Source organism: Zea mays, chromosome 1 (genome assembly GCF_902167145.1).
Source record: "Zea mays cultivar B73 chromosome 1, Zm-B73-REFERENCE-NAM-5.0, whole genome shotgun sequence".
NCBI classification, from domain to species: Eukaryota; Viridiplantae; Streptophyta; class Magnoliopsida; order Poales; family Poaceae; genus Zea; species Zea mays.
Window position 1 is genome coordinate 224,774,143 of NC_050096.1, and position 71,886 is coordinate 224,846,028.

At 49.1% G+C, this 71,886-nt stretch overlaps 2 protein-coding genes across 3 annotated transcripts; one reads left to right on the forward strand and one right to left on the reverse strand.

The window, feature by feature from the left end:
* The first annotated feature begins 18,580 nt into the window (after nt 1-18,580).
* On the forward strand, nt 18,581-26,541 carry LOC100382188 (Polynucleotidyl transferase ribonuclease H-like superfamily protein). Of its 2 annotated transcripts, XM_008645601.4 has the most exons (7): nt 18,581-18,962; nt 19,056-19,140; nt 25,604-25,712; nt 25,819-25,907; nt 25,979-26,043; nt 26,129-26,207; nt 26,273-26,541. In XM_008645601.4, exons 1-7 carry the CDS (start codon nt 18,691-18,693, stop codon nt 26,438-26,440), a joined length of 867 nt encoding a protein of 288 aa, XP_008643823.1. In that variant the 5' UTR covers nt 18,581-18,690; the 3' UTR covers nt 26,441-26,541. The 2 variants fall into 2 exon arrangements, with proteins under 2 accessions (XP_008643823.1, NP_001168418.1); NM_001174947.1 differs by having other exon boundaries at nt 18,662-18,962; nt 26,129-26,539.
* Nucleotides 26,326-27,456, reverse strand: LOC100278096 (uncharacterized). Its single transcript, NM_001151487.2, has one exon. It carries the CDS (start codon nt 27,324-27,326, stop codon nt 26,550-26,552), a length of 777 nt encoding a protein of 258 aa, NP_001144959.2. The 5' UTR covers nt 27,327-27,456; the 3' UTR covers nt 26,326-26,549.
* Between the last annotated feature and the right edge of the window lie 44,430 nt (nt 27,457-71,886).

The following is a 71,886-nucleotide window of genomic DNA, read 5'->3' on the forward strand; positions in this document are numbered from 1 at the left end:
TCGCTGGATATCCGAGCTGGAGCCCGACCCGTGAAGCAGCCTCTGCGCCGATTCGACGAAGAAAAGCGCAGAGCCATAGGCGAGGAGATCCACAAGCTAATGGCGGCGGGGTTCATCAAAGAGGTATTCCATCCCGAATGGCTTGCCAACCCTGTGCTTGTGATAAAGAAAGGAGGCAAATGGCGGATGTGTGTAGACTACACTGGTCTAAACAAAGCATGTCCAAAAGTTCCCTACCCTCTGCCTCGCATCGATCAAATCGTGGATTCCACTGCTGGGTGCGAAACCCTGTCTTTCCTCGATGCCTACTCAGGGTATCACCAAATCAGGATGAAAGAGTCCGACCAGCTCGCGACTTCTTTCATCACACCTTTCGGCATGTACTGCTATGTTACCATGTCGTTTGGTTTGAGGAATGCGGGTGCGACATACCAAAGGTGCATGAACCACGTGTTCGGCGAACACATTGGTCGAACGGTCGAGGCTTACGTCGATGACATCGTAGTCAAGACGAGGAAAGCCTCTGACCTCCTTTCCTACCTTGAAGCGACATTCCGGTGTCTCAAGGCGAAAGGCGTAAAACTCAATCTTGAGAAGTGCGTCTTCGGAGTCCCCCGAGGCATGCTCTTGGGGTTCATCGTCTCCGAGCGGGGCATCGAGGCCAACCCGGAGAAAATCGCGGCCATCACCAACATGGGGCCCATCAAGGACTTGAAAGGCGTACAGAGGGTCACGGGATGCCTTGCGGCTCTGAGCCGTTTCATCTCGCGCCTCGGTGAAAGAGGCCTGCCTCTGTACCGCCTCTTAAGAAAGGCTGAGTGCTTAACTTGGACCCCTGAGGTCGAGGAAGCCCTCGGGAACCTGAAGGCGCTCCTCACGAACGCGCCTATCTTGGTGCCCCCCGCTGCTGGAGAAGCCCTCTTGATCTACGTCGCCGCTACCACTCAGGTGGTCAGCGCCGCGATCGTGGTTGAGAGACGAGAAGAGGGGCATGCATTGCCCGTCCAGAGGCCAGTCTACTTCATCAGTGAGGTACTGTCCGAGACCAAGATCCGCTACCCACAAATTCAGAAGCTGCTGTACGCGGTGATCCTGACGCGGCGGAAGTTGCGACACTACTTCGAGTCTCATCCGGTGACTGTGGTGTCATCCTTCCCCCTAAGGGAGATCATCTAGTGCCGAGAGGCCTCGGGTAGGATTGCAAAGTGGGCGGTGGAAATCATGGGCGAGACAATCTCGTTCGCCCCTCGGAAGGCCATCAAGTCCCAAGTCTTGGCGAACTTTGTGGCTGAATGGGTCGATACCCAGCTCCCAACAGCTCCGATCCAACCGGAACTCTAGACCATGTTTTTCGACGGGTCGCTGATGAAGACAGGGGCAGGCGTGGGCCTGCTCTTCATCTCGCCCCTCGGGAAGCACCTACGCTACGTGCTACGCCTCCACTTCCCGGCGTCCAATAATGTGGCCGAGTACGAGGCTCTGGTCAACGGGTTGCGCATCGCCATCGAGCTAGGGGTCCGACGCCTCGACGCTCGCGGTGACTCGCAGCTCGTCATTGACCAAGTCATGAAGAACTCCCACTGTCGTGACCCGAAGATGGAAGCCTACTGCGATGAGGTTCGGTGCCTGGAGGACAAGTTCTATGGGCTTGAGCTCAACCACGTCGCCCGACGATACAATGAGACTGCGGACGAGCTGGCTAAGATAGCCTCGGGACGGACAACGGTTCCCCCGGATGTCTTCTCCCGAGACCTGCATCGACCCTCCGTCAAGATCGACGACACGCCCGAGCCCGAGAAGGCCTCGGCTCAGCCCGAGGCACCCTCGGCCCAGCCCGAGGCATCCTCGGCTCAGCCTGGGGCATCCTCGGCCCTCGAGGGTGAGGCACTGCGCGTCGAGGAGGAGCGGAGTGGGGTCACGCCTAATCGAAACTGGCAGACCCCGTACCTGCAATATCTCCACCGAGGAGAGCTACCCCTCGACCGAGCCAAAGCTCGGCGGTTGGCACGGCGCGCCAAGTCGTTCGTCTTGCTGGGGGACGGGAAGGAGCTCTACCACCGCAGCCCCTCAGGCATCCTCCAGCGATGCATATCCATCGCCGAAGGCCAGGAGCTCTTACAAGAAATACACTCGGGGGCTTGCGGTCATCACGCGGCGCCCCGAGCCCTTGTTGGAAACGCCTTCCGACAAGGTTTCTATTGGCCGACCGCGGTGGCCGACGCCACTAGAATTGTGTGCACCTGCCAGGGGTGTCAATTCTACGCAAGGCAGACCCACCTGCCCGCTCAGGCTCTGCAGACGATACCCATCACCTGGTCGTTTGCTGTGTGGGGTCTGGACCTCGTCGGCCCCTTGCAGAAGGCACCCGGGGGCTACACGCACCTGCTGGTCGCTATCGACAAATTCTCCAAGTGGATCGAGGTCCGACCCCTAAACAGCATCAGATCCGAGCAGGCGGTGGCGTTCTTCACCAACATCATCCATCGCTTTGGGGTCCCGAACTCCATCATCACCGACAACGACACCCAGTTCACCGGCAGAAAGTTCCTGGATTTCTGCGAGGATCACCACATCCAGGTGGACTGGGCCGCCGTGGCTCACCCCATGACGAATGGGCAAGTAGAGCATGCCAACGGCATGATTCTGCAAGGACTCAAGCCGCGGATCTACAACGACCTCAACAAGTTCGGCAAGCGATGGATGAAGGAGCTCCCCTCGGTGGTCTGGAGTTTGAGGACAACGCCGAGCCGAGCCACGGGCTTCACACCGTTCTTTCTAGTCTATGGGGCCGAGGCCATCTTTCCCACAGACTTAGAATACGGTTCCCCGAGGACGAGGGCCTACGACGACCAAAGCAATCGAGCTAACTGAGAAGACTCACTGGACCAGCTGGAAGAGGCTCGGGACATGGCCTTACTACACTCGGCGCGTTATCAGCAGTCCCTGCGACGCTACCACGCCCGAGGGGTTCGGTCCCGAGACCTCCAGGTGGGCGACTTGGTGCTTCGGCTGCGACAAGACGCCCGAGGGCGGCACAAGCTCACGCCTCCCTGGGAAGGGCCGTTCGTGATCGCCAAGGTTCTGAAGCCCGGGACATACAAGCTGGCCAACAGTCAAGGCGAGGTCTACAACAACGCTTGGAACATCCGACAGCTACGTCGCTTCTACCCTTAAGATGCTTTCAAGTCGTTCATACATCTCGTTCACACACAAAGTCTAACCATCAAGGAAGGGTCAGCCTTGCCTCGGCAAAGCCCTACCCTCCCTCGAGGGCTAGAAGGGGGGAACCCCCTCCGCATCAAAATTTTCCTCGAAAGAAGTCTTCCATCAAAAAGGCTTTCGCGTCTCCCGGCTATATCAGTAACAGGACCCCAAGAAACGAATAAGGGCGCATGTAAGTGGCAAGGCCGACCGAGCCAAGGGACTCCTACGCCTCTGGGATACGAATACCTCACTCGTCACCTACCACGAAAAATGACTCTTACTTGGGCAAGCTACCCTGCTACTGACGAACGGGCCCGGATACGCAAAACGGAAGGAAAAGGAGCACAACCTTATACTACGATAATAAAGTGTTCGGGCCTCGGCGGCCGCAAAAGACACATATGCATTCAAAGAAAACTGCTCCGGCAGAGTCAGGCGTCGCCCGGAGAAGGAGTCGCGCCCTCGGCTTCGTCCCCACCTTCGGCAAGGTCCGCCCCGGCCTCGGACGATGGCACAAGCGGGAGGATCTCTGCCTCGAAGGTGGTTGCCAGCACCGCGCTTGGGCCCGCGGCAGCTGCATCGAGCCTCTGGACTTCCGCCAGGGCGGCTTCATCTTCGTCGGGGAGGCAATACCCCTCGCTGACCCGCTCCAGATCCACGACATAGTGGGAAGCAAGCACGACGAAGGCCCGCCTGACGCCGTGATGCAGCGCCTCGTGGAGTCTGCCACGCGCATGGTCGCCCAAGGCCTACAAGCGACTTTGAGGGGAGCTTCCCAAGGGGACGTCGTCGAAGCCAAAGACCCGGCAGAAGGCCGAGATGGCCTCGGACATGGCAGCGTGGTCGGCCTCCCTCTGCTCGGCCGCCTGAGCAAGCGCCTTGGTGGACTTATCAAGGGCAGACCCGAGCTCTGCGAACAGCCAAAGCGGAAGACCTCAAACACAAGTTGAGGAACCGAGCTGAAACAAAAACCTAAAACAGCCAAGACATACCTCCGGATCGGGCACGCTGCTCCGAGGATTCGGCTTGGGCCACGGCTAGGTCTGCTGCAAGGGCTCTGGCCCGAGCAGACGCCTCGGCTAGCTGGACTCCAAGAGCCTCAGCCCGGCTTTCGGCCTCGGCAACCCGGCCCCGGGATTGGTCCCGCTCGCTGGTGACCTGGTCAAGCTCCGACCGCCGCCGCTGCGCCTCTGCGCGTGCCGCTGCTGCCTCTGCTCCCAGATCGACACAGAGCAACCGAAGGTCCGCCACCTCGGCGCTCTGTTGGGAGAGGCGCGCGGTAGCCCTGGCAAGCGTGGTCCTCAGGGACCGCAGCGAACCCCAGACATCGACCTCGCGGCGGATGGACGACAACTTGGCGGCGCTCAGATCCGTCAGATCCTGAGGGAAGGAAGTGGGGCGTCACAAAGAACGCCTTGATTACGAGAAAGGTATGCCTGAAATCATTACCTAGACAATCTTGGGAACGTCCCTGGAAAGGACCTCCAAGGTCGACCGGAGCGACCCCACCGTTGCCTCGGCACACTCACGAAGCCCGTCCCAAGACTGCTCCTCCCGCTCATCGTCAAGAACGAAGAGGGGATCCGAGGCCCCACGGGTCCGGAACCGAAGCAACTGGCGCCACCCCTCGGAGCTGCGCCGCGCGGGGACAAGGCTGCTGCTCGACGGGACGGGTCGCGGTCCCGCGCCCCCCTCCTCCGAGGCACCAAGTAGCGACGCCTCGGCCATCTCAGCGTTGGCGGCGACGGGTGGCTCCACGGCCAGAACGGCAACGGCCTCGGCAGCAGCCGGCACCAGCGCCGGTAGCAGTCTGGTGGGCCCGAGGCCACGGCCGCGCCAGCAGCCTCCCCCAGCGCGACGGCCGCCTCGACAGAAGAGCCAGCCTCGGGAGCTCGCTCCACGGCAACTGGTGCCGCCTGAGCCCCCCGCTGTGGGGCGTCTTGCGAGGAGGTCAGCTGGCCGGCGAGGCCCGGCGCGGCACTAGCTGCGGAAGGCGACGCCGTCTTGAGGACCTTCCGGGGAGCCAGATCGGTCAAACCGTGACTCCGCTTGCTAAGGAGAAAAGGAAAATCAGGGTCGGGACATACGAAGGAGGAGCCAGGACGAAGATATCCTAAGATACTTACCCACTCTGGGCCATAATCAATCGTGCCTGTGGGGAGGTCTCTCGAACCTCGACCCCCGAAGGTACCACCGAGGTCTGCCTCGCTGCCAGCTTCGGTACCATCCTCGCCTTGCGCGCCCTAGGCGCCCGAGAGACGGACTGCCCAGGCGCAGCCACGACAACCTGAGGATCACCCTCCCGCGCAGTCGGCACGGGCAACGGTCCTCGGGGAACAGGCAGGTCGGCCTGACTCCCCGGGGTCACCTCAACTTCCCCGACCGAGGGGTCAAGTACTTCCTCGGTCTGCCCCCGCTCTTCGGACCGGGACCCCGACGTCCCGGCCCAGGATACCGACAACACCAGCCCGCTCGGGGGCTGGCTTGACGACCCCTGGCCCAGCCTCAGATCCGGGCTGAGGCCAAGGCGGGCAGCCATATCGTCGTCTTCATTGTCGTCTTCATCGTCGTCGTCGTCGTCAGGCGTCTCCAGCGATGGCTCCCTCGGGAGCCCATCCCTCTCCTGCCGACGACGGAGCCTTTCCAAGGCGTCCCGAGCCCGCGTCCGCTCGCGGGCCCGAGCCTTCTTCGCATCCTTTTTCTCCTTCCTCTTCTCCGCAGCAACCCTCCGCGCAGCTCGGTCCACCGCGTCCTCCGGGACCAGTGGCAGGGAAGGCTTTGTTAGAAATATGCCCTAGAGATAATCATAGAGATGAGCATATTTCTTTGTATCCATGATATATATATTGCTTAATTGAATATCCATGGAAGGCACCTTGTATTGATTAGCAATTATGTGAATTGTTTGTGAGATTCTTTACTTACATGGTTATTCTAAATGATGTCCCTAGTCAGAGTCGATGACTAGCACATGTATTAGTTGATGACTACATTTCACAAGTCATGAACATGGAGATGTTAAACTAATAATGTGGGCGCATGTATGACATGAGGCTGGACCGACCCAACGTGAGATATTGTAATATAGTTCTCTTCTTGCAACATGAATACTGTATCCTTAGACCTGAGATTGTCGCATGTTCTTAAGATGTGAATTGACTTACTTAGGGACTATCAAACGCTATCCCGTAACTGGGTAGTTATAAAGGTAGTTTTGGGTTTGTCAAGAAGCATGCTGTGAGGCATGGTCAGTCAAGATGGAATTTGTCCCTCTCTTTGTGAGAGAGATATCTCTGGGCCCCTCGAGTGATTGGATCAAGAAATGCATGGCCGTGCTAGGGTTAAGAGTTAACCATTGAAAGGATTCCAATTCACAGTATCGAGAAAGAGAGGTCAGCTTAGAGCCAGACCAAATATCGTGAGACAAAGGGAACAGCATGTACGTAATGTCGCAATGGTTCGTCTGATATGATCTTTACGTACACATAGGAGTTGACATGTCTTGCTAGAGACCGCTGTCAATTATTGGGCCAAGTAAGAGTACTCGGGCTATGTCTATTTGTAAGTGAACCTATAGGGTCACACACTTAAGGGGAAGGAAGCCTAATTCGGATCAGATCCGAAATTAGACTGGGCTTTAGGGTTAATGATGGGCCTCGGCGTCAGAAGCCCACCATAACGCCTATATAATGAGGGGCGGGGGCGCGGTTAAGGATAACCTAATTCGCAACCAGCGAACTAACAGCCGCCGCCCACCTCTCGCCCTCGCCAAGCCGCCGTCGCGAACCTAGCAGTTCGGTACGCGGCGCTTCCTCCCTGTACGTGTGGATACCTCGGAGGTGCTGCATCTGGAGCACTTGGACGAACCGTGCGAGGACGTGAAGGACGCCGGCGACTGCACGGCACTGCTCGACGCGTTCGTCTACATCGAGACGTCTTTCGCTGCTCTGCGCGTCTAGTGGTAATTCCATGACCTATAACCGCAGTAGTTCTTGGTATTATGGGGATGAAAATTTTTGTTTTGCGCTAGCGTAGCCTCCCCGTAATCCTACAGGCTTGTGATGCCCTACCTCCTGGAGATAGACGAAAAGTCTCGGCTGTGAGAACCAAGGGCAATCCAACGCAAGGAGAAAGAAGGAGCGGACACTCACCAGGGACACACACCCGCAATCAGGACGCATCAAGGGCTGGTAAAGGGCGCCGGCGTCCGGCTTCCCCAACGTGACGGCTACCCGCCTGTGGAGGTCGTCGACGGGAAGGGGATCCGAGGACATCCGCAAACCCTCCAAGTCGGCCCCCGGCGTCATCTCCCAAAGCGGTAGCCGCCGCTCCGTCAAGGGAAGCACCCTCCGGCGATGAATGGCGGCGACCACTCCCGCAGCGGTGAGCCCTCCCTTCCGCAACTCCTCCAGGGCCTTCAGAAGGGGCTGGAGATTCTTTTGTCTGTCGCGCAGGGTCCCGTAGCGCCAGATATCGGCGGCGGCGATCACCACTCGCTGAGAAAACGACGGGAGCCTCCCGTCGTCATTTCGGAGATAGAACCACCGGCGCTGCCACCCTTTGTTCGAGGACGCAAGGATGGCGGGGATATACTGCGGCGCCCTCGCCTGCCTCAGCTGGAGGATGCAGCCACCAGCCCGCACTGCCGTGCGGACCCTTCTCTCCCCCGTCGGCGAGGCAAAAAGCTCCGCGGAGAAGAAATGAGTCCACAGGTCCCAGTGAGGGTCAATCCCCAAGTATCCTTCACAAACCGCCGCGAAGATGGCGGCTTGCAAGATGGAGTTAGGACTGAGGTTGTGCAGCTCCACCCCGTAGACATGCAGAATCGCCCGCATAAAACGGCTTGCCGGCACTCCGAACCCCCGCTCGTGAAAGGAGACGAAGCTCACGACATACCCCGGCGGCGGGGACGGGGCGGCTCCGCTCGGAGGGGCCATCCACTCCGGCTGCGGGTCACCGGAGAGAGGGCGAAGCAAACCCTCAGCAACAAGGGCCTCCAGGTCATCCGCTGTGATGGTGGAGAAAGGCCACGGGTCGCGCGGCGGAACAATGGTCACCCGGTCGGCCATCACCAAGCAGAAGAGGTGGCGGCGGGAAAGGCTGGGTGAGCAGTTTCCTTTCTCTGGCTATTCCCTCGGGTTGCGAAAACCTAAGAAGGAGGCAAGTAGCAGAGTAAAAAACCATCACCGGTCCCTCTCCCGAATATATAAAGGCCCAGGCGAGACCCATTCAACACTTCGCCCGAACCCGCCGCGGGATTCAAAACTCAAAGCGAAACGCCCGTTCCTCGAACGGCTCGCGCACGCGCAACGGCCGCCCCGTGAACACTCGTCCCATCGCATTAACTCTGCGGTAGGACGGGCGGCACCTTTGGCGGGCGAAGCAGGCGACGCTTCACCTCCGCCATAATGACCGCGTCAAAAAAGGTGCGCCACGTCATTCGATTTCGTATCCTTTCCCTCTTCCTCTTTCTCTCTCTTACAACAGGGACCGGGAAAGGGGATACCCCGAAAGGGATCCTTCTCCGTGAAGGAAACGGGCCCCGAGCCCCCCTACTGATCAGAGGTTCGAAGGCTGGCCCCTCGGAGGGGTTCAACAGCCGCCTCAGAGCGCTCGGGCTCCGCGCCCACTACTGGTCAGAGGTTCGAAGGCCGGCCCCTCAGAAGGGTTCAACGGCCGCCTCAGGCTACTCGGGCTCCGCGCCCACTACTGATCAGGGGTTCGTAGGCTGGCCCTCGAAGGGTTCACAGCCGCCTCAGACGTAGAGCGAGGGATGACCCTGGGTACGTTCGATACATAACCAAGGCTCGGGCTACGCTCCTGAGGTACCCTAGGACATTTCCGAGACCAACGGGAACGATTTTGTAACGGAATCCCATCAAAGGGAGGCATCGAGCCCTCGGACCCCGTCAAAAGGGGACCGGGTCCGGCAAATCACCCGCAGGTACTTTTGGAGCGCGCCTCCGGGCCACTAGCCGACTCCTAACAAATGGGGCACGGGCGTCCACTCGGATTACCCGTTAGCAGCTCACTGGAGACACCATGTTCGACGCCCTCCGAGGGCAACATGGCGCTTTCCCCCCCTCCTCCTTGCGGAAAGGTGACGCAGGGGCGTATGTAAAAAAGTCGAGTTTGTCCTTGACCGTCCTCTCGCTCTGTGCGGAGGCTCGGGGGCTGCTCTCGCGAACCCGGCTCCGGCCAAACCGTTGACAGCGTCAACATACCAGCCCGAGAACTTGGGACCCGGCCGTGCACCCGGGCTACGACCAGCTCGCATGAGGGAACAACTAGACCGGCCAAAGCATCACGAAACGCATTAAGACCTCGAAGGAGTCAAACCACTCCTCCGAGGCCTCGGGGGCTACACCCGGCGGGTGCGCTCGCGCGCACCCACCGGAACAAAACGCAACCGAGAAAGGCCGGTCCCCTTGCAAAAAAAGTGCGACAAAAGCCTCCAAGCGAGTATTAACACTCCCTTCGAGGCTCGGTAGCTACTGTCGGGGACCATAATTAGGGGTACCCCCAAGACTCCTAATCTCAGCTGGTAACCCCAATCAGCACAAAGCTGCAAAGGCCTGATGGGTGCGATTAAGTCAAGGCTCGGTCCACTCAAGGGACACGATCTCGCCTCGCCCAAGCCCAGCCTCGGGCAAGGGCAGCCGACCCCGGAGGATTTACGTCTCGCCCGAGGGCCCCCTCAAGCAATGGACACACCTTCGGCTCGCCCGAGGCCCAGCCTTCGCCAAGAAGCAACCTTGGCCAAATCGCCACGCCGACTGACCGTATCGCAGGAGCATTTAATGCAAGGATGGCCTGACACCTTATCCTGACGCTCGCTTGTCAGTCGACAGAGCCGAAGTGACCGCAGTCACTTCGCCGCTCCACTGACCGGCCTGACAAGAAGACAGCGCCGCTTGCGCCACTTCGACTGTTGTGCCACTCGACAGAGTGAGGCTGACAGCAGCCAAGTCCGGCCTCGGGCGCCATAGGAAGCTCCGCCTCGCCCGACCACAGGGCTCGGACTCGGCCTCGGCCCCAGAAGACGACGAACTCCGCCTCGCCCGACCCAGGGCTCGGACTCGGCCTCGGCCCTGGAAGACGACGAACTCCGCCTCGCCCGACCCAGGGCTCGGACTCGGCCCCGGAAGACGACGAACCCCGCCTCGCCCGACCCCAGGGCTCGGACTCGGCCTCGGCCCCGGAAGACGACGAACTCTGCCTCGCCTGACCCCAGGGCTTGGACTCGGCCTCGGCCCTGGAAGACGACGAACTCTGCCTTGCCCGACCCTAGGGCTCAGCCCTGGCCTCAGCCGACGGTCTCCGCCTCGCCCGACCCAGGGGCTCGGACTCGACCTCGACCTCGGAAGACAGACTCGACCTCGACCTCGGAGGAGCCTCCGCCTCGCCCGACCCAGGGCTCGGACCGACCACGTCGCAGGAGGGGCCATCATTGCCCTACCCCTAGCTAGCTCTGGCTACGGGGAACAAGACCGGTGTCCCATCTGGCTCGCCCCGGCAAAGCAAATAATGATGGCGCCCCGCGTGCTCCATGACGACGGCGGCTCTCAGCCCCCTTACGGAAGCAAGGAGACGTCAGTAAGGACTCGACAGCCCCGACAGTTGTCCTTCCACTAGGCTCCAGCGCTCCTCCGACGGCCACAACATCTCATGAACAGGGTGCCAAAACCTCTCCGGCTGCCACGACGGCATGTACTTAGGGCACTAGCTCCTCTCTGCTAGACACGTTAGCACACCGCTACATCTCCCATTGTACACCTGGACCCTCTCCTTACGCCTATAAAAGGAAGGTCCAGGGCCCTCTTACAGAGGGTTGGCCGCGCGGGGAGGACGGGACGGCGCGTGCAGGCCTCTCGCTCCCTCCCACGCGGATGCTTGTAACCCCCTACTGCAAGCGCACCCGACCTGGGCGCGGGACAAACACGAAGGCTGCGGGTTTCCCCTTTTACGTCTGTCTCCCTCCGGTTTTCCCCCCTTCGCGCTCCGTCTCGCGCCGACCCATCTGGGCTGGGGCACGCGGCGACAATTTACTCGTCGGTCCAGGGACCCCCCGGGGTCGAAACGCCGACAATAATGATCAAGAAAAGGAAGATGATCAAGAAGAACAGGGTCAAAGACCGCCTCACCCAAGAGTCCACCAAGCGATACAAAGAGATCACCCCGTGAACTCCATCCTCGACGATATTCATAAGGGGGTAACCACTCGATCACGCGTCGCTCATTTTTGTGAACATTACTCTTTTGTTTCCTCTATTGAGCCATACAGGGTGGAGGATGCATTAAGAGATTCAGATTATGTGTTGGCAATACAAGAGGAGCTCAACAACTTCACGAGGAATGAGGTATGACATCTTGTTCCATGTCCTAACCAAAATGTTGTAGGAACCAAGTGGGTATTCCGCAACAAGCAAGATGAGCATGGTGTGGTGACAAGGAACAAAGCCCGACTTGTGGCCAAGGGATATTCACAAGTTAAAGGTTTGGATTTCGGTGAAACCTATGCACCCGTAGCTAGGCTTGAGTCAATTCGCATATTACTTGCCTATGCTACTTACCATGGCTTTAAGCTTTATCAAATGGACGTGAAGAGTGCCTTTCTCAATGGACCAATCAAGGAAGAGGTCTATGTTGAGCAATCTCCCGGCTTTGAAGATAGTGAGTACCCTAATCATGTTTACAAACTCTCTAAGGCGCTTTATGGGCTCAAGCAAGCCCCAAGAGCATGGTATGAATGCCTAAGAGATTTCCTTATCACTAATGGCTTCAAAGTTGGCAAAGCCGATCCTACAATCTTTACTAAAACTATTGCAAATGATTTGTTTGTATGCCAAATTTACGTTGATGATATCATATTTGGATCTACTAACAAATCTACTTGTGAAGAGTTTAGTAGGATAATGATTCAAAAATTTGAGATGTCTATGATGGGGGAGTTGAAGTATTTCCTAGGATTTCAAGTGAAGTAACTCCAAGAGGGCACCTTCATCAGCCAAACCAAGTACATTCAAGATATACTTACCAAGTTTGGAATGAAGGATGCCAAGCCCATCAAGACACCCATGGGAACCAATGGGCATCTCGACCTTGACATGAGAGGTAAATCCATAGATCAAAAGGTATACCAGTCGATGATAGGATCTCTACTTTATTTATGTGCATCTCGACCGGATATTATGCTTTCCATATGCATGTGTGCAAGATTCCAAGTCGATCCTAAGGAACTTCACCTTAGGGTCGTGAAAAGAATCATGAGATATTTAGTTGGTCTTTGGTACCCCAAGGGATCCACTTTTGATTTAATTGGTTATTCAGATGCTGATTGGGTAGGGTGTAAAATTGATAGGAAGCTCACATCAGGGACTTGTCAGTTTCTAGGGAGATCACTGGTGTCTTAGGCTTCAAAAAAACAAAATTCAGTAGCTCTTTCTACCGCCGAAGTCGAGTATATTGCCGCAGGCCATTGTTGCGCGCAATTACTTTGGATGAGGCAAACCCTTAGGGACTATGGCTATACATTGAGCAAAGTCTCTCTCCTATGTGATAATGAGAGTGCAATCCGCATGGCGGATAATCTCGTTGAACACAGCCGCACTAAACATATAGCCATTCGGTATCACTTTTTGAGGGATCACCAACAAAGGAGGGATATCGAGATTGCTTATATTAGCACCAAAGAACAATTAGTCGATATCTTTACCAAACCATTAGATGAGAAAACCTTTACCAAACTTAGGAATGAGCTAAACATTCTTGATTCTCGGAACTGTGATTGATACTTTGCACACATAGCTCATTTATATACCTTTGATCATATTTCTTTTATGTCTACGACTAATATGTTTTCAAGTGTATTCCTATGCTAAGTCGTAGATTGAAAGGGGAAATGGAGTCTTCGGCGAAGACAAGGCTTCCACTCCACTCTATCATTATTATTTACCCTTCGCCGTCACTCCGCACCGCACTCCACTTTGGTATAATCTTCACTCTTATTACTAGTACCAATGGGGAGAAAGTAAAAAGGGCTCTCAAATGTCTCCGTTTTTGGCGATTAATGCCAAAGGGGGAGAAAGTATTAGCCCAAAGCAAAAGGACCGCACCACCACCAATTTTAAAGTTTTTAAAATAAGTTTTCAATTGGTTAGTATTTTTCAAATTGGTATCTAAAAATAATTAATCTTATTTCAATTGGTAAAACCCTCTTCAACACTAAGAGGAGAATTTCATTCAGGGGGAGTTTTGCTTTAGTCAAAGGAAAAGCATTTGAAATAGGGGGAGGAAATTGCGAATCTTGAAAATGCTTCTCGGAATATTATTCATATACCTTTGACTATTTGCAAAAAAATTATGAAAAGATTTTTCAAAAGAATTTGCAAAAATAAAACAAGTGGTGCAAATGTGGTCCAAAATGTTAAAATTATCATATCAAACCTATCTGCTTAGAAATGCTTTCATTTCAAAATAACTTATGCACATCTGTCAAAATGCAAACTAGTTACATTTCTACACTTTGTATTTGCTTTGATTTGTGTTGGCATCAATCACCAAAAAGGGGGAGATTGAAAGGGAAATAGTCTCAACATTTCCTATAATCGATTTTGGTGTTTGACGACCATCACAAACCTTGTGAACTAACCAGTTTGTCTAGTTGATCATTCCATAGGTGCATAAGTTCATCTACAACTATTCTAAATCGACTGTCTAGAATACCGTAGATTATTCCGGACAGGAGAAGCTTTTTGGAAAATCACCTAAGCACGGACCATCCGGGCCCTTGCGGCGGACCGTCCGCGACACTAGGGTGAGCCTCGGACAGAACCAATGCAAAAACACAAGTCTACACTACGGACCGTCCGATGGAAAAGCAAGCACCGTCCGAGACCAAGCACTGACTATCCTGCCTCAGGCGCGGACCGTCCGATCAGTGAAGAACCGAAAAACCCGAAGGTGACGAGTTCGGTAAAATGAATTATAGCGTCCTCGTGGACCGTCCGGGGTGCACGACCGGACCGTCCGCGACTGTCTTTATCTGACATTTGACGACACATTAAATGCTATATAGTCGTTGATATAGCCGTTAGTGTTGACCGTTGCAATTTCAGTCGTTGATGTGCAGGGGTAGACCGTCCGGACGAAGGGCGCGGACCGTCCACGGTCGGCAGAAAGGGAGCAACGGCTAGGAAGTGGTTGGGGCTATAAATTCAACCCCAACCACCTCCATTCACTTCACCCAAGCACTCCAATCTCTCACATTCAATACAAGAGCTAGCAATCCATTCCAAGACATAATCAAAGCTTCAAATCTCTCCAAGTTCCACAATTGAGACAAGTGATCATTAGTGATTAGTGACTTGAGAGAGAGAGAGTGATCCATGTGTTATTTGTCGCTCTTGTCGATTGGCTTTTGCAATCGTGCTTTCTTCTTCCCATTCTTGTTCTTCAAGCACTTGTAATCAAAGCAAGAGACACCAAGTTGTGGTGGTCCTTGTAAGGGGTCTAAGTGACCCGTTGGATTAAGGAGAAAGCTCACTTGGTCTAAGTGACCGTTTGAGAGAGGGAAAGGGTTGAAAGAGACCTGGTCTTTGTGACCACCTCAACGGGGACTAGGTTTGCAAGAACCGAACCTCGGTAAAAACAAATCACCGTGTCACTCGCTTTATTTCTTGGTTGATTTGTTTTCACCCTCTCTTTTGGACTCGGTTTTATTTCTAACGCTAACCTCGGCTTATAGTTGTGCTTTAAGTTTGTAAATTTTAGTTTCCGCCTATCCACCCCCCTCTAGGCGACTTTCAGTCCGGTAGTGTACTGAACTGGTCTGGTACCACCTAACACCTGACATCTAGTTCAGAACGGTAACTGAAAACGACAATCTGATAGAGGTCCAGTGTGTGCTAGACCTACTATAATGAGAGGTCCGATGCACCCGAATTTAGTGTACATTTTAAGAAAGTGTTCCAACGACTATTTGGGTGGGTGGGGGCTATAAATACACCCAAACAGACCATTCAATATACAAGAGTTGAGCAATAACTCCTACAAGCTAGAGCAACATCCACAACATCTCTAAAGTGATCCAAGTGCCACAAATTGCAATGTGCCATGAAGAGCAAGCAATTGAGTGATAATTGAGAGCACACTTGTGCTTGAGCTGAGAAGAGTGTGTGTTTGTGTCATTGTGTCTTGGTGCAAGACACCCATTGATTATAAAGCTAGCAAGAGCCTTCAACGTGTGAAGCACCTTGCGAAGACTTCGGTCTCTCGATTGAGAAAAGAGAAGGAAATGCAAGTTCGATCTTGGTGATCACTTGAGTGAGTAAAGTGTTGAGAGAAACACGTGCCTTAGTGGACTTTTCAACAGAGACATAGGTTTCTTTGTGAAACCAAACTCTAGTAAACAAATTGTCGTGTCTTTATTGTGTTCTTGCGATTGCACTTTTGTTTACTCCTTTCCTCCTTAAGTTCTCTTGGGACCGATCATCTTCATATCATCTTGTTGCTCTAAGTCTAATTTCCTATCATTCAAAAGAGCAATCACTCAAGAAGAATATCTACTTTTCACTTCGATTGTCTTAATCATGTTCGAGCCGCTAATCAGGATCAAGTTTTGTCTTTAAGTGATAAATTTCAGGTTTCACCTATTCACCCCCTCTGATGACTTTCAAGCTAGATGGGGACGCCATGCGCGTCGGATGGTGGCGCACTAGCCAAGAATGCGAGGTCGACAGAGACGCGAATGTGAGCTCGAGTGCTGGTCGATGCAGTCTAATTTTTTCGCGTGCTTCTTTTTTCTCTCTGTTTTCCCACGGTTCCATTGCTATGATGGAGGTGATGACAAGTGGGACCATGTATTTAAGGGCATTTGAGATTTTTTCTATCAAAGCTCCCTATTTCTATTGCTAGAGCAGGACCGCAAGTTAAATATATGAAAAGAAATTGAAACTTCATAGTAGAGTTGTTGTACGATACAGTTGATGAAGGAGAGCTAAAAACTTTAAAGAATGAGGAGTTAAAACACACCGATGGTGTTGTTGGAACACAACAACATATTAGGCCCTCTTTAAATGTTCTATAGGTAAAAGTTAGCTAAAAACATCCAAACAAACCAATTAATAGTTTAACAATTAGCTACTTTTAACCGGAGACATCCAAAAACCCTCGCTAATAGTCTAGTTAACTATCTACACCTTCATAGAAATCTCTACTACTTATTAAGGCGGTAAGGGGTAGGCTGCCATTCTGTGTTCTGCCATTCCCATTCCCCCTTCCCGCACTGTGTCTCATTGTTCTGTCATTCCCATTACCCCCTCCCCACACTGTCTTTCTCATCCCCCCTCCTCGCAAATCCCATTCCTATTCCCACGTGCATCCCACACCTAGCTAAAATTAAATTAAAAAAAACATAAATGTGGCCCCAATAGGATTTGAACCTGCAACCTCTCAAGCAAATGTGCTCGTAGCTACCACTACACCACATGTGTGTTTATGTCAATATCTGTTACAGTAAAAATATCTACTACATCTCTCCCAAAGCCCACCTGCTACCTTTGCACAATGTGTAGTAGTAGATAATTATCAACGAGATTCCTGAATTATATTTTTGGATGGAGGGAGTAGTATTTAAAGAAGAGCCTTGCATGCAATTTCTTTTGTTTGAATAATGTTTTCAACTTAAATTCTTTTTTATATGTGTGACATTTTATTCTCCGTAATATTTTTTCCATGGATCTGACTTGTGAGTCATTTTCATAAATCAACGCCAAAGATGAATCCATGTTTCTTACTTGGAAACCCTGAACAAACACCACTGGCAGGAGGGGCTTGCGTTGGCGTCGCTCATCGACGACGAGAAGAAGCTTGGCGACTGCCAGTTCGACCTTTGAAAGCAGTACTACGTGGCCACATGCGTCGCTGTGTTCGGCAAGCTCCGGCGCAGTCACCGCTTGGACACGGTCCAGAGTGGCTACACCGTGCTGTCCATCTTCAAATAGGGGGACCTCATGGTCGTCGCCAACGCCGGCGACTATCGGGTTGTTATGGGCACCACATCCGACAACGGCGCCGTCACATCGTCCAGCTCATCATCCACTTGAAGCTCAACCTCCCACGTAAGTCACTACTGATCGGCCATGAATTCTTGTGCGCTGGGACGACGGGCGTTGCTGACGTTGTGTGAGTGTCCTCGAACAAGATTTATGTAGAGGAGTAACACATCCGGTGGTGCAACGGCTAGGTGTACTACCTCGCTGATGAGCCCGGGGTGCACTTCGTTTGGCAACCCAGCCAAGAGTCATCGGTACTCGCCATGTCGTGCACGTTCGACGACTACTATATCAAGGACTATGACGTTATCTTGGCACCAGAGGTGATGCAGAGGAGGACCGACAACAATGATCACTCGCCATCGTCGGGGTAGCTTTTGTGCTGGCCTGCCTTTAATTCTCTTCGCAAACACATACACTTTTTGTTTAAGCAAGCGTGTATGGTGGTGCGTAACTGATGACTGACAATGTACGAGGGAACTTCTACCGACAGATGTGACACGTGCTCTTCAATGATGAGACCATGCAAATCGTGGTATATATCGAAGTCTGCATGATACTGATGGTTGCAATGTAGTAGTGAAACAACTAAATTAAAATAACAAAATTTATGTATGGCTATGATTACAAATGTATTATGACATATTTTTTTATAACAATATAAGACACATTTTGTATATAAGTTATTATGTTATTACATGTTCCCGTTGCAACGCACGGGTACTCAACTAGTTAGTTTAAAAACACAGAAAAACCCATCCAAACCCCCGCTAATAGTCTAGTTAACAATTAGCTCTTTTGAAACGCAGTAATTTTATAGGAATGATATATGAATTTTATAGAAATTAGTTTAAAACACAGAAAAACAAGATTCACAAAATATTCTTTGTTTTAAAAGAGCCCTAAGGCTGGCTCCAACAAGGCACCCTAAAGGGTTCTCTACCCTAAATATAGAGGACCAAACGGTCCTCTACGCTCTCTAGCAACGTCCTCTAAACGGTCCTTTAAATTTAGAGGACGCTGCTGGATTCTCTATACATAGAGTTTCTCTAAACGGTCCTCTATCCATTTGACTACTTTAAATAACCGGTTTAGCAAAACTAAAATATGTACAATACATTTGAGAGTATGATAAATACGTATGTACAAAAAATAAAATTAAAAAATGTCTTTAATATGGGTATTTGAGTATAGAGGACGTGATTTAGAGGACGTTGTTGGAGAGAAATGAGATATAGAGGATGAAATCTTTTAGAGTAGACTGTAAAGGACAGATATAAAGGATGAATATAGAGGACGTTGTTGGAGACAGCCTAAGGCACTAGTGCACTCAACAGTGCATTCAAACGGAGCCATATTAGAAAAACAAAGGACATAAAAACCCTCCCTCCCAACCCCCGCGTCAGTCCTTCCGCGCCGCAATCCTCCGTCCATGCCAGGTCCAACGCCGTCTTCCACGCCGCCGGCGGCAGCCGCAAACCCCAGCCACAACTCGAGGCGGAAGCGGAAGCCCAGGCCGAAAACAGCGCCCCCCTCTGCCCTAAATCCTAACTGGGCGCTGCTCCAGTCCAAGCTCCCCCACCGCCCCGCTGCGACCCACCTCGGCAAGCGCAAGCACGACGGTGCCACTCCGGCGCCCGCGGAGCCGTCTCCACCACCCACAGCGCAGGAGGTCAGACTCGAGCCAACCTCCGACGATACCAGGTGAGCATGCTCTGGCATCGAGACGCTTTGAATGTCGGTTTGAGATTTGTTTTTTGATTTCGTGATTTGGGAATGGTGTTTGGGGGTCGTCAGCTTGACTAAGGTGGTGGCGATTGATTGCGAGATGGTCGGGGTAGGATTTGATGGCGGTAAAAGCGCCCTCGGCAGGGTTACCTTGGTATGCACCATCTCTTACTTCAGTTTTCTTGTTTATTTACTTGCCTAGTAACTAGTCATGATTAGTTAGTCACCAATTTATGAATTGGAGTAGAGAGCGCTTGGGATTTGGAGTGATGACAGAGCAATAGGTCTGTGGTTGTTCGTTGTTGAATTGGAAGGTTGAAGGTTCAGGATGTGCCAAAAGCTGTTAATCATGAAGCAGCAATGTAATAGTCTGCGCCGTCCATGGAATGACATTGCTACTATTCCAACGTGGAGATGTTCTGAAGTTGAACTGGGCAATTCCATAGTTGGAGGTTGGTCATTTCAGATGTCTGGTTTAACAAATACTTCCCTGTCCCAATTATAAGCCATTTCAACTTTTTTAGAGAGTTAAAGCATCTCAAATTTGATAAAATTTATATAATAAAATAGTATCATTTATGATATCAAATAAGTATCATTAGATTTCTCATTAATTATATTTTCATAGTATATCTATTTGATGTCATAATTTTTGTAGTTTTCTATAATTTTGGTCAACCTTAAGATGATCTGACTCTCCAAAAAAGTTGAAATGCTTTATAATTTGAAACAAAGGAAGTAGGCAGTTTTGAAAAACTCTCGTGAGTCTGACCTAGATGGAATCACATTTTTGTGGTTTTGCGAAGTTTTTTTTGTCACAATCTTGCATTCGGCACTAATAGTATTTAGGTGTTCGTTTCAGTAACATGTTACTCCTTCGGTCCTTCCGTCCATAAATAATTGTCGTTCTTGCTTTTGAAAAGTCAAACATTTTCAACAAAGAGTCAAAGACAACACAACAACAAAGCCTTTTAGTACTAAGCAAGTTGGGTTAGGCTAGAGTTGAAACCTAACATAATCCACAAGTCAAGGTTTACAGTTCTGATATATGGATAGTTGTCTTCTATGCGCTCCTATTCAAGACTAAATCTTTGTGTATATTGTGCCTTTGGATCCTATTGCATATTGGCGTGTCTAGAGATCTCTGTTGGACATGTCAACACCATCTCAATCAGTGTTGTATACGCTTTTCTCAGTTAGTGCTACCTCTAGCCTATCACGTATATCATCCTTATATCATCGTTCGAGACTCAATTCCTTTTTGTATGACCACAAATCCAACACAACATACACATTTTTACAACACTTTTCTGTTTAACATGCCATTGTTTTGTAGGCCAATATTTTGCACCGTACAACATAGCCGGTTTAATCGGTGTCCTATAAAACTTACCTTTTAGCTTTGTGGTGCCCTCCTGTCACATAGAATGACAGATGCTTGACGATACTTTATCCACTCTGCTTTGATTCTATAGTTAACATCTTCATCAATATCACTGTCCCTCTGTAGCATTGATTCGAAATATTGAAAGGTATCCTTCCTAGGCACTACGTGATCTACCAAACTAACATTTCCTTCATGTGTTCATATATTTGGTTTTAGTTCTACTGAGTTTAAAATATTTTGACTCTGGAGTCTCCCACCACAACTCTAGTTTTTTATTTACTTCTACTCGACTTTCATCACTAGCACTATATCGTTCGTAAAAAGTATACACTAAGGGATATCCTTTTGTACGTCCCTTGTGACCTCATCTATCACCAAGGAAAACCGTAAGCATAGTTGTTAAGGCATCCCTAAGGCGTCGCTTAGGCGATACCTAAGCTCTAAAGCGTGCTCTAGTCGTAAGGCGTCCTAGTCGCCTTAGTTCGGAGCCTAAGACGTCCGCTTTGGACAGTAGGGTGTCGTCTCGGCGCCTTGGAGAGGTATATGGCGACGCTATGATGACACCTAGGAGAGGCCGACGACGGTGGCCCCTCCCCTCCATGACCGCGAGCGTTCCACACTGGGCCGGCGAGGTTCCCTAGACCCCCTCCCGTCTGTCGCGCCCCTCCCGCCCGCGATCGTTGCAGGCTACGCAGGCAGAGAGCAGCATTGGGGAGGGCAGTGCGGCGACGATGGCGGAGGGTGGCTGGGAGAGAGAGAGAGAAGCGGCTCAGAGAGACCGAGAGAGAGGGCTGGCGGAGGGGAGAAAGGGAGGTGGCTGGTGCTTGGGACTTGAGAGGGAGGCGGCGGGTGCTAGGAGACATGGCTGGGGTAGAGAGAGGGTTAGTTGGGCTTAACCTAATTTGAATGGGCCAACTGGGCTAAGTTGGGCTGGCTGGACTGTTCTTTTTCTTTTCTTTATTCTTTTTCTCTATTAATTTTTTTGTCCTAAACACTTTCTCAAATATTAATATTTTTCCATTTTTAAATATATTTAAGGCGTTGCCTCGCCTTACACTTTACCACTTAAAAGGTGAAAAGGGGGTTAGTCGCCTTACCTCGCCTTACCGCCTTAACAACTATGAACGTAAGGGCTCAAAGCTAACTTCTATTTTAATTGGGAAGTTATCCTTGTCTCCATCATTTGTTCAAACACTACTCATAATATTGTTGTACATGTCCTAAATGATTCTAATGTACTTCGTTGGAACTTTATGTTTGTCCAAAACCCATAACATTTCTTGATATTTTGTGATAAGTCTTCTCCAAGTCAATGAAAACCATGTGTAGATCCTTTTGCTCCATATACTGCTGCATACTTGTCTTATTAAGAAAATAGCTTCCATGGTTGATCTTTCAGGCATGAAACCAAACCGGTTCATAGAGATTCTCGTTATTCCTCTCCGACGATGCTCGATAACTCTCCTGTAGCTTTATAGTATGGTCATCAACGTAATTTCCTGGTAATTAGTACAACTTTAAATATCTCTCTTATTCTTGTAAATCAGTACCAACATACTAATTCTCAACTTGTCAGTCATTTTGTTCGTTCGAAAACATGAATGAACAACCTGGTTAGCCATACTATGGCTATGTCTCTAAGACATCTCCATGCCTCAATTCAGACAACATCAAGGCCCATCACATTATCCCTTTCATCCTTTCCATTGTCTCTCTAACATTAGATTCTCGAATCTTGTGCACAAAGTGTCTATTGATGTCATCAAAGGAGTCATCCAATTGAAAGGTTGTGTCCCAATTCTTCTCATTGAACAATTTTTCAAAATACTCTTGCAATTTATGTCTGATCTCATCCTTCTTCACCAAGAGGTGCTTCGTTTCGTCTTTAATGCACTTAATTTGGTTGAAGTCGCTTGTCTTCCTCTCACGGACCCTAGCCATCCTATATATGTGCTTCTCTTCTTTGTACCCAAAGTTGTTAAGGATCCTTGCACACCTTACCTTGATCCTTTACCACACTTACAACTCACTTTGCATACTTCTTTGATACCTTGTACTTCTCTATATTGTCCACACTCTTGTCATGGTACAAATGTCTATATCATTCATTCTTCTTAATAGCCCTTTAGACTTCCTCACTCTGTCACCAAGTATCTTTAGCTTCGTCTCCACTCCCTTTGGTTGCTCCACAAACCTTTGAGGACACCTTCCGAATGTCGGTTGTCATCTCCCACATGTTGTTTATGTTATTTTCTTCCTTCCAGTGCCCTCTTTGTTGGTTCTTTTTTTGAAGACTGTTGGCATTTCCCCTTTCAGTTTGCACCACTTTGTTCTCATAATCATGGCTTGTTTATCCCTACGGGCACGCATTTGAAAGCGAAAGACCGCCACCACAAACTTATGTTGAGTGAACACATTTCCTAGGTATCACCTTACAATCTAAGGATGTTAGTTTATCCTCTCTCCTTATGAGGACAATCAACCTAACTAGTGTTGGCCATTACTACACGTTACTAATTGAGATTTCGTCGAGGATTTTTTACAGTGAATTTATGGGGTAGGTCATGAGATCGAAAGTTGAAGGTAAAGACACAAGAGATATGAAGATTTTGACATGTTTAGTCTTTCGATGTGAGATAATACCCTACATCCTATATGGGGTGGATTTGTTGGTGTATGTTGTGACGTGAGATGCGACCTGCCGCTGAGGGCTCCCCTACCCCTTCTCTTATAGTCCAAGGAGGGGGTGGTTATATGGTGGATAGCGTGTTGGTTACCTAGTCCATCACGGTACCAACTCGGTTACCTAGTTCTACATGAATCTAACTCTATGATTACAAGTGTATCTTCCTTATCCGTTAGGATCTTTGCTTTATCCGTTAGAATCTTTGCCTTATTCGTTAGGATCTTGATGATATCTTCTATTCAGATAAGATCTTTGCCATGTTTGTGCTTCTGGAATCCTCTTGACGATAGACCTCCTAATGATGACCGAGTCTATGGGCTCTCGATCGAGCCCATGAGCCTATCCGTATATGCCTTCTTGTTGAGCTTGATCATATTAACTCTAGTATATATTATTGAAAGTATCCCTCACGTTTTATTTGGCTGAGTCATTGACTCAGGCAGATGAGACTCTTCTCTCGTATCTTCTTGAATGTCTTGAATTATTCGTGTCTGAGTTGTTTTGCCTTCTGTCCAAGTTCCCAACTCTGTCATGTAGTCCTCATGTTTCTAGACTCGACTTAATGTTCAGGACTCAGTCATTTTACTGGTCTGGCGCTTCCAATTATGCAACACTGCGTCACTTCTGCTTCTTTAGCCACTTCGTAAAAGCAAATACTCCATAGTGCCTCAGTTTCTACTAGCTATCGGAGTCTTGCCAGGACCCTGCAGTACCTTGTCTTCACCCGCCCCAACATCGCCTACGTCGTCCAGTAGGTGTGCCTCCATATGCATGCCCCGTGGGAGCCACGTCTCACCGCTATGAAGCGAATCCTTCATTGTTATTAAAACGTCGTTTAAACGAGAAAACGTGTTTAAAAGTTGGAACGTCCGAACGTTTTAGGTTTAGGGCGTAGAACGTCCGTTTCGAGCGTTTAAACAACGTTTAAGCGTCCAAATAGCGTTTTAGGGCGTTTTCGAGTACTGCGCTGTGGCTAACGGTGTCGCCGAGGTGACGGCTTCGTTAGCTGCTCCAGGAGCTGCACAGTCCACTGACGCGGAGCACTTTTGTCTATTGTGACAACGTCAGCGCCATGTACCTGTCCACCAACCCCGTCCAGCATCAGCGCACGAAACATGTTGAGCTCGATCTCCACTTTGTTCGCGAGCGGGTCGTCGTCGGAGATGTGCGGGTTCTTCATGTTCCGACCACTTCTCAATTCGTTGACTTCTTCACCAAGGGATTTCCTACGTCGGTGTTTGAGGAGTTACGGTCTAGTCTCAACATCTTTTGTGGCTAGAGTTTCGACTGCCGGGGGTGGGGGTAGACCGGTAGAGTAACTGTGTCTTGTATTGTCATGGGGTCTTGTGTAATGGGCTTAGGCCCAACAATTCTATTATAAATATAGCACCCAACCCTGTTAGGGTTTCCAGCCCACTAACACTTTGTCCTATTTAACACCATATCAGGTTTTGATATGTCACGTCGCTAAAAGGGTTATGCCCCAACAGATTTTTTTTCGAGTTTCATCTCCATTAGAATGGCTAGGTTCAACGTTGGCTTGTCAAGTCTATCACAACCCTCCTTTCCTAGGGGCAACATAGGCAGAGAAGAAAATAGTAATATTAATATATATGAAAATAGTAATATTTATAATATCATTGGATAGATCTTACATTTTCATAATAAACTTATTTGAAGATACAAATGTTGCTAATATTTTATATAAATCTAGTCAAATTTAAGAAAGTTTGACCAACACGTTTTCCATAGCAACAGTTAATAAGGGATGGAGGGAGTATTTATTCATATTTTGGTCAGTCACTACAGTAAAACAATTTATTATCCTATGGGCTGTTGGGTTTCTATGGTTTGTTATACTTACCTGATGTTAAATCCAGGTGTTTTGCTAACGAAGTGGGGGTATACTTGGTTTTATTTAGATAATGCCTAGCAACTACAATGTGATCCTCTTACCTTGTGCTGTTGTTTTGTCTGCTATAAACTAGTATGTATGTTTACTTGCGCTTTGAAAATGCTATATGATATTATGATTACTGTTTCAGTGTATAAACTTAGTGATCTGAAACCATATAAACATTAAAATGGTTAGTGGTTTGTTTATTCACATTATTTTCTAATCCTTGAATCTGGAAATAAAGTGAGTCTGACTTCATGTTAAGTTGTTAATGCTCAATCATCACCCTGTGTCTGAAGAAACATTGAGTAGAGTCAATAACATTTGTTTATAGGGTAAGTGCACAGAAAACATTGTGTAGTCCTTTGTAATGTCAAGAGTGGGCAAGGGTTTCCTTATTTTCTGGAGAGAGCTAGTGGGAAGAGCTAAACTTTCCTCCTCGAGCAAGAAAGTTTCTAGACCTGTAGCATGCTGAACACAGGAGCAAGACATGTCATAACTGCTTTTGTTATGCAGTTTTTTATAGCATTTGGCATACGATAAACACACTTGATGAAGTTTGTTTGAAATGTACAAACATTTGGATAATGTAAATGGGTTCCCTCATTTGAATTATCATCCTCTAATCTCAGTATGCTTGTTGTCAGGTTAATTCCTTTGGCAATATTGTATATGATGAATATGTTCGCGCCGTGGAGCGAATTGTGGACTACCGGACATGGATTAGTGGGATTAGACCTAAGCACATGAACAAAGGTAGATAGATACATCACTACATTATGGGTCATTCATTATATGGTATTTTGTTGCTGTCAAGGGTGGTGACCTTTGTGGGTTATGCAACTATCTTATGTCACTGTAGCCAAAGAATTCTGGGCTGTGCAGAAGGAAGTAGCTGAGCTGATTAAAGGAAGAATTCTTGTTGGTCATGCACTGCACAATGACCTCAAGGTTGGTGGCTTTAACTCCTTTCTGTATACACCCTGTGTGTGTTCTTGTGTAATTTAATTAGTATTTTCCAGGTGCTGCTACTAAGCCACCCAAAGAAGGACATCAGGGATACATCAGAATATGAGGTTTTCAGAAGGTTAGATGGTCTGGGCATCTGCTGTGACATGATTATTCTTGTGATTACCCAAAACTGTATTGACATGTGAATTTCAATTCACTAGGGAGAGAAAGAGGCGATCATTGAAGGATCTTGCTGCTGAAGTCCTTGGTGCTAAAATACAACAGAATGAACACTGCCCCGTACGCTCTACATTATATGCATGATTTGTGTTGTGTTGTTCTTAATACTTTCTGTACTCTTACAGATCGAGGATGCGAGAGCTGCGATGCTCATTTACAACAAGCACAAGAAAGCATGGGAGAAGAACATGAAGGAACAGTTCAGATTCAAAAAGAAGCTCAAGAAGCGAGGCAAGAAGAAAACTACTGAGTCCAATGGGAATGATCCCAATGTCCCCACTGTTCTTCTATGAAGATAAAGAAGTAACAAAGGGAGAACTTGTCCTAGTTTTGGAAACAATATCTGTAATGAAATTTTTGTAGTTCAACATTAATGAAAATTCAGGTTCTGCAATGATTGTCTCAAGTGAAAAAGGTAACAGGTGACAAGACCGGGTTGCTGAGCATTGGGTTCTGCGGACTGGTCTGCTGTCTCGTAGTCGTGGCGATGGTTGGCGTGAGAGCTTGCCGTTTCCTAACTGTGAATTGGTGTTGGTGCAGGGGCAGGGAGTTGGTGTCCAGCATGTGCAGGATGAGCACCATGAGCACGGAGCAGGCGAACATGGGTATGGGCCCGAAGACCCACATGAGCAGCGTGGTGGCCAGGTAGAGCGCCCGGAGGCCCATGGACCAGAAGTTGCCGCCCCGGATGACGGCGTGCTGCACGTAGGTCGCCGGCACGTCGGAGTCGAGGGTGGTGACGAGGAAGCTGGCCTGCACGTAGTACCTGGCGGAGTGGATGAAGCAGGTGAAGGAGGCGAGGAAGCAGACGAGGAGGGAGATGTACTTGACGGTGGCCGTGGACTGGCTGCGGTCGCCGTAGACGAGCTCCGTCATGAACATCTTGGTGGTGCTGCTGACCCAGGCGCCGATGAGGGAGCCCAGCGCGATGGACAGCGACGCCAGGTTGGTGGACGCCGAGATGTTGCTGGAGATGACGCTCAGCGCCAGCCCCGTCTCGTCGGGGGTCGCCTGCACCATGCGCCGCACCCAGGCGAGCTTGTTGTGGTTCTCGTAGCCGATCACGGTCGTGGCGGGATGCCGGAGAATGCGGTAGAGGAGTAGGAGGTGGTAGCTCAGCATCACCACCAGCCCGCATGGCACCAGCACCAGGTCCAGGGACCCCTTCTCCAGCTGCATCGTCTCGTCTCGTCTCTCTTCAGGCTTTCTGCTCCCTAGCTACTAGGCTTCATTTGCTATTGCTTTAGCATTTCGATGCTATTTCTTGGTTGGAGTTGGAGTTGATCTGTGCAGACTGAACTGCCCTCATGGCTTGTGGCTTGCGCTTTCATTTGGATTGCTAGTTACAGTGGGGCCAGCTAGCAATGATCATGATCTTGCTTATGAGTCTTGCTCAGGAGTTGTACGCGTAGCCGTGCGGTACCGATCGATGGTGTGGCTAGCTTGTGTCTTGGGGGCAAAGACTGCGAGCACGCACGGCAAGCAAAACTTGTGAGCTTGCTTCCAAGAAAGGCCTGGAGATCTTAAAAACCAATAAGATTTCATTTTTTGTCTTGAAGGCTCCTGTATATAATACCAAAGCGTGGATCTGTTTCATACGTTGCGGCCGCAATCTGCAGTTCTGAGTGGCCACCGTTCTAATGACATTACAATACAACAACGTGAAAAATAAACGATGTTGTCTCCTAGTGTTTCCGGGTTCAGCAGGCCACCAACCCGGCAACCCGTTACGTCGCCCCTGTGCTGTGTGTCAGTGTGTGTACCACCATGTGTTTGCTTGCACTCAACAGGCTTCAACCTATCTTACTAGTACACTGTACATCATATAATTGACTCCACCAGAATTACTCGAATTTATTATCTTTCTGACTACAGTTCCACTGTTTACTTGCCCGTGTACCTGCTAATTACAATTATTTTCATGATTTCATAAAAGTTGAAGACACGGATCGGGTGATTAAAAAAACGCGAATCCAGAATATAACGAAGAATTCATCCTCGCTGGTTCAGAACCCTCAATCGACATTTTTTAATTTATACTAGGTGAGGGCGCCTAGAGAGAGTGAATAGGTGATCCGACAAAATTAACACTAAAAACACAAACTTGGTCTAAAAATGAAGTTAGTGCAAACTAAAACCAAGTTTGAGTAAAGAGAAGATGAAAACAAGTACTCTTCACTTGATTGCTCTTTCAAGATATAGAATAGATTAAGAGCAATATTACAAGTGAATTTGAGAGACTTAGGAAGAGGGAGAAAAATCACAAGCAAATAAGCACACAAGACACAATGTTTTTCACATGGTTCAGTCAGGCCTAAAATGATTTCCTACTCCACGTTGTGGTGTCCCAATAGACAAGTGTTGCACTCAACCACTCTCAAGTGATCCAAAGATCGAACTTGAGTGCCATAGTTGAAAGTTCCCTTTATCCGAGAACAGGACCTGGATGTCACATAAAGGGGGGTGAATAGGAGAGTAAAAAATATTACTTTAAAAAACTGGAAGTTCTTACTCTACTCGAAGACTTGATCGTAGTGGAATGAAAGACCCTTCGAACAGATCGCAGCAGAATTGAAGTTCCTGTCTCAAAATACCCTGCACTTCATAGACAACTTATGCCACAAATAAGTATTGATTGCAAGTATAAAAGTAATAAAGACAGAGAGACATCACACAACACAAAGCAAAACACACATACACATGATTTATCTCGAGGTTCGGCCAAGCCTGAAATACTTGCCTAATCCTCATTGGAGTTAGCCACACCTTGGCTTGGAGTCCATTTCAACTCCTTCCTCCGTTTACTTAGATCTGTCCACTATGTTGATGATGGATACAACGACGCTGAGGCTGCTTACAGTATTCTTGATAGCACTTTGGCAGAGTAACGACGTTTAAGATCTTGCTCTTGCTCTCAACAGCACTTCCCCTCTCTCTAGAGGCTTATAAATGTGCCTCTACACAAACTAGAGAGATACACAAGTGAGAGAGAAAGAATATGATCACTTGATGTGTGAACTTGTTTGCTGCACTTCTCTACTCCAAATGGGCGCCTAGGGTCCCTTTTATAGCCCCAAATGAGCCCCTAGTTGTTGCCCCTTTCCTTATGAAGAAGATCTCAATCATGGGAAAAACTGCCACTTCTGCGGGGGCACCAAACTGTGAGCAGTCTCCGATGCTTTCCTTAAACGACTGCACCAACCATTGAGCTGGTAGAAGCCTTCGATCGCATGGCACACTGGACAAGGCACGAGGGACCTAAGTCACGACTCGCCAGAGGCCAACCTCGAGTGGGAGATGCAGTCACGACTCGCCCGAGGCAAACCCCGAGCGGGACATCGAGTCACAGCTCACCCGAGGCCAACCTCGAGCGGGAGACGCGGTCACGGCTCGCCCGAGAACTCCCACAATCATGAGTCGCCCGAGACCATCCTCGGGCGGCAGATACAGTCACAGCTCGCCCAAGACCTCCCACAGTCATGACTCGCCCGAGGCCAACACTGAGCAGGAGACATGGTATTGGCTCGCCTAAGACCAACCTCGGGCAGTAGACACAATTCCAACTCACCCAAGACCAACCTCGAGCGGGAGACACAATTCCGACTCACCTAAGGCCAACCGCCCGACGAAGTCACGACTCGCCTGAGGCCCATCACTCGACGCAGTCACGACTCGCTCGAGCGCAGTCCTAATTCACCTGAGCACAATCATGATTCGCCCGAGCTCATCTCTAACTCGCCCAAAGGCGTCTCGGGTGACTGTCCGGTGAGGCCCTGTCGGGTACCGTAATTGGGGGTACACCCAATGCTCCTTAATCCGGCTGAAAAACATATTCAGAACAAACCATACACGACTGATGAAGCGTGGTTCAAGTCAGAGCCTCGTCTACCAAGGGACGCGACCTCATCCGAGCCCAGCCTCGGGCGGGAACAGTAGTCCCACACGGATTCACGCCTCGCCCGAGGGTCCCCTCAGTCAGCAGACGCACCCTCGGCTCGCCCGAGGCCCAGCTCGGGCAGACTTTGTCGTGCAGCGACCTTGGCCAAATCGCCTTACCAGCCGATCGTATCGCATGCGCATTTAATGCGGGGATCGCCTGACACCTTATCCTGACACGCATGCCTCAGTCGGCAAGGTCGAAGTGACCGCAGTCACTTCGCCCATTTACTGACCGATCTGATGGGAAAACAGCGCTGTTTGCCCCGCTCCGGCAACTGTGCCAGCCACCAGGGTAAAACTGAGTCACGATCTCCCACGAGTTCGGCCTCGGGCGCAACAGGGAGCTCCGCCTCGCTCGACCTCAGGCCTCGGCCTCAGCCTCGGCCTCGGGAGAAGGTCTCCGCCTCGCCCGACCTCAGCCTCGGCCTCAAGAGAAGTCTCCGCCTCGCCCGACCTAGGCCTCGGACCGACTACGCTACAGGGGATACATCATTACCCTACTCCTAGCTAGCTGCCTCAGGCTACAAAGGAACAAGACCGATGTCCCATCTAAGGTTACTCCGGTAACAGGTAATGATGGTTCCCCGCGTGCGCCCATGACGTCGGATTGCTCTCAACCCCCTACGGAAGCAAGGAAACGTCAGCAGGATCCATGCCACCCGACAGCTGTGCTTCTATAGGGCTCAAGGCACTTCTCCGACGGCCACGTTAGCTCGTGTACAGGGCTCAAGGCACTTCTCCGACGGCCACGTTAGCTCGTGTACAGGGCTCAAGGCACTTCCCCGCCAGCCACGTTAGCACATAGCTACACCCCATTGTACAACTGGGCATCTCCTTGTATCTATAAAAGGGGATGTCCAGGGCCTTCCAAAGGCACGTGAAGGGGGGGGGGGGGGGAGGAAAAAAGGTTCACGTTGAGACGTTCGCGTGGACACACGTTGGCATAGAGGAAGGCAGGGCAGACGAGACAGGCAGAGACGGACGCACACAGGAACTCTCTCTCTCTCTCGCTCTCGCCCTCGCTCTTTTGCAACGCTTGTAACCCCTACTACGAGCACCCCGGTGCGAGATAACATAAGCCACATTTCCCCCTTGTGTTCCATCTTGCATCAACCCATCTGGGAAGGGACACGCAACAACAAATTTACTGGTCGGTTGACGGTCCCCGCGGGTCCGAAACGCCGACAGTTGGCGCGCCAGGTAGGGGCTCGCTGCGTGTTAACGAACACTTTCCCATTTGAGTTCCAGATGGGTAGCCTCCAGCAACCTCTTCAGCCGGGGACGGTGCTCCGCTTCGGGAGTCTCGAGTTCATGTCCCTTGACGACAACTACGACATGATACTCCTCCCCCCCAGCGCGACAACAACAACGGTCATCGGCTCGCCCGGCGGCGGCGAACTCGACGACGACTTCCCACCGTGGCAGAAGAGGACCACCCGGGTTTGCCCCGCCACCCTCCTTGCCGGAGGAGGAGGAGATGGGGCAACCGTGGCCATGCAGGAGGCGGCACCTCGTTGGCTGTCGGGCCAGAGCGAGTCGACGACGCTGGCACCCCTGCGGGGGCCATGTCGGGTGTTGTCCTCGCACCTGAGACAACGACGGGTGTCGCTTCCCCGCAACGCGCCAACCCCGAGCGAACTGATGACGCTAGCACCCTCGCAAAGGACTTGCTGGGCGCTAGCCTCGTACCTGAGATAACGTTGCATTCCGTCCCCGACGCGACTTCACCACCGTCCATCGACCAAAAGGTACCGTCCGTTTTCCACCCTGTCCCTTTTAGATTCAGCTTCGATCCACCAAGCGACCCTGCTTCGGTGAGCGCTTTCGCAAGGGCATACCCTGACCTTCTAGGGCATCATATGTGGTCATCTTGGGATCGACTGACGGCCGTCTCAACCTCCAGACCCGCGGGTTCCGAGGAAGACGACGACTCCAACTTCGGTTGGGATTTCTCCAGACTCCGTGATCCTAGTGCCATGCGAGACTTCATGTCCGCATGTGACTACTGCCTCTCTGGCTGCTCTGACGATGACCACAGCCTCGGCGACGAGGGTTGCGACCCAAGTCGCGAGTGTTTCCACATCGATCAGGGGGATCACGACGAAGACAACCACCTCGGCATGCCGCAAGATGACAACGCCCCTGTGCCTGTGTCTCGCGTTGACATCCCACGGGAGCTAGCTGTGGTCCCAGTCCCTGCAGGGGGTTAGGACACACAGCTCGAGCAATTCCGCGAGATGCAGGCCAAGCTCGACAAAGAAGCGGGGCGGCTTGTGCAGCTCCAACAAAATATCGAGCAGGAGTGGACAGGCCGAGGACTAGCCGGAGGAGCGCATCATTGGGCCCAAGACATCCAGCACCGTATCATTGACGAAGCCAGGGCAAGGCTGCCCCCCCGGCCTTCAGCGAGGTCGACCAGAATCTAGCTGCAGCGGCGATGCTACTTCGAGAAATGCCGGAGCCATCCACCACCGAGGGGCGTCGTATCCAGAGCGAACTCAAGGGTCTCCTGGAAGACGCAGCGGTCCGACGAGCTGAGAGCTCTGCCTCCCAAAGGCAAGGGTGCCCCTCGAAGCATCGCGCAACGTCTTCCCGACACGTGCGGGAGGCCTCGGTCCGCACCGAGCGCACACGGGACGGGACACCCGTAGCCCCGGATCGACTCGGCGACGAGCAGCACCGCCGCGACCGTCGAGCCCGCCTCAAAGAGAAGGTGCGCCGAGGCTACCACCCCAGGCGTGGAGGACGCTACGACAGTGAGGAGGATCGGAGCCCCTCGCCCGAACCACCAGGTCTGAGGGTCTTCAGCCGGGCCATACGACGGGCGCCATTCCCGGCCCGGTTCCGAGCCCCGACTACCATCACCAAGTACTCAGGGGAGACAAGGCCGGAGTTGTGGCTTGCGGATTACCGACTAGCATGCCAGTTGGGAGGGACGAATGACGACAACCTCATCATCCGCAACCTCCCCCTTTTCCTCTTCGACGCTGCCCGAGCATGGCTGGAGCATCTGCCTCCTGCGCAGATCTCCGACTGGGACGACCTGGTCAAGGCCTTCGCGGGAAACTTCCAAGGTACGTATGTGCGCCCTCGGAACTCATGGGACCTCCGAAGCTGCCGCCAGCAGCCAGGGGAATCCCTGCGAGAATACATCCGACGGTTTTCAAAGCAGCGCACCGAGTTGCCCAACATCACCGACTCGGATGTCATCGGGGCGTTCCTCGCCGGCACCACGTGCCAGGACCTGGTGAGCAAACTGGGGCGCAAGACTCCCACCAAGGCGAGCGAATTGATGGACATCGCCACCAAGTTCGCCTCTGGTCAGGAGGCGGTTGAAGTCATCTTTTGGAAGGACAAGCAGCCTCAGGGAAGACAGAAGGAAGACGCCCCCGAGGCGTCCATCCAGCGTGGCCCAAAAAAGAAAGCCAAGAAGAAGGCGCAAGCAAAGCGCGACGCCGTTGACGCAGATCTCGTCGCTGCTGCCGAGCACATGAATCCTCGGAAGCCTCCCGGAGGAGGCAACATGTTTGACAAGATGCTCAAGGAGTCGTGCCCCTATCACATGGGTCCCGTCAAGCACACCCTTGAGGAGTGCGACATGCTCCGGCGTTACTTCATCAAGGCGGGGCCCTCGGCAGAAGGTGGCAAGGACCAAGGCAACAACAAGAAGGGGGCGACAAGGAAGAGGAGTTCCTGGAGGTCCGCGACTGCTTCATGATCTACGACGGACAGGTGGCGAACGCCTCGACTCGGCACCGCAAGCAAGAGCGCCGGGAGGTCTGCTCGGTGAAGGTAGCGGCACCAGTCTACCTAGACTGGTCCGACAAGCCCATCACCTTCGACCAAGGCGACCACCCCGACTACGTGCCGAGCCCAGGAAGGTACCCGCTCGTCGTCGACCCCGTCATCGGCAACGCTAGGCTCACCAAGGTCCTCATGGACGGAGGCAGCAGCCTCAACATCATCTACGCCGAGACCCTAGGGCTCTTGGGGATAGATCTATCCACGATCCGGGCCGGTGCAGCACCCTTTCACAGGATCGTCCCCGGTAAGCGCGTCCTGCCCCTTGGTCAACTTGATTTGCCCGTCTGCTTCTGAACTCCCTCCAACTTCTGTAGGGAAACCCTCACGTTCGAGGTGGTCGGGTTCTGAGGAACCTATCACGCGGTGTTGGGAAGACCGTGCTACACCAAGTTCATGGCCGTCCCCAACTACACGTACCTCAAGCTCAAGATGCTAGGCCCCAACGAAACCATCACCGTCGGATCCACGTACCGCCACGCTTACGAGTGTGACGTGGAATGCGTGGAGTACGCTGAGGCCATCGCGGAGTCCGAGGCCCTCATCGCCGACCTGGGTTGCCTCTCCAAGGAGGCGCCTGATGCAAAACGCCACACCGGCAACTTCGAACCGGCCGAGGCAGTTAAATTCGTGTCTCTCGACCCCAACAACGACGCTTGCAAGCAAGTCAGGATCGGCTCCAAGCTCGACTCCAAGCAAGTCAGGATCCGAGACCAAGATCCGCTACCCACAAATCCAGAAGCTACTGTACGCAGTAATTCTGACGCGGCGAAAGTTGCGACACTACTTCGAGTCTCATCCGGTGACCGTGGTGTCATCCTCCCCCCTGGGAGAGATCATCTAGTGCCGAGAGGCCTCGGGTAGGATAGCAAAATGGGCAGTGGAACTCATGGGCGAGGCAATTTCATTTACCCCTCGGAAGGCCATAAAATCCCAAGTCTTGGCGGACTTCTTGGCTGAATGGGTCGACACCCAATTGCCGACAGCTCCAATCCAGGCCGAACTTTGGACCATGTACTTCGATGGGTCGCTGATGAAAACAGGAGCAGGTGCTGGGTTGCTCTTCATCTCACCCCTCGGGAAACACGTACGCTACGTGCTGCGCCTCCATTTTCCGGCGTCAAACAACGTGGCCGAGTACGAGGCTTTGGTTAACGGGTTGCACATCGCCGTTGAGCTAGGGGTTCGGCGCCTCGACGCTCGAGGAGACTCGCAGCTCGTCATTGACCAAGTCATGAAGAACTCCCACTGCCGCGATCAAAAAATGGAGGCCTATTGCGACGAAGTTCGGCGCTTGGAAGATAAGTTCCACAGGCTGGAACTCAACCATGTTGCTCGACGGTACAACGAGACCGCGGATGAGCTGGCTAAAATAGCCTCGGGGCGAACGACGGTTCCCTCGGATGTCTTCTCCAGGTACATATATCAACCATCCGTGAAACTCGACGACACGCCCAAACTCGACGAGACCTCGGCCCAGCCCGAGGAACCCTCGGCCGCCGAGGGTGAGGCCTTGCGCATCGAGGGAGAGCGGAATGGGGTTGCGCCAAACCAAAACTGGCAGACCCCGTACCTGCAATATCTCCTCCGAGGAGAGCTGCCCCTCGACAAGGCCGAAGCTCGGCGACTAGCTCGGCGCGCCAAGTCATTCATTTTACTGGGTGATGAAAAAGAGTTGTACCACCGCAGCCCCTTAGGCATTCTCCAACGATGCATATCCGTCGCCCAAGGACAAGAGCTGTTATAAGAAATACACTCGGGGGCTTGCGGTCACCATGCAACACCTCGGACCCTCGTCGGAAACGCTTTCCGACAAGGTTTCTACTGGCCGACCGCGATGGCCGACGCCACTAGGATTGTACGCTCCTGCCGAGGGTGTCAATTCTACGCGAGACAGACGCACCTGCCCGCTGAGACCCTACAAACAATACCCATCACTTGGCCGTTTGCCGTATGGGGTCTGGACCTCGTCGGTCCCCTGCAGAAGGCACCCGGGGGCTTCAAGCACCTGCTGGTCGCCATCGACAAATTCTCCAAGTGGATCGAGGTCCGACCCTTAACCAGCATCGGGTCCGAGCAGGCGGTGGCGTTCTTCACAAACATCATCCATCGCTTTGGGGTCCCGAACTCCGTCATCACCGACAATGGCACATAGTTCACTAGGAAGAAGTTCCTGGACTTCTACGAAGACCACCACATCCGTGTGGACTGGGCCGCCGTAGCTCACCCAATGACAAATGGGCAGGTGGAGCGCGCCAATGGTATGATTTTGCAGGGACTAAAGTCGAGGATCTACAACGACCTCAATAAGTTCGGCAAGCGGTGGGTAAAAGAGCTACCCTCGGTGGTTTGGAGCCTAAGGACGACGCCGAGCCGGGCCACGGGTTTCTCGCCGTTCTTTCTAGTCTATGGGGCCGAGGCCATCCTACCCACAGACTTAGAATACGGTTCCCTGAGGACAAAGGCTTACGACGACCAAAGCAACCAGACCAACCGAGAGATTCGTTGGACCAGCTGGAAGAGGCTCGGGACGTGGCCTTACTACACTCGGCGCGATATCAGCAGTCTCTGCGACGCTACCACGCCCGGAGGGTTCGGCCCTGAGGCTTCCAAGTGGGAGACTTGGTACTTCGGCTGCGACAAGACGCCCGAGGGTGCCACAAGCTTACTCCTCCCTGGGAAGGGCCCTTCATCATCACCAAGATTTTGAAGCCCGGGACATACAAGCTGGCCAACGATCAAGGCGAGGTCTACAGCAACGCTTGGAACATCCAACAGCTACGTCGCTTTTACCCTTAAAATGTTTCAAGTCGTTCATGTATCTCGCTTTCTTTACATGCATAAATAAAGTCTAACCATCAAGGAAGGATCAGCCTTGCCTCGGCAAAGCCCGACCCTCCCTCGGGGGCTAAAAGGGGGGAACCCCCTCTGCGTCAAAATTTTCCTCGGAAATGTAACACCCCAAGTGTTACCATGGCTATGGCACATCTATGCACTAATGACTGTGATCACATATGGAAGAAACTTGAGGAGAAGAGCATAAAAACTTTGGAGACCATGTTTTACCCAAGAATGTGAATGACCAAAAGCATTGCCCAAGCTTTTGTGCAATTATCACCTTGGACAAGAGGGGAGTAAACCCTAGACCCCTCTTGAACCCCTATCTCCCAAAACCTTGGTTGAAGGGGGGGATTAAGAAAATGTGCAAATCATGACCTAACCCTTGGCCAAAGTTAAGTAACATATTAATCAACAAATATAGAGAGGAAACATTGCAAAAAGACCCCTTAAGAAACCCCAAATCCAATCCTTAAGTAGAGAGAGAGCTAGAGCTATCTAATTCTCTCTAAGTCAAATTCTACACCTAATCTAAAGATCCACCGTGTTCACCTTGTAGATGACACCAAAACCACCTAAGTTGTATACCAAAAATGTGGCATACTACCTAAGGCACCCCCTGGAAAAAGTTGAGACCGAGCCCTTGACATTTGACATGTCTTAGCATCACTTTTGTCGCGAAGTGGGCAGGGAGACAAGCCAAATTTGGCGTCCGCATATCTTCTGACCTAGGGATTATCTTCCCTTGGAACTCACATACAAGAGATAGCCATAGGTGCCAGGAAGAGGTCTGCGCCGGATTTTTGCCAAGATTCGCACGTATGCGATCTCAGCAAGCTTTTGAACATGGGTAGAAGAACACCTCCACGTGTTCGACGCGCTCTGCGCGCGCCATAGCACGCCCGCGCCCGATCCCGCGCGCCCCGCGCCACGCCAAGCCGCGCCCGCGTCTCCTGCTTGCGCCCGCGCCTATAAATCACCCTCAGGCATCGACCGTACTCCTCCGCGCACGCTCGACCTACCGGAGCCCGAAACCACCAGCGTTTGCCCCGCGCACGGCGTGCCCGCGGCCACCCGAGCCCCTGCCACCATAGACCGGCCAACAGAGCCCTTCCCAGCCACGCCCGACCCTTGGAAGAGACTGTGCACGCCTCGGTGAAGCTCCTCGAGCAAGGAATCGGACTTTGCTTCGCTGGAGAAGCCAGTCCACGGTCGCCGGACTTCGCCTGACCGCCGGTGAACGTAGACCGGGTAAATCTCTGCTCCATTCTTCGATTCCTTGTGCACATAGCCTCTACGTCACCCCGCGGAGCTCATCGTGCCATTTGATTGAACTAGATCGCCGTGGTTTAGCCGAAACACCCGCCGCCGCCGAGATCACCCGCCTGCGCACGTGGACCGGACGATTCCGGCCACCTCCGCCGTCGAGCCGTACACCGCTGTGACCGCCAGGACCTCCCGGAGCCAACCCCGCCCCTCGCCGGACCTCTCTCGCCGCCCTTTTCTTTCCCGCGGGTACTGTTTGCATTAGGGGAAGGACCTTGGGGAAGAAGAAGGAAAGGTCGGGGGATTTTTGAACTGTCAGTGACTCAGGGGAATAGTGGCGCATGGGTAGATTTGAGTGGGTTGATTTGGATTAAACCCAGGGTCCTCGGTGTAAACTGTTTTTCCAGGAAACCTTTTTATTAATCTGATTTAAATTCAAACAGAACTTGAAAAATTCATATCTTCTGTTTTGTTCACCTAAACCGAGTCAAACCAGTTTTGCCAGATCTTAAATAATGTAAACCACTTAGAAAAAATATAAAACCCCTCAGTGTTATAGAAAACTTTAGAGTTTTGAATTAAATGATTAACTGGCCAAAAGCTAAAAGAAATAAGGAAAAATAGTTACACTATTTGACTGAGGTTAAGAAAATTTAGAGAAGTACTTGATCACCTACTAACCTGTTTAAAAATGATAGGTAGAGTTTGCCATTTATTTCACCTTGTGCTTAAAGTTAAAGAAAATAGAAAAGGTAATTTAAATAGAGAACCAGGGAGCACCTACATTTTTGTTAGTCTACTTATTCAGTATAGTTCACTAGAAAAATTTATTATACTCTGGTTTAGTATAAAATAATTGGGATACCTTTTATTTTAAGAAAACAAAGAAAACTTAGAAAAACCCTAGAAAATAACCCCAAGGTGAAAACACCCCAAACCATGGGATAATTAATGTTTTGTTATTAAGAACATATGAAAAATATGAAATCTGCTGTTTGACCTTTTTCAAATAACAAGATAGTAGAAAGTGCCTTTTTGACATTAAACTTTAGAAAATCACAACTAAATAACCACCAATTAACCTTCTGTGATTTTTAGCACAGAAGCTTGTGATTACTGTTAGATACCAACAAAAATGACCCTTAGGACAGAACCCACCCCTAGTTAAGAGTTGTAGTGCAAAGTGACCCCCTTTGCCCAACTTTTGTTATTTTTGTCCAAGGCATACTCTTTTTATTCTGGACCTCAAATTCATAGAACAGACTATAGTGACCAATAGTAACCCACTGTAATTTTTACAATTTTTTTGGAAAAAGTTAAACCACTGTTGTAGTTCAAACCCACACTAGAATTCATAAATAGAAAATAAAGAAAGGGAAAATTAATGGTGGAAATTAGTGTCACCCTAACCCAACCAGCAAAACCCTTTTAAATTGCCCACTGAAATATATAAGGGAAATACAAATCCACTATGCTTATCTTAACAAAACCCAAACCTAGAGTGATAAGCATTAACCACTAAAAGCCACGTATGACCAAGAAACCCTAAGTTACTAACTAACTTAGTTTTTCTTCCTTTAGCATAATGTTTGTTAAATCCTGCATAATCATGACATACATATTCCTATTCATTGCATTCGATAGACTGCAACCTCGCTGACGGAGAGTACGTCCTCGTGCCGGAGCAAGGAGCTGCTCAGGAGGTAGCCCCGGATCCAGCACCAGAGCCTGCACCAGAGGATCTCGCCTGCCCCAGCTTTGGAAGGCAAGCCCCGGTTTTATGTATAACCTATTTATTATGCTATTTTACTACACTTAATGATTGTAGGATTGAATGTGCACTTAAGTGTAGGAGTTGTTTGAAACCCTAGTTGCATGATCTCAGGAATCCTTTTTGAGATGGATACTAGTATGTTAGGTCGAGTAGCTGCTTTGCTAATTAGGGATCTCGGTAGAAGTCGAGTTATTTTTCTAGCACTCGCGCGAGGTCAGGAATTGGTTGTATCCATTTGTATATCAGACTGATGATGGTCTATGGACAACGGTCCATGGGGATGCGTTGTCTACGAGACGGAAATTGGAATAAGGATTAAGGTGTGGTACCGTGTGTCAAGCGTTTGAACGTACTAAGCACATGCCGAGAAATATGGTAAATCGGTAAGCCTACTACCTGATTGAACCTGGCAGTAGACTTTGCCCCTCACGCGACCTGAGACGTGGTCTCCCATTCCGGTTATGGTGGATACAAGTGCGGTCACTGCACGACGGCAGTCAGGGTCAGTGATGCATTGTACGCCAAGGCGGTGAGCCCTGATCTGCTGACAGGGAATCGATGGGGACGGTTGATGTGTGTGGGGACGGAGTGTCTCGCCACGTCGTGTGTTTAGGTTTACCTTGCAAGGATAAAAACTCGATTCGAATCGTCTGCTTCTCGCAGCTAATGAGACTGCTTGATCCATGCTGCTACATTGAGTAACAAGTGAAAATGTGATGAGGTGACAAAAGATGTTGATTGCTAATTTGCTTGCTACCATGAATGAGTAGATAGTACATATTTAGTCTTAAGAGAGTCACACTAAAACTTGACAAAGCTAAAACTTGATTTATGAACTCAGCTAGTGCTTTTGGCAACCAAACCCCACAGCCAAACAGCTGCATGTCTAGAGGTAGAGGAGTAGACTCCTCACACCGGGTAAGTCTAGCTGAGTATTAGTATACTCAGCCTTGCTTGTGGCATAATTTTTACAGGTTCTTTGGAGGACATGGTTGCTGGAGTGACTTGGCCATCCATCTTGCCACCAGGTTGGACTGTCGAGTGGGACCCCGCCTCGGCTGAGGAGGAGCACGAGGAGTGATGGGACAGGCTTCCCCATCTCTCTGTTTATTTATCGTTAGTTTTATTCCGCTGCATTTCGAACAATGATGACTACTTTTGCTAAAACTCCGATGATGATGTAATATGTTTAATACTCTTTAATGTATGGTTTTATGCTTTATTGTATTTGCTCTGTGACTAACCATCGAGTGAGACTGTGGTACTTGATCCTGTCAGTGGCCTCGTCGGACTAGATCCGAGGGATTGACGGGTTATTCCCATTTAAGTGTGGTCTAGCCTCTAAGGCGGGACTTAGGCACTTAAGTTGGAATAATTCGGGCAGTTCCGCCACAGCTGGTATTGGAGCTTGTACCACCACAGAGGAATCAATAAACTATAAATACCATCCTTTTCCAAAGTAAAACTTGATAGAAACAAATGTTGGATAGATCGTAGGACGATCAGGATAGACCTAGGACGTGAAGCCTTAGGATGATAGAGGGGTAGCTAGGTGGCTAATTGAGTCAACCCTACAGGCTACTATAATGGATGGGAGTTCTTCTCTATTCCCTCTAAGATTGATGTGAAGTCGTTCAGGACGAGCATGCATGCATCATTAATTAAACAAATGGATAATTGGGTAAAAACTTTGATACAAATGATGACCAAATAAGTACCCCAGTACCACTGCCATGGTTATAGAGAGGCTGAGTTGTGATTCCTTTTTCTTTTTATAATTCTTTTTCTTTTACTTACGCTTAACCGTACACAAATGACTTCTCACGGATCCTCGGACGAAGGGAATGCACTGTCCCACACTGACGGGCTTGCACGAGAGGGTTTTCCCCATATTTTGTGGGAGGTACTTCAGGGAGCTGGTTACACGATGCCTCCCCAGTATGCGGTGCAGCAGTTCGAGAAGCACCGAGTGCCCCGCTGTAGGGTGAGGATGACCCTGGAGCCTCATCCCCTGCAGCCCGGCTGGCGTTCGCTGGACTCTGAGTCCTTTGGATACCGGGCTGAGGATACGATCGAGGTGATTGCTCTTCACGGATTGACCACTTTCTGCGGATTTCACCCCTTGGAGATGTCCACTCACCCCATTGGCTTGTTCCCCGCTAAGAAGGAGGATGACCCAATGTGGAAGGACCGAGTGGAGCATGCCAAGGACATCTGGGCTATCTACCCAGGCCAGACTGCTCACTTGACGGTGCGGTGCATGAATGCCCTGTATTGTCTACAAGTGATGCGTGGTGAGGCAATGTCCCATCTGATGGCGTTGTTGGAGGCAACTAAGATCACCTTGGATAACCGAGAGGAGCTTGTGGTTGACTTATCCACTGAGATGGTGGAAAAGGACTTACAGGTGGAGCAACTGTCAAATGAGATCCAAGAGATTGAGGAACTAGTGGGAACAAGGGAGAACACCATCGAGGTTCTCAAGGATCAGTTAATTAACACCCAGCAGCAGCTTGCCGAGGCTAACGAGCACCTGGATATGCATCACCAGGAGATCCAGGACATGGAGGCCAACGAGGATGTCGACATCGAGGGAGGAGAGTAGCCTGCCTCTAGCTTGGACACTACTGGCTCAGGGAGACCCCCTTCCCCCGAGTCGAGTGTTTCCTCGTTTGCTCACTAGGTCGCAGGGGTAGAGTTAGAAGTCGGTGATGGTAGAACTCCTCGAAGCTAGCTTAGCTTTTGCACCCTTAGGGTACTAGGCTAGATAGAGTTGAGTCTTTTGGGGTATTGATTTAATCGCGATGAACTCTTTTGGAAGCATGGTTGATGAATGATGTCAGTCTTAATTTAATAAGAAAAGTTTATGCCATGTGAAATCTTTTATGATTATGTAAGAATCTATCGGTTTCACCTTTTGACTCTTTCACCGCGAGTGAACCTTGAACCTCAAAGTTGTGTTATTGAATATATATGTGATTTTTCAGATGGCCGGGAGAGTGCGTCGTGGTCAAAATGAGCGCGTTCCTCCACCACCGCCACCGCCTCCTACTCTGCAGGAGCTGATGGCTCAGCAAAATGAGATCTTGAGACAGCTAGCTCAGCGTCAGCCACCACCTCAGCACTATGGTGGTGGTGATCATCAGCGTCACCCCGTGGCAGCCACCTATCATGAGTTCCTCAGTACCCAGCCACCATTGTTCACCAGGGCAGAGGACCCACTTGATGCGGATGTATGGTTGAGAGTAGTGGAATCCAAATTCCCGCTACTCCATGGAGTTTGTTCAGAGGTCACTAAGGTCAGGTTCACCACCCAGCAGCTTCGCGGACCCGCGCGGACATGGTGGGACCATTTTCTTGCTATGCAGCCAGATGACCGAGAGGTGAAATGGAGAGAGTTCAAGGCATCTTTCAGGGGGCACCATATACCAGCAGGCATTATGGACCGAAAGCTCAACGAGTTTCTGGCACTCACTCAGGGAAACCGAACATTGTTACAGTATGCTCAGCCCTTCAATGACCTGTGCCAGTATGCCGGGTATCATGCAGACACGGACGAGAAGAAGAGGGACAGGTTCAGGAGGGGGCTCAGCACTAAGCTCCGTGACCGTCTCAACACAGTCAGGGCCAACAGCTATAATGAGTTAGTCAACATGGCCATTTCTCAGGAGGACTGTATCACAGCTCGTCAGGCAGAGAAGAAGAGAAAGACCCCTGTGGCAGGACCTTCAGCTCAGCCACAACGCTTCAGGATCGTGTCTGACACTCAGAACAGAGGACCTCAGCAGCAGCAAGGGCGATGGGTGATCCGACCACAGCAGCAGCAGCAGCAGGCACCCAACCGCACCCAGTTTCCGGCTCAGAGGAACAATCAACAGCAGCAGCAATATCGTCAGGCAAATGACAACAGGTGTTTCACTTGTGGCAACACCAGACATTATGCCAAGAATTGCCCCAGAAACCAGCAGAGGCAGGGATAGAATGTTAATCAGAATCAAGGCAAGAGGCAGAAAGTGCAAGTGAGGCAAGGCAGGCTGAAATTCACCACCATGGCTGATATTCCAGAGGGAGCACCCGTCTTGACTGGTATCTTTTCAGTTTTGAATTATCCCGCAATTATTCTTTTTGATTCGGGTGTATCACACAGTTTTATCAGTACCAAATTTAGTGCCAAGTGTCAGTTACCTTTCCTCCACACCAATGGGGGTATTACAATTTCTACACCCGGAGGCAGGGTTGCCACCCATCAGATCAATAGACACGTACCAATTAAGTTGGGTAGTTTCATATTTAAAACCACTCTCTTGATAATGGGATTGGATAGTGTGGATATCATCCTAGGGACTGATTGGTTATCGCGACACCACGCGGTGATTGATGTCGCAGCCAGAGCCATAGAAATCCACTCCCCTCTGGATGGCGAGATCACCTTGTACCTACTCGATCAGGGTTGTACCCGTTCTTGTGCATTCACCATGATGGAGTCCCCAGTTGAGAAAATCCCTGTGGTCTGTGACTACCCAGATGTTTTTCCAGAAGAATTGCCAGGGATGCCACCTGATAGAGACATTGAGTTTGCAATTGAATTGCAACCCGGGATAGCTCCTATCTCCAAGAGACCCTATAGGATGCCTCCCGCGGAATTGGCAGAACTGAAAAAGCAACTGTAAGAGTTGTTGGACAAGGGGTTCATTCGCCCAAGTACTTCACCGTGGGGATGTCCGGCCTTATTTGTGAAGAAGAAGGATGAGAGTTTGAGAATGTGTGTCGATTACCGCCCTCTCAATGCAATGACCATCAAAAACAAATACCCACTACCCCGCATTGATGTTTTGTTTGATCAGTTGGTGGGAGCCAAAGTGTTCTCCAAGATAGACCTTCGCTCGGGTTACCATCAGATCAAGATCCGTGCCAGTGATATTCCCAAGATGACCTTCTCTACCAGATATGGGCTCTATGAGTTTTTGGTGATGTCTTTTGGGCTGACCAATGCCCCAGCTTATTTCATGTACCTGATGAACTCAATATTCATGCCAGAGCTGGACAAATTTGTCGTGGTTTTCATTGATGATATCCTGGTCTATTCCAAGAATGAAGACGAACATACTGAGCATCTGCACACCGTGTGTTGGAGACTTGTTCTCAAATGCTAAGAGTTAAGAACAAGGCAACATAAAAAGTGTTAAATGTTAAGGTCCTTCGTCCTTCAATACATTATGTCCCTTCGGATATAATGAATTCCGGACGAAGGTTATGAAGGAAGAGACCTTCGTAAGCTCGATAGATGATAAAGAAGAACGCGTATATGGAATACGAATAATAATAATACAAATATTATCATCAACTTATTTATATTTGCATTATCATATCCATAATAACAAATTATGAATGTACCTTCGGATCGACGGAAAGTAAAGGTACAGGCGTGATACGAAAAGCGAATGCCAAGTCAGCGTGAACAATACAGGAGTACTGTTCATCTATTTATAGGCACGGGGCGCAACACGTGTAGAATTACATTAATGCCCTTCACATTTATCAATAAGTCTATAGTAATTCTTTGAGGTTTAATTTGGCTTTTCATCTTTAAGTCGGTTCCCCTTTTCTGCTGTCATGCCGAAACTTTTCTGTGCATAGCTTCGTGATCATCTTATCCTTCGTCGTAATCGCCTTCCGTCCCACTCAAGCTTCGTCCTGACCATACTCTTGTATACCCATAACCCGATTCCGAAGATACATGTTCACATATTTCACTTGGAAAACATTGTCAAATCATGTTTTTGAGGACCTTCGTAAGCTGAAGGCCCCCAACAGTAGCCCTCGCAATATTAATTTGCTGGAATGATAAATTCATATTGCGACATGGACGAAGGCTTTAAGCCGAAGGTCCGAAAAAACACCTTCCCTTTGCTAGAATAGCAACAGTCTTTGACAAGCGGGACCCTCCAGTTTTCAACGCACTAGGCGTATAAATAAGAGCTCACCACGAGTATATTTGGCACGCTTTCTTGCCATCTGCTCTTGCTCACCCGACTTTTAGTCTGTGCGCAACAACACTTGATTGGCTTTTTAAATTTTTAAGCTTCGGATTTGAGAGCACTTTCTCAGTGTTTGCGAAGATGTCTGAAGATAAGAAAGCTGTTGCTGAATCGAAGCTGAGCCTTTCTGAGGAGATGCATCTCGGCTTTCTTCAATCAATAGCAAAGACCAATACAGAGAAGATTACTAGGGAGATTTTGGAGGGTTTATCTGAAGACACTGGCAACAGTGACAGTTATGATGTGGATAGTGGTGGTGAAGACTTCGAAGATCGACCTTGGCAACCAAGCCATGCGGTTTTTGGTAAATCAAGTATTAAACAAAGCCATCTTGTCAATATGAGGGGTAGATATTTTCGGGACTTGTCTATCGTGAGGGCTGACGAAGGAGAGAAAACTTGCCCTACTCCCGAGGAGAATGAAGTCGTGATATTCCGAAGCTTTTTAAAGGCTGGACTGCGGTTTCCCTTGAACAGTTTTGTCGTGGAGGTACTGAAGATTTTTGAAATCTGCCTTCATCAAATTACTCCCGAAGCTATCATAAGGATGGGCATCTTCGTCTGGGCTGTGAGGAGCCAAGGTTTAGAACCAAATGCAAAAAGTTTCTGCAACATACATGAGCTATTGTATGAGACAAAACCCTGGGGTAAAGAGCAGTATCACAACAACTTTGGCTGCTACAGCTTCGGTGCCCGATCTTGGTCAAGCTGTCCCGTGCCAACCTTTCGAAAGAGATGGCCCGACGACTGGATAACAGAATGGTTTTATGTGAAGAATGATTTGAAAACACGGGAAGATATTAAAGATAACATTATGCGCCCTTTATGGCAACGCTTCGGCGCGGTTGGAAATGAATGAAGGTGGAAATGAATGAAGCAGCTGAAAAATGCCAAAGAGCCTTCGGCGCGGTTTGCTCTTTTATTGGGACAAGGGACTTGATGCAAGAACATATTGCCTTCAGAGTATGGCCGCTTGCAGATAAATGGGAAATACCGAAGGAAACCGTCAGGGAACCTGACGAAGGTGGACTAGTTAGACTAAAATACACATTCAAATACGGAGATAAGTTCGTCGAGCCGGATGACGACTGGCTGAAGAGTATTGAGGCCATAAGTGATGAACTGCTTGGGTCGTATTCGAAGGCCGAAGATACTGCACTATCAGCGGCCTTCGGAGGCCGAAAGAAGAAGAGACTTAACCGAGTATTTGATGCAATTGGGTTCGTCTACCCCGACTATCGTTATCCAACACGGGGTCAAAAGAGAAAAAATACTGCTTCAACAAAGGAAGTTGCTTCAGCCGCTCCCAGTGAGCCAGCGTCAGAGAGGAAAAAGATAAAGGTTATTACTCACCGGCCACGCTATATTGAACCGGCCACAGTGCCTGAATATACCGGTGAAACCTCTTCGGCTACCGAAGCTAAAGAACCAACTGCCCTGCCGAATATTGAAGGGCCGGCCGAAGTGCCGGCGACGGAAAAAATAGAAGAACCAAGGGCTGAAGATCAAAAGACATTGGAAGTTCTAAGTCCTTGAGCAAAAATTGAGGTAGCAACAAGCCAGAAGGGTCCAGCAGTGACCCCCAAAAGAAAAAGGATGGTCAATGTGCTGGATGTTTTGGAAACAATAAAATCTTCAAGCACTACTCCGAAGAGAATTGATGAAACTTCCGAAGTGCAAATTGAAACCTTTGGTGCCGAAACTTCTAAGGACCAGGTAGAGACTGAAGCTGGGCCTTCAGAGCCCGCCAAGGTGAAATCCTTGGAAGCCGAAGAAACAGAAACAACAGAACAAATTTTGGCTGAAGAAACTGGCACTGCTGCCCCCGAAGCAGCTTCCGAAGTACTTGATTATATTGTACGACATGCTTCGGGAAAAAGATTATCTGAAGAAGAGATTTTTGAAGCTAATCACTATGCCCGAGAACTGAAGTATCTAAAGGGGGCCTTAGTATTCAATGGCACAGACGAAGATGACTTCTTATACTGCCTCCCAGACAACAAAGAATTATCTGTCTGCCGGGAGATGGCTAGAAGTATGGGGTTCCCGAAGCTTGAAGCTGGCCTCTGCGCTATGATGAAGGACGATCTTGCAGATAGCCTCGCATATAATAGTCTGAAGGTATAAAAATTGTATATTTGGATGTTTATAAATTTTGAATTATTCTTTTATTCTTATACTAATTCTTTTCATATAGGGTTTAATACTTAGCAACGCTTTGAGAGCGCAAAAGAATGCCGAAGATGAGAGCTATAATATTGCTTTCAACAACCTACGAACAGAGGTTATTAAGCCGAGGAACGAAGCTTTAGAAAAAGATAAAATTCTACTTACATTGGTGGATAAAATAAAGGAAGACGAAGCTACTTCTAAAGCTCAAGCTGAGGCTCAGAAGTGCGAAATTGAGGATCTTCGGAAACAGCTAGCCAGAGCTAAAGAAGAACGCATACTTGAAGAGACGAAACGAGAACTTAGTGATCAGTGGGCAAATCATTTAGAAAGAAACGTTGAAGAGCTTCGTGCATCCAAGAAAAGGTGCTATGAAAAGTCTGTGGAATGTGTTAAGAGAGTAAAAACCAGCTTCGCCAACGTTGGCGCTTTTTCAAATGAAGAGAACTTTATAAAGGGTGTCCCCGAAGGCCCAATCGAATGGATCAGCTACGAAGCTGAGGCCTTTGAAGAAATTTTGAATAGCCGCGGAGACATATGTGCCTTTTTGGGTGCCAGGGGGATTGCTACCATTTTGGAGAGGAAAGGCTGTGAGCATGTGAAATTTTTGGCACAATCCGAAGCCGCCTTAACCTCCGAAGATATAAAAGACCCCTCGACCGAAGCTAGCCTGGTCGGTGGAAAATTTTTCACCGACATCTGGGACAACGGTGGCCGGGAAATGGCCCAAGAAATTATTCGAAAAAGCGAAAAAGGCATCCATGACGCTAGAAAAGTAGCAGAGGCCACTGAGAAAAGTGCAGAGCCCGAAGGGCAAATAGGTACTAACTAGTGGTTTTTGGCTCTGTTGTAATTTTTGATTTCAAACTTGCTTACAGTTTGTAATAGTAATATAGCCATATCTTCTTCTCCCCCAGAGCCTGATGAGCCATCTGCGGGCCCCCACTTGAAGGGGGATGACGAAATTAGGAAAATGGCCGAAGCCATCATGGATAAGGTTGTTGATCAACTGCTAAATGAAGTTGCAGAAGTAGTTCTAAGGGAAGATTAGATACTACTGTAAAAACATTTAGAATGTAATGTTTGTTGAGAAACATGTGTAATATTTTGCAACTTTGAATGTAATATATTAGCTGTTTATGGTTCTATTCTTTACGATGCATGAAATTTCTTATACATACCGTTTTTGAGCCTTCGGCGAAAAAACACCTTCCCTTCTTTTCATGCTTCGTAAACAATATCCGTGCTCTCATAATATCAATAACCAATAGATCTTTTCCATTTCAGAGTTTGACGAAGGTATAACTCTTCAATAGCTATTTTTTGTGCCTTGTCACTATTTTTTCGAAACAATTTTCGAATATCAATACTGAGATTCCCTTCTTGCATTGTTGATGCAACATGATGTGTGATGTTATGCTATGCAAATGATGTAATGATGTGATGTTATGCAAAATGATATTTGCCGAAGATCGATATTTTTTCACTACAAGCCTCCCTTGGGATCTTCTTCGCCTTTTACTTCAGCGGAATCAACGTTTATTTTTCGCTGTAAGCCTCAATTAGGAGCTTCTTCGCCTTTTACTTTCAGCGGAATCAGCGTTTATTTTTCGTTGTAAGCCTCCCTTAGGAGCTTCTTCGCCTTTTACTTTCAGCGGAATCAGCGTTTATTTTTCGCTGTAAGCTCTGCATTCCCTTCGGAACGACTTTTGAGCAGAAAACTTACACTGCGCTCCCTTAGGAACGACTTTTGAGCAGAAAACTTACACTGCGCTCATTTAGGAACGACTTTTTGCTGCTTCGGAGAAATTACGCTGCATTCCTTAGAACAAAAATTTTGATAATTCGAAGGTCCTCCTTGCCACAAAAATTCTTATGCTTCGACAACTTAAGCCTATAGAGAAGATATATTTTCATTATGGTAAAAAGTGAAACTGTTACAAAAGATTGAAAACAACAAAAAGCACTTAAACCTCCCATAATTGTTCTTTATTAAAAAGAAAATAATACTGAATGCGAAAAACTGATGTCGGGGTAGGATATTTGTCAGTAAATGTGCTTCGACTCTGGCACAGTGCTATTGACTGTGCGAGCTTCGGACTCTTCTCTGAAGTCGCGCTAAAGGTGAGTGTGCTGACTCCCTTCTGGCTGCTGGCCTCGTTGCGTTGGTGGTGGAGGTGGAGGCTGTTGCCAAGATGCTTGGGGTTGGCTTGCCGAAGCAACAGAGGCTGCAGGGTGGTTGCCCACATATTCTGGAATATAAGGTGAATGGTACGAAGCAGTATGCATGACTTGCTTCGGCTGACTCTGTTGCGCTGCAACTTCTGCTATCTCCTTTTGCTTCTAGATGGTAACATGGCACATCCTGGTGGTATGGCCCTTGTCCTCACCATAGAATAGACAGTAGATTCTCCTTGGCTGATCCCCAAATCTTCCTCCGAAGCCCCTGGCGCCTCTGCCCCTTGGAGCTGGCGGCCGGTAAGAGCTTTGCTGCTGCCCCGAAGCTTGTGAGGAGTACTGCGGCCTTTGCTGTTGATTCCCTCTATCATCACTCTGAGCAGAGTTGTGAATTGACCTGACGTGCCTCGGATGGAATCTTCCTCCGAAGCCCCTAGTCATTTCGGAGAACCTGTTGCTTCCTCCCTTCTTTGGCGGAAGTCATTGTCAGCTCGAATATATTCATCCATCTTCTGGAGCAGCTTCTCTAAAGTTTGAGGAGGCTTCCTGGCAAAGTATTGAGCTGAAGGTCCCGGCCGAAGCCCCTTAATCATGGCCTCAATGACGATTTCATTAGGCACCGTTGGTGCCTGTGCCCTCAGACGCAGGAACCTTCGAACATACGCCTGAAGGTATTCTTCATGGTCTTGGGTGCACTGGAATAAAGCTTGAGTAGTGACCGGCTTTGTTTGAAACCCTTGGAAGTTGGTTATCAGCATGTCCTTCAGCTTTTGCCATGAAGTGATCGTTCCTGGCCGAAGAGAGGAGTACCTGGTTTGTGCAACACTCTTGACAGCCATGACAAAAGACTTTGCCATGACTGCAGTATTGCCACCATACGAAGATATGGTTGCTTCATAACTCATCAAGAATTGCTTCGGGTCTGAATGACCGTCGTACATGGGGAGCTGGGGTGGCTTGTAAGACTGGGGCCAAGGTGTAGCCTGCAGTTATGTCGACAGAGGAGAAGTATCATCAAAAGCAAAATTTCCATGATGGAAATCCTCATACCAGTCGTCCTCGTTGTAGAAGCCCTCCTGATGAAGCTCTCTGCGCGGAGGCCTTCGGTTCTGGTCATCTTGAGCAAGATGACGAACTTCTTCAGAGGCTTCGTCTATCTGCCTTTGCAGGTCAGCTAGACGAGCCATTTTTTCCTTCTTCCGTTGGACCTGTTGATGGAGCATCTCCAAGTTTTGGATTTCTTGATCCAAGTCGTCCTCCGGAGGCATTGGACTGGTGGCCTTCCTCTTTTGGCTTCGGGCCTCCCTAAGAGAAAGGACATCCTGATTGGGGTCCAGCGGCTGCAGAGTGGCAGCCCCTGTTGCTGGAGCTTTCTTCGGCGGCATGACGAAGGTGATGCTTGCCGAAGGTGTTCGAAACTCAAAAAAATGGAAGTGAGTTCACCAGAGGTGGGCGCCAATGTTGGAGACTTGTTCTCAAATGCTAAGAGTTAAGAACAAGGCAACATAAAAAGTGTTAAATGTTAAGGTCCTTCGTCCTTCAATACATTATGTCCCTTCGGATATAATGAATTCCGGACGAAGGTTATGAAGGAAGAGACCTTCGTAAGCTCGATAGATGATAAAGAAGAACGCGTATATGGAATACAAATAATAATAATAATAATACAAATATTATCATCAACTTATTTATATTTGCATTATCATATCCATAATAACAAATTATGAATGTACCTTCGGATCGACGAAAAGTAAAGGTACAAGCGTGATACGAAAAGCGAATGCCAAGTCAGCGTGAACAGTACGGGAGTACTGTTCATCTATTTATAGGCACGGGGCACAGCCCATGTAGAATTACATTAATGCCCTTCACATTTATCAATAAGTCTATAGTAATTCTTCGAGGTCTAATTTGGCTTTTCATCTTTAAGTCGGTTCCCCTTTTCTGCTGTCATGCTGAAGCTTTTCTGTGCATAGCTTCGTGATCATCTTATCCTTCGTTGTAATCGCCTTCCGTCCCACTCAAGCTTCGTCCTGACCATACTCTTGTATACCCATAACCCGATTTCGAAGATACCTGTTCACATATTTCACTTGGAAAACATTGTCAAATCATGTTTTTGAGGATCTTCATAAGCCGAAGGCCCCCAACACCGTGCTTCAGCAACTGCGCGATCATCGCTTGTATGCCGAGTTATCTAAATGTGAATTCTGGCTGAGGGAAATTAAATTCTTGGGTCACACAATTTCATAGAATGGGATATCAGTTGATCCTGAGAAGGTACAAGAGGTAATGGATTGGAAACCTCATACCACAGTGAGACAGATTCAGAGTTTTCTGGGTTTGGCAGGGTATTATCGACGATTCATTCCGGATTTCTCTAGAATCGCCAAGCCAATGACTGAACTATTGAAGAAGGGAGTCAAGTATAATTAGAGCCAGAAGTGTGAAGATGCCTTTCATACACTAAGGCAGCATTTGACAACAGCCCTAGTGCTAGCTCAACCTGATAACACCAAGCCCTTTGAAGTCTATTGTGATGCTTCCGGTACTAGATTGGGATGCGTCTTAATGCAAGATAACAGAGTGATTGCTTATGCTTCCCGAGCACTTAGACCCCATGAGCAGAACTACCCTACCCATGATTTGGAGTTAGCAGCTGTGGTTCATGCTCTCAAGATTTGGAGACATTATTTGATGGGAGCTCACTGTAACATTTACACTGATCATAAGAGTCTCAAATACATTTTCACTCACGCAGATCTAAATATGAGGCAAAGGAGATGGTTAGAGTTAATCAAGGACTATGACTTGGAGGTGCATTACCATCCTGGCAAAGCCAACGTTGTGGCAGATGCCTTGAGCAGAAAGGCCCAGTGCAATTGTATGAGCATGGATGCAAGAGTTACCACCCTGTGTGATGAGTTGTGCAAGTTGAACCTGGAAGTTGTTTCTTTAGGTGCCTTAAGTTATATCTCGGTGGAGCCCACATTACAAGAGCAAATAGTGAGGGCACAAATTGAAGACAAGGGTGTTCAAGTTATCAAGGAAATGATCAAGCAGAAAGCAGAAAAATACAAATGCTTCCGTCAGGACTGCAAAGGAATTCTCTGGTTTGGAGATCGATTGGTTGTTCCCAAGGTCCCTGAGCTCAGAAAGAAGATATTGGATGAAGCTCACCTTTCAAAATTCTCCATGCACCCCGGCAGCAACAAGATGTATCATGATCTCAGATCCTTATACTGGTGGACCAGAATGAAGAGGGAAATTGCCAAGTACATATCCGAATGTGACACCTGCCAGAGAATCAAGGCCAGTCATTTGAAGGCAGCAGGCCCTTTGCAACCCCTTCCCATACCATCTTGGAAATGGGAGGACATTTGCATGGACTTTATCGTGGGATTGCCCAATACCTCCCGGCACCATGATTCCATTTCGGTCATTGTGGACAGATTGACCAAGTCAGCTCATTTCTTGCCGGTACACACCACTCACAGGACAGAGAAGTATGCAGAAATCTACATCGACCAGATAGTTCGTTTACATGGAATACCAATGACTATAGTATCGGACAGAGGAGCACCTTTCGTGGCCCGATTTTGGGAGCAATTGCAGGAATCACTTGGGACCCATGTAATACGAAGCTCAACATACCATCCTCAAACAGATGGCCAGACCGAAAGGGTAAATCAGATTTTGGAAGACATGTTGAGGGCATGTGTGCTACACTATGGAAAGGATTGGGACAAGTGTCTTTCTTTGGCAGAGTTTTCTTATAATAACAGCTACCGGTCCAGTATTAAGATGGCACCTTTTGAAGCCTTGTATGGGAGAAGGTGTAGAACCCCGCTAAATTGGTCGCAAGCTGGAGAGAGAGAAATATTTGGACCAGACTTGGTACTTGAAGCAGAGGAAAAGGTCAGAGTCATTAAGAAGAACTTAGAAGCTGCTTAGGCCAGGCAAAAGAGCTATCATGATAAGAGGCGGAAACCTCTGCAGTTTGAAGTGGGAGAGCATGTTTATCTTAAGGTGTCACCCACCAAGGGTGTCCAGAGATTTGGGATCAAGGGCAAGTTAGCTCCTCGATACATGGGACCCTACGAGATCAAGTAAACTTGTGGACCAGTAGCATATCAATTGAAGTTGCCACCACACATGTCAGTTGTTCATGATGTGTTCCATGTATCTCAGCTGCGAAAATGTGTCCGCTTACCCACTGAAGTGCTACCTGAACCAGAAATTGAGATAGAACCAGACCTGTCCTATCAAGAGTACCCCGTCAAGGTATTGGATCAGAAAGAGAGATCAACGAGGGCAAGGTCGATCAGAATGTATAAGGTTCAGTGGAGTCACCATTCAGTAGAAGAAGCTACATGGGAGACTGAGGATTTTCTACGCTCTCGCTTCCCCGACTTTCTGCCCAAAAGAGTCGGTACGTAACCCAAAACCCCCCACCTGCCCTTTGAATACAAATATAAGAAAAACTTAGATGATAAGGGTAGTCTAAGTTGTGGATTTGACTTAAAAAGGACTTCCTTCTGAAGTCGCAAAGAGAATGACATTCGAAGAGCAGTTAACTAGTGAAACTTGAATCAAAGAAGGAACAACACACCAACACACCTTCTCGACACCCCTCCAGAGGACTCTACCTAAAGTCTCGGGACGAGATTCCTTTAAGGGGGGAGGGCTGTAACACCCCAAGTGTTACCATGGCTATGGCACATCTATGCACTAATGACTGTGATCACATATGGAAGAAACTTGAGGAGAAGAGCATAAAAACTTTGGAGACCATGTTTTACCCAAGAATGTGAATGACCAAAAGCATTACCCAAGCTTTTGTGCAATTATCACCTTGGACAAGAGGGGAGTAAACCCTAGACCCCTCTTGAACCGCTATCTCCCAAAACCTTGGTTGAAGGGGGGGATTAAGCAAATGTGCAAATCATGACCTAACCCTTGGCCAAAGTTAAGTAACATATTAATCAACAAATATAGAGAGGAAACATTGCAAAAAGACCCCTTAAGAAACCCCAAATCCATTCCTTAAGTAGAGAGAGAGCTAGAGCTCTCTAATTCTCTCTAAGTCAAATTCTACACCTAATCTAAAGATCCACCGTGTTCACCTTGTAGATGGCACCAAAACCACCTAAGTTGTGTACCAAAAATGTGGCATACCACCTAAGGCACCCCCTGGAAAAAGTTGAGACCGAGCCCTTGACATTTGACATGTCTTGGCATCACTTTTGTCGCGAAGTGGGCAGGGAGACAAGCCAGATTTGGCGTCCATATATCTTCTGACCTAGGGCTTATCTTCCCTTGGAACTCACATACAAGAGATAGCCATAGGTGCCAGGAAGAGGTCTGCGCCGGATTTTTGCCAAGATTCGCACGTATGCGATCTCAACAAGCTTTTGAACATGGGCAGAAGAACACCTCCACGTGTTCGACGCGCTCTGCGCGCGCTAGAGCACGCCCGCGCCCAACCCCGCGCGCCCCGCGTCTCCTGCTCGCGCCCGCGCCTATAAATCACTCTCAGGCGTCAACCGTACTCCTCCGCGCATGCTCGACCTCACCGGAGCCCGAAACCACCGGCGTTTGCCCCGCGCACGGCGTGCCCGCGGCCACCCGAGCCCCTGCCACCGTAGACCGGCCAACAGAGCCCTTCCCAGCCACGCCCGACCCTTGGAAGAGACTGTGCACGCCTCGGTGAAGCTCCCCGAGCAAGGAATCGGACTTTGCTTCGCCGGAGAAGCCAGTCCACGGTCGCCGGACTTCGCCCGACCGCCGGTGAACGTAGACCGGGTAAATCTCTGCTCCATTCTTCGATTCCTTGTGCACATAGCCTCTACATCACCCCGTGGAGCTCATCATGCCATTTGATTGAACTAGATCGCCGTGGTTTAGCCGGAACACCCGCCACCGACGAGATCACCCGCCTGCGCACGTGGACCGGACGATTCCGGCCACCTCCGCCGTCGAGCCGTACACCGCTGTGACCGCCAGGACCTCCCGGAGCCAACCCCACCCCTCGTCGGACCTCTCTCGCCGCCGGTAAGCCGCGCCGCCCTTTTCTTTCCCGTGGGTACTGTTTGCATTAGGGGAAGGACCTCGGGGAAGAAGAAGGAAAGGTCGAGGGGATTTTTGAACTGTCAGTGACTTAGGGGAATAGTGGCGCAGGGGTATATTTGAGTGGGTTGATTTGGATTAAACCCAGGGTCCTCGGTGTAAACTGTTTTTCCAGGAAACTTTTTTATTAATCTGATTTAAATTCAAACAGAACTTGAAAAATTCATATCTTCTGTTTTGTTCACCCAAACCGAGTCAAACCATATTTGCCAGATCTTAAATAATGTAAACCACTTAGGAAAAATAAAAAACCCCTCAGTGTTGCAGAAAACTTTAGAGGTTTGAATTAAATGATTAACTGGCCAAAAGCTAAAAAAAATAAGGAAAAATAGTTACACTATTTGACTGAGGTTAAGAAAATTTAGAGAAGTACTTGATCACCTACCAACCTGTTTAAAAATGATAAACCCCTCTATATACCCCATTAAGGTAGAGTTTGCCATTTATTTCACCTTGTGCTTAAAGTTAAAGAAAATAGAAAAGGTAATTTAAATAGAGAACCAGGGAGCACCTACATTTTTGTTAGTCTACTTATTCAGTATAGTTCACTAAAAAAATTTATTATACTCTGGTTTAGTATAAAATAATTGGGATACCTTTTATTTTAAGAAAACAAGGAAAACTTAGAAAAACCCTAGAAAAATAACCCCAAGGTGAAAACACCCCAAACCTTGGGATAATTAATGTTTTGTTATTAAGGACATAGGAAAAATATGAAATCTGCTGTTTGACCTTTTTCAAATAACAAGATAGTAGAAAGTGCCTTTTTGACATTAAACTTTAGAAAATCACAACTAAATAACCACCAATTAACCTTCTGTGATTTTGGCACAAAAGCATGTGATTACTGTTATATACCAACAAAAATGACCCTTAGGACAGAACCCACCCCTAGTTAAGAGTTGTAGTGCCAAGTGACCCCCTTTGCCCAACTTTTGTTATTTTTGTCCAAGGCATACTCTTTTTATTCTGGACCTCAAATTCATAGAACAGACTATAGTGACCAATAGTAACCCACTGTAATTTTTACAAATTTTTTGGAAAAAGTTAAACCACTGTTGTAGTTCAAACCCACACTAGAATTCATAAATAGAAAATAAAGAAAGGGAAAATTAATGGTGGAAATTAGTGTCACCCTAACCCAACCAGCAAAACCCTTTTAAATTGCCCACTGAAATATATAAGGGAAATACAAATCCACTATGCTTATCCTTAACAAAACCCAAACCTAGAGTGATAAGCATAAACCACTAAAAGCCACGTATGACCAAGAAACCCTAAGTTACTAACTAACTTAGTTTTTCTTCCTTTAGCATAATGTTTGTTAAATCCTGCATAATCATGACATACATATTCCTATTCATTGCGTTCGATAGACTGCAACCTCGCTGACGGAGAGTACGTCCTCGTGCCGGAGCAAGGAGCTGCTCAGGAGGTAGCCCCGGATCCAGCACCAGAGCCTGCACCAGAGGATCTGCCTGCTCCAGCTTTAGAAGGCAAGCCCCGGTTTTATGCATAACCTATTTATTATGCTATTTTACTACACTTAATGATTGTAGGATTGAATGTGCACTAAAGTGTAGGAGTTGTTTGAAACCCTAGTTGCATGATCTCAGGAATCCTTTTTGAGATGGATACTAGTATGTTAAGTCGAGTAGCTGCTTTGCTAATTAGGGATCTCGGTAGAAGTCGAGTGATTTTTCTAGCACTCGCGCGAGGTCAAGAATTGGTTGTATCCATTTGTATATCAGACTAATGATGGTCTGTGGACAACGGTCCATGGGGATGCGTTGTCTACGAGACGGAAATTGGAATAAGGATTAAGGTGTGGTACCGTGTGTCAAGCGTTTGAACGTACTAAGCACATGCCGAGAAATATGGTAAATCGGTAAGCCTAGTACCTGATTGAACCTGGCAGTAGACTTTGCCCCTCACGCGACCTGAGACGTGGTCTCCCATTCCGGTTATGGTGGGTACTGAAAGGGAAATGTGCCCTTGGGCCATTTCTAAGTATTTTAATGATTTAGTGTCTAACACAAGTGCTTAAATGTAAAATGGTGGACAAAGTACAAACCAAGGATAAAGGTATGTTTCTCAGACTTAGTACATTGTTTTATGGACTAATGTATTGTGTCTAAGTGCTGGAAACACGAAAAATCCAATTGGAAATGTCTTGGCTCGAGTAGCCAAGAATCTGCTCAGTCTGGGAGCACCGGACTGTCCGGTGGAGCACCGGACAGTGTCTGGTGCGCCAGGCTGGTTCAAGCGAACTAGCCGCTCTCGGGAATTCACTGGCGACGTACGGCTATAATTCACCGGACTGTCCGGTGTGCACCGGACTGTCCGGTGAGCCAACGGTCGGCCAGGCAAACGGTCGGCCGCGCGATCTGCGTGGGACATGTGGCCGAGCCAACGGCTAGAAGGGGGCACCGGACTGTCCGGTGTGCACCGGACATGTCCGGTGCGCCAACGGCTCTCTGGCTGCCAACGGTCGGCTGCGCCAGTTAAGGAAAGAAATCGGGCACCGAACAGTGTCCGGTGTGCACCGGACTGTCCGTTGCGCCACGCGACAGAAGGCAAGAATTGCCTTCCCAGATTGCTCTCAACGGCTCCTAGCTTCCTTGGGGCTATAAAAGGGACCCCTAGGCGCATGGAGGAGTACCCCAAGCATCTTTTGAGCATTCTTGATCACTCACACTCCACTCTTGCGCACTTGTTCGACATTCTAGTGATTTGAGCCCTGTTCTAGTGTGCTAGTCTTTTTGAGCTCAAGTCTTGGTCTTGTGTGTGCGTAGTTGCTGTGATCTTTGTGTCTTGTGTGAGTTGCTCATCCCTCCCTTACTCCGTGATTCTTTGTGAACATCAAAAGTGTAAGGGCGAGAGGCTCCAAGTTGTGGAGATTCCTCGCGAACGGGATAAGAAAAGAAAAGCAAAACACCGTGGTATTCAAGTTGATCATTGGATCACTTGAGAGGAGTTGAGTGCAACTCTCGTCCGTTGGGACGCCACAACGTGGAGTAGGCAAGTTTTGTACTTGGCCGAACCATGGGATAAATCACTGTGTCATCTCTGTGTTGATCTCTTTGTGGTTATCGTATTGTGCAAGTTCTTCTCTCTAGCCACTTGGTGATTATTGTGCTAACACTTAACCAAGTTTTGTGGCTTAAGTTTTAAGTTCTACAGGATCACCTATTCACCCCCCCTCTAGGTGTTCTCAATTGGTATCAAAGCCGTTCTCTTCAAGAAGGGACTAATCGCCCGAAGAAATGGATCCTAAGGGAAAGGAGATGGTGGTCAACAACAACGAGAAGGAGTCTATCTTCAACGAGCCGAAGGATGACAAGCCTACCGACTTGGGCTCAAGCCATAAGCGCAAAGATGGGAAGAAGAAGAAGACATGGCGCATCAAGGAAATCGTCTACTACGACAGCGATGAATCTTCCTCTTCCCAAAAGGACGACGACGACTACGAGAAAAAGAAAACGGTCAATTCGAACTTTTCTTTTGATTACTCTCGTATTCCTCAAAGTACAAATGCTCATTTATTATCCATTCCACTTGGTAAACCTCCTCACTTTGATGGAGAGGACTACGGATTTTGGAGTCACAAAATGCGTAGTCATTTGTTCTCTCTCCATTCAAGCATATGGGAGATAGTTGAGAATGGAATGCATTTTGATAGTAGTGATAGTCCCATGTTTATCAATGAGCAAATTCATAAAAATGCACAAGCTACTACTGTTCTTCTAGCTTCTTTGTGCAGGGATGGATACCACAAAGTGAGCGGCTTGGATAACGCCAAGCAAATTTGGGACACCCTCAAGATCTCTCATGAGGGGAATAATGTCACAATGCTCACCAAGATGGAATTGGTGGAAGGCGAACTCGGGAGATTCGCTATGATAAGGGGAGAAGAGCCAACTCAAACGTACAACCGGCTAAAGACCCTTGTCAACAAGATAAGAAGCTATGGAAGCACATGATGGACGGACCACGACGTCGTCCGCCTAATGCTAAGGTCTTTTACTGTCCTTGATCCTCATCTTGTAAACAATATTCGTGAGAATCCTAGGTACACCAAGATGACGCCCGAGGAGATACTTGGAAAGTTCGTGAGCGGGCGAATGATGATCAAGGAAGCAAGATACGTGGACGACGCATTGAATGGTCCAATCAATGAGCCTCAACCTCTTGCTCTCAAGGCAACAAGAAGCAATGAGACGCTACCTAGCAAGGTGGCACAAATTGAGGCGGCCGGACTTAATGATGAAGAGATGGCTCTCATCATCAAGAGATTCAAGACGGCGCTAAAAGGTCGCAAAGGGCAGCCAAGCAAGACCAAGACAAAGGGGAAGCGCTCATGCTTCAAATGTGGTAAGCTTGGTCATTTTATTGCTAACTGTCCCGACAATGATAGTGATCAGGATCAAGGGAACAAGAGGGAGAAGAAGAAGAACTATAAGAAGGCAAAGGGCGAGGCGCATCTAGGCAAGGAGTGGGATTTGGATTGCTCCTCTTCCGACTCCGACAATGAAGGACTCGCCGCCACCGCCTTCAACAAGTCATCCCTCTTCCCCAACGAGCGTCACACATGCCTCATGGAAAGGGAGAAGAAGGTATGTACTCGAAACTCTACTTATGCTTCTTCAAGTGAGGACGAATCTAGTGATGAGGATGAAATAGATTATTCATGTTTATTTAAGGGCCTAGATAGAACCAAGGTAGATAAAATTAATGAATTGATTGATGCCTTGAATGATAAGAATAGGCTTTTAGAAAAACAAGAGGACTTGTTGTATGAAGAACATGACAAATTTGTAGAAGCACAAAAATCTCATGCCTTAGAAGTTAAGAGAAATGAAATGCTTTCTTGTGAATTATCTTCTTGCCATGAGACAATTTCTAGCTTAAGGAGCATTAATGATGATTTGAATGCTAAGTTAGAAATAGCTAGTAAATCAACAACTTGTGTAGAAAATGTTGTTATTTGCAATAGATGTAAAGATTTTGATATTGATGCTTGTAGTGAACACATAGCTTCTATTGCAAAGTTAAATGATGAAATGGCTAGTCTTAATGCCCAACTTAAGGCTAGCAAAAGTGAGTTTGATAAACTAAAATTTGCTAGGGATGCCTACACGGTTGGTAGACATCCCTCAATTAAGGATGGACTTGGCTTCAAGAGGGAAGCCAAGAACTTAACAAGCCATAAGGCTCCCATCTCCGCCAAGGAGAAAGGGAAAGCCCCTATGGCAAGTAGTACTAAAAGGAACCATGCTTTTATGTACAATGATAGAAGACAGTCTCATAGAAGTTGTAATGCTTTTGATTCACATGCCTATGATTCTTATGCTATGTTTGCTTCCAGTTCTTCCTATATGCATGGTAGAGATATGCCTAGGAGAAATATTCATCATGTAAAGAATATTGTTCATGTTCCTAGGAAAGTTATGAATGGACCCTCTACAATTTATCATGCTTTAAATGCTTCCTTTGCTATTTGTAGAAAGGATAGGAAGATAGTTGCTAGAAAATTAGGGGCAAAATGCAAGGGTGATAAAACTTGCATTTGGGTCCCTAAGACAATTGTGATTAACCTTGTAGGACCCAACAAGAGTTGGGTACCTAAGTCCCAAGCCTAAATTTGCCTTGCAGGTTTATGCATCCGGGGGTTCAAGCTAGATTATCGACAGTGGATGCACAAACCATATGACGGGGGAGAAGAAGATGTTCACTTCCTACGTCAAGAACAAGGATTCCCAAGATTCAATAATATTTGGTGATGGGAACCAAGGCAAGGTAAAAGGATTAGGTAAAATTGCAATCTCAAATGAGCACTCTATTTCTAATGTGTTTTTAGTTGAGTCTCTGGGATATAATTTACTATCTGTTAGTCAATTATGTAATATGGGATACAATTGTTTATTCACAAACATAGATGTGTCTGTCTTTAGAAGAAGTGATGGTTCACTAGCTTTTAAGGGTGTACTAGACGACAAACTTTACTTAGTTGATTTTGCAAAAGAAGAGGCCAGTCTAGACGCATGCTTAATTGCTAAGACTAGCATGGGCTGGCTGTGGCATCGCCGCTTAGCACATGTAGGGATGAAGAACCTTCACAAGCTTCTAAAGGGAGAACACGTGATAGGATTAACTAATGTGCAATTCGAAAAAGATAGACCTTGTGCAGCATGTCAAGCAGGTAAACAAGTGGGAGGAGCACATCACAGCAAGAATGTGATGACCACATCAAGACCCCTGGAGCTGCTACATATGGACCTCTTCGGACCCGTCGCCTATCTAAGCGTAGGAGGAAGTAAGTATGGTCTAGTTATTGTTGATGACTTTTCCCGCTTCACTTGGGTATTCTTTTTACAGGATAAGTCTGAAACCCAAGGGACCCTCAAGCGCTTTCTAAGGAGAGCTCAAAATGAGTTTGAGCTCAAGGTGAAGAAGATAAGGAGCGACAACGGGTCCGAGTTCAAGAACCTTCAAGTGGAGGAGTTCGTTGAGGAGGAAGGGATCAAGCACGAGTTCTCCGCTCCCTACACACCACAACAAAATGGTGTGGTAGAGAGGAAGAACAGGACGCTCATCGATATGGCAAGGACGATGCTTGGAGAGTTCAAGACCCCCCCGAGTGCTTTTGGTCGGAAGCCGTGAACACGGCTTGCCACGCCATCAACAGGATCTACCTTCATCGCCTCCTCAAGAAGACGTCGTATGAGCTGCTAACCGGTAACAAACCCAATGTATCGTACTTTCGTGTATTTGGGAGCAAATGTTACATTCTAGTGAAGAAGGGTAGAAATTCTAAGTTTGCTCCCAAAGCTGTAGAAGGGTTTTTGTTAGGTTATGATTCAAATACAAAGGCATATAGGGTCTTCAACAAATCATCAGGTTTGGTTGAAGTCTCTAGCGACGTTGTATTTGATGAGACTAATGGCTCTCCAAGAGAGCAAGTTGTTGATCTTGATGATGTAGATGAAGAAGATGTTCCGACGGCCGCTATACGAACCATGGCGATTGGTGATGTACGACCACAGGAACAAAAGGAGCAAGATCAATCTTCTTCCTCAACCATGGTGCATCCCCCAACTCAAGACGATGAACAGGTTCATCAACAGGAGGCGTGTGATCAAGGGAGAGCACAAGATGATCATGTGATGGAGGAAGAAGTGCAACCGGCACCTCCAACCCAAGTTCGAGCGATGATCCAAAGGGATCATCCCGTCGACCAAATTCTTGGTGATATTAGCAAGGGAGTAACTACTCGATCCCGATTAGTTAATTTTTGTGAGCATTACTCCTTTGTCTCTTCTATTGAGCCTTTCAGGGTAGAAGAGGCCTTGCTAGATCCGGACTGGGTGTTGGCCATGCAAGAGGAGCTCAACAACTTCAAGCGTAATGAAGTTTGGACACTGGTGCCTCGTCCCAAGCAAAATGTTGTGGGAACCAAGTGGGTATTCCGCAACAAACAAGACGAGCACAGAGTGGTGACGAGGAACAAGGCTCGACTTGTGGCAAAAGGTTATGCCCAAGTCGCAGGTTTGGACTTTGAGGAGACTTTTGCTCCTGTAGCTAGGCTAGAGTCCATTCGCATTTTGCTAGCATATGCCGCTCATCATTCTTTCAGGTTGTTCCAAATGGATGTGAAGAGCGCTTTCCTCAACGGGCCAATCAAGGAGGAGGTGTACGTGGAGCAACCCCCTGGCTTCGAGGATGAACGGTACCCCAACCACGTGTGTAAGCTCTCTAAGGCGCTCTATGGACTTAAACAAGCCCCAAGAGCATGGTATGAATGCCTTAGAGATTTCTTAATTGCTAATGCTTTCAAGGTTGGGAAAGCCGATCCAACTCTTTTCACTAATACTTGTGACGGTGATCTTTTTGTGTGCCAAATTTATGTCGATGACATAATATTTGGTTCTACTAATAAAAAGTCTTGTGAAGAGTTTAGCAGGGTGATGACGCAGAAATTCGAGATGTCGATGATGGGCGAGTTGAACTACTTCCTTGGGTTCCAAGTGAAGCAACTCAAAGATGGCACCTTCATCTCTCAAACGAAGTACACGCAAGACTTGCTGAAGCGGTTTGGGATGAAGGACGCCAAGTCCGCAAAGACTCCGATGGGGACCGACGGACACACCGACCTCAACAAAGGAGGTAAGTCCGTTAATCAAAAGGCATACCGGTCAATGATAGGGTCATTACTTTACTTATGTGCTAGTAGACCGGATATTATGCTTAGCGTATGCATGTGTGCTAGATTTCAATCCGATCCTAAGGAGTGTAACTTAGTGGCAGTGAAGCGAATCCTTAGATATTTAGTTGCTACGCCTTGCTTCGGGCTCTGGTATCCAAAGGGGTCTACCTTTGACTTGATTGGATATTCAGATTCCGACTATGCTGGATGTAAGGTCGATAGGAAGAGTACATCGGGGACGTGCCAATTCTTAGGAAGGTCCCTGGTGTCATGGAACTCTAAGAAACAAACTTCCGTTGCCCTATCCACCGCTGAGGCCGAGTATGTTGCCGCAGGACAGTGTTGCGCGCAATTACTTTGGATAAGGCAAACCCTCAGGGACTTTGGCTACAATCTGAGCAAAGTCCCACTCCTATGTGATAATGAGAGTGCTATCCGCATAGCGGAAAATTCTGTTGAGCACAGCCGCACAAAGCACATAGACATCCGGCATCACTTTTTGAGAGACCACCAGCAAAAGGGAGATATCGAAGTGTTTCATGTTAGCACCGAGAACCAGCTAGCCGATATCTTTACCAAGCCTCTAGATGAGAAGACCTTTTGCAGGCCGCGTAGTGAGCTAAATGTCTTAGATTCGCGGAACTTGGATTGATTTGTAGCATACATGTGTTTATACCTTTGATCATGTTCTTTATGCATTCTGTTGCCTAGTTATGGTGCTCAAGTTGTACAAACACTCCCTGGACCTCACAAGTCCGTTGCAAAGTGATGTACATATTTAGGGGGAGATGTGTTACAACTTGACCATTTGAGACTAACCATGTGCTTGAGTTTGATGATTTAGTCTCAAAGAAGGATTAAAAGGGAAAAGGTGGACTTGGACCATGAAAGACTTCCACTGCACTCCGATGAGAGGGTAACTTATTCCAAGTTCATCTCATGTACTCTTATTGCCTTTATATTCTTATTGAAGATTTTGGTGAGGCAATGAGGTTCTAGGGCCAAGGTTAATCCCGTTTTGGTGCTTGATGCCAAAGGGGGAGAAAATAAAGGCCAAAGTGATAAATGGATCAGCTACCACTTGAGAGATTTTGAAAATAGTAGAATAGAGCTTTTGGTTTGTCAAAACTCTTTTATTGTCTCTCTTGTCAAAAGTTGGCCTCTAGTGGGGAGAAAAGTTGATTATGGGAAAAAGGGGAGATTTTGAAACCTTGAATCAATTTCTCTTGGAATGACTCTCTTTATGTCTTAACATGTGTGTTTGACTTAGAGATAGAAATTTGAGTTTGATTTGCAAAAACAAACCAAGTGGTGGCAAAGAGTGATCCATATATGTCAAATCTGAATAAAAAACGATTGGAGTTCTTATTTGAAGTAAGTTTGTATTTGTTCTACTTGCGTTATATTGTGTTGGCATAAATCACCAAAAAGGGGGAGATTGAAAGGGAAATGTGCCCTTGGGCCATTTCTAAGTATTTTGATGATTTAGTGTCTAACACAAGTGCTTAAATGTAAAATGGTGGACAAAGTACAAACCAAGGATAAAGGTATGTTTCTCAGACTTAGTACATTGTTTTATGGACTAATGTATTGTGTCTAAGTGCTGGAAACAGGAAAAATCCAATTGGAAATGTCTTGGCCCGAGTAGCCAAGAATCTGCTCAGTCTGGGAGCACCGGACTGTCCGGTGGTGCACCGGACAGTGTCCGGTGCGCCAGGCTGGTTCAAGCGAACTAGCCGCTCTCGGGAATTCACTGGCGACGTACGACTATAATTCACCGGACTGTCCGGTGAGCCAACGGTCGGCCAGGCCAACGGTCGGCCGCGCGATCTGCGCCGGCCGAGCCAACGACTAGAAGGGGGCACCGGACTGTCCGGTGTGCACCGGACATGTCCGGTGCGCCAACGGCTCTCTGGCTGCCAACGGTCGGCTGCGCCAGTTAAGGAAAGAAATCGGGCACCGGACAGTGTCCGGTGTGCACCGGACTGTCCGGTGCGCCACGCGACAGAAGGCAAGAATTGCCTTCCCAGATTGCTCTCAACGGCTCCTAGCTGCCTTGGGGCTATAAAAGGGACCCCTAGGCGCATGGAGGAGTACCCCAAGCATCCTTTGAGCATTCTTGATCACTCACACTCCACTCTTGCGCACTTGTTCGACATTCTAGTGATTTGAGCCCTGTTCTAGTGTGCTAGTCTTTTTGAGCTCAAGTCTTGGTCTTGTGTGTGCGTAGTTGCTGTGATCTTTGTGTCTTGTGTGAGTTGCTCATCCCTCCCTTACTCCGTGATTCTTTGTGAACATCAAAAGTGTAAGGGCGAGAGGCTCCAAGTTGTGGAGATTCCTCGCGAACATGATAAGAAAAGAAAAGCAAAACACCGTGGTATTCAAGTTGATCATTGGATCACTTGAGAGGAGTTGAGTGCAACTCTTGTTCGTTGGGACGCCACAACGTGGAGTAGGCAAGTTTTGTACTTGGTCGAACCACGGGATAAATCACTGTGTCATCTCTGTGTTGATCTCTTTGTGGTTATCGTATTGTGCAAGTTCTTCTCTCTAGCCACTTGGTGATTATTGTGCTAACACTTAACCAAGTTTTGTGGCTTAAGTTTTAAGTTCTACAGGATCACCTATTCACCCCCCTCTAGGTGCTCTCAGGTACAAGTGCGGTCACTGCACGACGGCAGTCGGGGTCAGTGAGGCATTGTACGCCAAGGCGGTGAGCCCTGATCTGCTGACAGGGAATCGATGGGGACAATTGATGTGTGTGGGGATGGAGTGCCTCGCCACGTCGTGTGTTTAGGTTTACCTTGCAAGGATAAAAACTCGATTCGAATCGTTTGCTTCTCGCAGCTAATGAGACTGCTTGATCCATGCTACTACATTGAGTAACAAGTGAAAATGTGATGAGGTGACAAAAGATGTTGATTGCTAATTTGCTTGCTACCATGAATGAGTAGATAGTACATATTTAGTCTTAAGAGAGTCACACTAAAACTTGACAAAGCTAAAACTTGATTTATGAACTCAGCTAGTGCTTTTGGCAACCAAACCCCACAGCCAAACAACTGCATGTCTAGAGGTAGAGGAGTAGATTCCTCACACCAGGTAAGTCTAGCTGAGTATTAGTATACTTAGCCTTGCTTGTGGCATAATTTTTACAGGTTCTTTGGAGGACATGGTTGCTGGAGTGACTTGGCCGTCCATCTTGCCACCGGGTTGGACTGTCGAGTGGGACCCCGCCTCGGCTGAGGAGGAGCATGAGGAGTGATGGGACAGGCTTCCCCATCTCTCTGTTTATTTATCGTTAGTTTTATTCCGCTGCATTTCGAACAATGATGACTACTTTTGCTAAAACTCTGATGATGATGTAATATGTTTAATACTCTTTAATGTATGGTTTTATGCTTTATTGTATTTGCTCTGTGACTCACCATCGAGTGAGACTGTGGTACTTGATCCTGTCAGTGGCCTCGTCGGACTAGATCCATGGGATTGACGGGTTATTCCCATTTAAGTGTGGTCTAGCCTCTAAGGCGGGACTTAGGCACTTAAGTTGGAATAATTCGGGCAGTTCCGCCAGAGGAAAAGTCTTTTGCCAGAACGTCTTTCGTGCTTTTTGACTGCGTCGATAACAGAATCCTAAAGACGAGCGAGAGAGACCTTGAACGGCAAGGCCGACCGAGCCGATGGACTCCTATGCCTCCGGGATACGGATACCTCACTCATCACCTTTCGCGAAAAGTAGCTCATGCTCGGATAAGCGATTCTGCTATCGAACAAGTCCTAACGCTCGAAAACTTTTCTACCAGAACGACTTTCGTGCCGTTTCGACTGCGTCGATAATAGAATCCTAAAAACGACGAGGGACCACATAAGCGGCAAGGCCGACCGAGCCGAGGGACTCCTACGACTCCGGGATACGGATACCTCACTCATCACCTTCCGCGAAAAGTGACTCACGCTCGGACAAGGGATTCTGCTACCGAACATGTCTTAACGCACGAAACGAGAGGAAAGAAAACACAGCTTTATAATCCGACGCTAAAATGTTTAGGCCTCAGCAGCCGCAAAAAACATACGCATACTTCAAAGCAAACTGTTCTTGCAGGCTCAGATAGTAGCAGGGGGAGGAGCGGCACCCTCGGCGTCGTTTCCACCCTCGGCAGAATCTGGCACGGCCTCAGACGGCGACACGGGCGGAAGGACCTCCACCTCAAAGGAGGAAGCCAGCGCCGCACTTGGGCCCTCGACAGCCGCGTCAAGCCTCTGGACCTCGGCTAAGGCAGCCTCTTCTTCGTCGGGTAAGCAGTACCCCTCGCTAACCCGCTCCAGATCCACGTCGTAGTGAGAAGCGAGTACGGCGAAGGCCCGCCTAACGCCGTGGTGCAGCGCCCCGCAGAGTCTGTTGCGCACATGGCCGCCCAAGGCCCACAGATGACTCTGGGGAGCTACTCGAGGGGACGCCGTCGAGGCCAAAGGCCTGGCAGAAAGCCGAGATCGCCTCGGACATGGCCACACGCTCGGCCTCCTTCTGCTCAACCGCCTCGGCAAGCGCCGTGCAGTTCTTGACGGACTCGTCAAGATCCGTCTCGAACCCTGCAGATAGCAGGACGACAATCTTCAGACGCAAGGTGAAGAATGGAGACAAAACAAAGTCACAGAGCGGGCAAAACATACCCTCGGCCCGGGCACGCTGCTGTGAGGCCATGGCTCGGGCAGACCGGGCAGACCCGACGACCACGGCCAGACCCTCCGCAAGGGTCCCGGCCCGAGCGGTCGCCTCGGGTCTAGAAAGGGGGAAGTCCCCTCTGCATCAAAACTTTCCTCAGAAAAGTTTTCCGCCAAAACGACTTTCGTGCCTTTCGACTGCGTCGATAGTGGAGTCCTGATGACGAGCAAAAGAGACCTTGAATGGCAAGGCCGACCGAGCCGAGGGACTCCTAGGCCTCCAGGATACGGATACCTCACTCGTCACCTTCCATGAAAGGTAGCTCACGCTCGGATAAGTGATTCTGTTACCGACGAACAAGTCCTAATGCTCGAAACAAGAGGAAAGAAACACGGTTTTATACCCAAATGTTTAGGCCTCAGTAGCCACAAAGAACAAACACACGTACTTGGGATAGCAGTGGTACCTAGACCTAGACGTCGGCAACGCCCTCGGCGGTTGTCCCGACCTACGGCAGATGTCTTAGTACTTAAAGCTATTACATCTTGCTCTTAAGAGGGTACCATTACAAACGGGACTCCGGGTCCAATCCCGCAGGAATGAACAACCTCCACACCGGAAGGCCTGCGGGATAACAAACTCCAGGTGGCTCACCGGCAACCACTGCACCAACAACGCGACAACGACCTCCGCGTCGGGCGGCTAGACAGCAGCAGCGATGGCCTCAGGGCAAACGCCACTGCTGAAAGGCCCTCGTTCACGTCCCCTCACGGGGGACGAGAACCAGCCATTAAAGCCAAAGAGCCGGAGGCCCGGAGCGCAGGTGGCGCTGACGGTCTCGTCGGCGGAAGCAACCACCGCTGCGGTGGGAAGCCTCACCAGCGGCGGCCACCACTTCAGCACCGGCGACAGGAGCCACCTGCGCACGACACGACCGTCGCCCGGATGGAGGATGGACAGCTGCACCCTGGCCAGGCAGCAGCAGTTCGCCTTCCCCCGCATGGTTGGAGGACGCCTCCTTCGCAGGGCTGGAGGATGCCCTTCTCCCCCGAATGTTGGAGGAAGAAGCGGGCCACTGGCCCACGCGAGAGCAGGCCCCGACTCGAGACACCCTCCTCCCCAGCATGGATGATCAACATCCTTGAAGTTGAGGGCGGGGCAGAGGCCGCAGCTCGGCTTGCTTCTCCCCACCACAAGGCTGGTGATCATCCCTACAAATGACCATTGGTGAGGGACTGCAGACGGACTGCATGATGAAAATCCTTGAAGCCGAGCGGTGACTGAAGAGCGCCAACCCCCACGGGGTCGCGCTCCTCAAACAGCAGCAAAAAGAAGGCAACACAGGTGCACCCCATCTGGGGGCTCGGAAGGTGGAAGGGCACGATGAATGCGAGAAGTGTGAAGGCATGGCTACTGCCCGGGGGATCGACCCCTTTTTAAAGGCAGACCTCCTCACTCGCACCCCCAAGCATCATGGGCAAAGTCTCCACCAACGCGCTCCAGGGTTCTCACCCTCCGACGCGGAGGCTGGGTCCCACACGTCATGCGAGCTGACCCGAAACGGAAGAAGCCAAATTGCCGCACACGAAGCATTTAACCGCCCCGAGGTTATAAGCATTCCCCCATCCTCGTCAAAACCAGCGGTCGAAAGGGCGGATCGCCACGCAGGAAGCATGCAACCGCACCACGGTTGTGCACCCTTTCGGCTTCGTCGCATCCGGCGGTCCAGCATGGAGGCCCGGGCCCACATGTCATGTAACCGGCGCAACGGTTACTACGTGCAAGGAAACCGCACCGCCACTCGCGCCAATGTCGCGTCTACTCGACTGCAGAACCAGTGCCGCGACTCGAGGCAGCCCTGCGCGTGGCCCAACAGTGTCAATTGAGTGCAACGATCATGGGTCAGTCAGCCGCGGGGATAGGCACGACAGTTGATATGACAAGAGGCGGGCGGCAGTAATTGTAGCAGCAGACGGGCGGAAGCAGCGGTCCAATCACCTACAGGCTCGCACCCTCTCTTGAAACGGCAGGGGAGCCCTCTCCCACAGAGTAAAGACGACGCACCCGTGTTCCGTTCCTCGAACGGCTCGCGCACGCGCAACAGACGCCCCACGAATCGCCCGTCCCGTCGCATTAACTCCTTGGCAGGACAAGCGACACCTCCGGCAGAAGAAGCGGGCGCCGTTTCGCCTCTGTCATGATGACCGCGTCAAAAAAGGTGCGCCACCTTATTTAAATTCATGTCCTTTTTCTTTCCCTCTCTCTCTCTTGCCACAGGGACCGAGAAAGGGGATATTTCGAAAAAGGATCCTTCCCAGCAAAGGAAACGGGCCCCGAGCCCTTAGGCTCTGAGCCCTCGGGCTCCGAGCCCTTTACTGATCAGAGGCTCGAAGGCTGGCCCCTCGGAAGGGTTCGACAGCCGCCTCAGAGCACGTAGAGTCAGGGATGACCCTGGGTATGTCCGCTACATGGTCGAGGCTCGGGCTACGCTCCCGAGGTACCCTAGGACATTTCTGAGACCAGCGGGAATGATTTTGTAACGGAATCCCACCGGAGGGAGGCATCGAGCCCTCGGACCCTATCGAATGGATTCGGGTCCGGCAAATCACCTGCATGTACTTTTGGAGCGCGCCTCTGGGCCACTAGCCGACCCTTATCGAACGGGGCTCGGGCGTCCACTCGGATCACCCATTAGCAACTCACTGGAAACACCATGTTCGGTGCCCCCCGAGGGTA

Coding starts and splice junctions, on each gene's coding strand:
- LOC100278096 (NM_001151487.2), bottom strand. CDS start 27,326: ATGCAGCTGGAGAAGGGGTCCCTGGACCTGGTGCTGGTGCCATGCGGG.
- LOC100382188 (XM_008645601.4), top strand. CDS start 18,691: ATGCCAGGTCCAACGCCGTCTTCCACGCCGCCGGCGGCAGCCGCAAAC. Junction 19,141..25,603: donor CCCTCGGCAGGGTTACCTTG/GTATGCACCATC, acceptor GCTTGTTGTCAG/GTTAATTCCTTTGGCAATAT. Junction 25,713..25,818: donor ACCTAAGCACATGAACAAAG/GTAGATAGATAC, acceptor ATGTCACTGTAG/CCAAAGAATTCTGGGCTGTG.